Consider the following 71,156-nt stretch of genomic DNA (forward strand, 5'->3'; position numbering starts at 1 on the left):
AAATTTGTGCGGTTGCTGTTTATTTGAAGCAATTGATAGCAAATGAAGATACAGTTTTAAGTGAAATGGCAAAGAAGATGAAGGAAAACTTTAATAAGTATTGGGGTGATCCAGGGAAAATGAACAAGATAATTTTCATCTTATGTATTTTGGATCCACGTTACAAGCTCGAATCAGTTGGTTATGCACTTGTAAAGATGTTTGGTGAAGATCTGGGGGAAACTATACAAGCAGAAGTGAAGAAGTACATGACTTCGTTATTTTGTGAGTATGTAAAGTCCAGCTCAAAAGGTGTCGTGCTTGCTTCATCTTCAGATTATTCTTCATTGGACACTTCTACTTCCGGGCTTTCTAACAGTCAAGTAAGCACCCAAAATACAGGACTTTTGGAATCACTTGCAAGATATAAAAAAATATAAAAGTGGGAGTGGAGGTGTAGATACTAAAACAGAGTTAGATAAATATTTTGGTGAAGAAACTGAGGATGACACTAAAGAATTTGATGTTCTTCTCTGGTGAAAATTGAACTCAGCTAGAATTTCTGTTCTTGCGGAGATGGCTCGTGATGTATTAGCGACTCCGGTTTCAAGCGTGACATCCGAATGTGCGTTTAGTACGGGAGGGCATCTTCTTGATTCATTTAGGAGTTCATTAACTCCTAAATTGGTGCAAGCTCTAGTGTGTCTTCAAGATTGGCTTCGAAATGAAAAATTAAAACAACCTGTTAGTGTTGAGGAAGATATTGATAAAATCGAGCAGCTTGAACAAGGTAATAATATTGTTACTATATTTGTTGTATATAAGTGTTGTGGATATGCTTATATTTATTACACGACTCATTATTTTAATTTGTTTTCTTCAGATTTAACCAGCGATGGAAAAGACCCTTCCGTAATTGACGTGTAGTGTTAATATATCTGGTAAGAATTCGAATTGTAATACAATGTTAATTAATATGTTAATATAATAACAACAAACATGAATTTTTAGATCAACAGTTTATATAATTATACTAATTAGCTCAAATTTTAAGGTGTATCTGCAAACTCATTGATCTCATTTTGTAAAGTCTTGTGCCCTCAAGCTGTCATATTTCAAGCCTGCTACCATCTGAGTTATATAGTGCTAGGTTGTTGGATGTTAGCAGTTTGTTATTTTTTGAATGCTATTAATAATGCAAATGGTTCTACCATTGTAGAGTGATTCCAAAGACTCTTAGGTTATTGTTTGAACTTTGAAGCAGAAATTGAAGCAATGTAAGGCGTTAGTTGCAGCAGTTGTATTTTGTGGATGTCTCAAATTGTTATAGATTTTATGTCTAAATTTCCATTTTATCTCTAGTTGTATTCTGGACTCATTTTGACAGGTGTAATTGGCTAATTACCATGTTAGGAAGTGTTAAGTGTTAATAAAATCTTCATTCATCATTATTATAAAACAGTTAAGATTTCAAGTGGTTACTATATATGGATAGTAAATTAGTGATTAATAAGCATGTATAAATATGTGTATAACGTTTTGTACTCTTTGTTATTTCTGTGTATTGATTAATCACGTACTAGCAAATAGTGATTTAAGCATGTGTAAATTAAATATCTTTACAGCTTTGCCTTTAGATATTTTTTATCTAGATCTTTACATATTAAATTAGTATTGATGTGATCTTTATGAAAATGGTATGTGCGTCATGTGCAATTGCATCCATTGCTCCAATATTTGTAGTGAACTGAAAGCAGCGTCAGTGGGCACTAGCAGATTTCTCTAGTGTTTAGAGGTGTCAATTTTGGTGTAATAACTAATAGGCTGTAACATGAAGGACCAAAATAGTCCTCTGTAATACAGATAGAACTAGGCCGATAAACCGCCCGATAATAGCTAAACCGATACCAATCCGCCCGATATCTTATCAGGTGGCTAGCGGATTAATACATTTAAAAGCCGATAACCGATAAGCCAAACTGTTAGTATATAACTGCCCGATCCGCTCGATAAGCAGCCCTACTATAAACAATTATTTGCATACAAACCTTCGATTACCTATGAGATTCCGGAGACAATTTAACTCAAAACTGCTCTAAAAGGTGTCATCTGAGTTGATAAATTTATCTGTCATACCTAACTAAGACCCTCTTTAACTTCTTATACAAGATTATGTAATTTGGCAGATTTACCATTCATTGCTTTCTGCTCAAAAAATTGAGGATTGCACTCATCCAAAAAAAGAGGATTACTTGGAGGAATCTGGAATTGGGCATAAAGGAATTTTAGATGGAACTCTAGGCTTAGTATTGTTCAAGTCCAGGCTCAGTATTTTTAGCTAATGACATGAGAAATGACGATGTAACACACAAAAGTAAAACAAGATGGTTGAACCAGAGGAGTCTTATGCAATATGAAGATATCTAACAAAGTGAAAGGCAATTTTTATAGAACGGATGCGAGATTAGTAATATTACATAGGAGTAAATGCTGGGCCTAAAGATAATGCTACAAAAGTGTAGATATTAAGATGGATGCGTGGTCATACAAGATTGGGATAGTTAGGAATGATCAAATCCTAAAGAGAGTGCAAATAGCATAAATAGAGGATAAATGGTAATATGCTATATTTACGAGTAATTTGATGTGTTTTACCCCTACTTTGGTGTGTTTAAAGTGGTTTAAAGGTTGAAAAATGTTCAATAGAGCTTGATGATTGAAGTTTGTTATGTTGGAAGCCAAAGGTTGCAATAGGAAACTTAGGCATCAAATGTATGACAATAGAAGAGATCGATTAATTGTATTATTCTCCTTTTTCAATCTATTCCTAAGGATCCTAGAGTCTCCGAGTTTGCCTGGTATTTTCTATAAATTCTTTAACCAAGACATTCCATGTTGAGATCCCTCAAGGGACTATTATTCACAATCTCAGGCCAGTAAAATGGTCAATTACACAGAAATATGAGCATATACCTAACCTAATTGACTTGGGTAAAACTTAGTTGATAGTTTATGGCTTGTTTTCATCTTCACATGTTTTTTCCTCTGTAATCAGTTTCAATTCATATCAATTTCCACTTTCTTTTCTTTTTCCCCTCGACAAGTAATCAGTTTCCAGATATTTCACAAATGAAAACTTTATTATGAAAGAACATGCATCCACAAGTAAATGTCATACAAGGATCCACTTTATCTTTTAAAAAAATACCATACAAGGATTCACCTCAATTATTCCTCTTTCTGGCCCAGTTGGTAGAACGCCATATGGATATAAATAAAGATTAAGCCCAACAGCTCAAAAGATATCTTTCAAAAGTGAAATGACTTGTACAGCAAGAACATCTTCCCGACAATCATTTCCTACCTATGCAAAAGAAAACAAAATTTAGACAACATATAAAAAAGCATAAACAAGAAAAATAAAATTTAACATGTAAAGAAGCATAAACAAGAAATGAGCTGTTATAACAACAACAAACTCAGTTAAATCTCACAAGTGAAGTATGGAAAGGGTAGTTTGTACGCAAACCTTACTCCTCCCCTGGAAGGTAGAGAGGCTCAATAGACCCTCAACTCAAAGAGTGATGAACAGAAGCAGTAACAACAACGAAATACTAAGAAAACCGAAGCGAAAGATAATAAGAAAACATCAGGTAGTAACAATAAGAAAAATACCAGACTAACACTAAAACTACCGGTATGAAAAAAAAATGCTCGGTTACCTACTAACCTTGTATCCTAATCCTCGACCTCCACACTCTTATATCAAGGGTCATGTCTTCAGTAAGCCGAAGCAGCGCTATGTCATGCCTAATCACGTCTCCCCAATACTTCTTTGGCCTACCTGTACCTCTCCTCATATACACCAAGGCCAACCTCTCACACCTCCTTACTAGGACATCTGTACTTCTCCTCTTCACATGCCGGAACCATCTAGACTCGCTTTTTGCATCTTGTCTTCCACGGAGGCGACTCCCACCTTTACCCGAATATCTTCATTCATAATTTTATTAAACCTGTTATGCCCACAGATCCATCTCAACATTCTCATTTCTACTACTTTCATCTTCTAGACATATGAATTCTTGACTGACCAACACTTCCCCCATATAGTATAGTCGGTCTAACCATCGCTCCGTAAAACTTACCTAAGTTTTCGTGGCACATTCTTATCACAAGACACCGGAAGCGAGCCTCCATTTCATCCACCCCGCTCCGATTCGATGTGTAATATCCTCGTCTATCTCCCTATTTCCTTGGATAACTGCACCAAGGTACCTGGAACTTCCTCTCTTGGGGATGACTTGTCTCAAGTCTCAGGTTTATGTTCGCTTTCTGGGTGATGTCGTTGATCTTGGCCTCCAAGTAATCTGTTTTGGTCCTGCTCAACTTGAAACTTTCCGACTCTAGGGTCTGTCACCAGACTTTCAGCCTCTCGTTAACACCGCCTCGTGTCTCATCAACCAGAATTATGTCATCTGCAAATAACAGACACCATGACACCTATCCTTGAATGTGGTGCGTCAGCACGTCCCTCACCAACGCAAATAAAAACGGGCTAAGGGCTTATCCCTAGTGCAACCTCATCACAACTAGGAAGTGTTTCGAGTCTCCTCTTCATGTCCTCTCCCAGGTCTTAGCTCCATCATATATGTCCTTAATCACCCTAATGTAAGATACATGACCTCTAACCTTCTAACATCTCCATAGAACCTCCCATAGTACTTTATCGTATGCTTTCTCTAAGTCAATAAATACCGTATGCAAGTCCTTCTTTCTCTCCCAATACTACTCTACCAATCTCCTTACGAGAAGAGTGGCATTCATAGTAGAACGTCTGGGCAATAAATTTGAGCTGGTTTTCAGAAATAGACACACTCTTTCTCACCCTAAATTCTACTACCTTCTCCCAAACTTTTATAGTATGACTTAGTAGCTTGATACCCTTATAGTTATTGCAGTTTTAAATGTCACCTTTGTTCTTGTACACAATGGAATCATCGTACTCCACCTCCATTCTTCGGGCATTTTTTTAAACCTAAAAATGATATTAAATAAGCTAGTGAGTCAATCCAAACTTGCCCTACTCGCGTTCTTCTAAAATTCTACCGGGTATTAAAGTCGCTCAGTCTAGCTCAGGTATTATGATCTAACAACGTTAGTATGTCTTTGACATTCTTGAGGAGAAAAGAATGACAGGTTGTACACATGTTGACACTCCTATAGATCAGAATTCTAAACTTCTGCAAGGACAGAGGGAGCCTCTTAGCGATCCTGCAAAATATAAGTGGCTCATTGGAAAATTAAATTACCTCACAGTGACTAGACCTGATATTTCCTTTCATGTGAGTGTCGTGAGTCAGTTTTTGGATTCTTCCTGCAATAGTCATTGGGATGCAGTTGTCCGCATTCTTCAATATATAAAATCAACTCCGGACAAAGAATTATGTTTGAGGATCGAGCCCATGAGCAGATCGTTGGATACTCAGCTACTGATTGGACATGATGAGCTTCTGATAGACGTTCTACATCTGGATATTGTATTTACTAGGAAGTACTTTGGTATTTTAAGATAGCAAGAAACATAATGTGGTTGCTCGGTCTAGTGCAGCAGCAGAATATCGAGCAATGACTATGGTAATATGTGAGCTAGTTTGGAGCAAATATTTGCTCAAGGAGTTGAAATTTGGTGAGATCAACAAGATGAAACTTGTGTATGATAATCAACTTGCTCTTCATATTGCATCAAATCCAGTGTTTCATGAGAGAACTAAATACATTGAGATTAACTGGCACTTCGTCAGAGAAAAGATAATCTCATGAGATATTGCTACAAAGTTTGTGAAGTCGAATGATCAGCTTGCAGATATTTTTACAAAGTCTCTCACTGGTCCTCGTATTAGTTACATATGTAACAAGCTCGGTACATAAGATTTGTATGCACCGGCTCGAGGGGCAGTGTTAGATACTTATGTAAATAATATGTAATTAGTTCTAGTCCCACATGAAATAGGAACGGGATATGTATTGTATAAATATGGCTCATTTTATTATAATTGATTGATCAATAATATATTTTTCCCATACTTTCTCACAAGTTCCATTCAACAACTTTGTGAACAAATCAACTAGTTAATCTTCTGCCTTCACGTGGCCACTGAAAATCAAGTTTTTCTTCTCACAAATAAAATGACAGTCAATCTCAACATGTTTAGTTCCTTCATGATTCACCGGATTTGAAATAGATGTGAAGAGCAGCTGAATATCACACCAAAATTTTGCCCCGTGTAGGATGTTTCAATCGAATTTCAGTCAAAAGATGATATATTCACATAATCTCACACGTACGCTGTGCCATAGAGTTCTGTACTCATATTCTCCATTTGATCGTGATACAACATTTTGTTTCTTGTTACTCCCTAATACCTAAGTTTCTATCGTCAAAAACACAGTAGCTGGTAATAGATCAGCCAAATCCACACATGCAAAACGCTCAATGTGAGAATGCCCATATTGCAATATAATATGCTAAGTCCAGGGGCTCCCTTTTGAAACCAAAAACATCAAAACCAAGCGACATATTGTTGGATTGAAGAGACTTCTAACACAAAAGTAGCAAATATCCATAAGAGATACCCAAGGAAGCTGATCAGAGTGTAAATTCAGGAATACACTATCAGTTTTACTGGAAAAGTTCGCCGGAGAGTAGTTGGTAGTCTGAAAGTGGTTTGATATTCACTGGAAAAAAAAAACAGAATGCTCATTCTGGGGAAATGCAGGCTTCAGTCGAATCCCAGAGTAAAGAAAAGGGTAGATATGTCACCATAAAAACTAGATCTGGCCGAATGGAGACTGAGATTGTCCGCAAAAGGTAGTTTTGTTCGTCTGAGAAAGCTGAAAGTGCCTAAAGCGTGCTCGAACTGGCTAAGCAACCTAGAAGATGAAGGATGGAAGTCTGGAAGTCGCCGGAAAAGGGGTCACGCTCCGGCGCGTGGGACTGATGCATCGCCGGAGCAGACTGTTTTAGCTGCACGTGACTGCACATGAGGCTGCTACTGGTCTTTATTCACCGAAGTCTGACAGAACTTGTGGCAGTGTTGGTTTCTGCACAACATTGATAAAATATTAACTCGAGGGACAGCCCTTACGGTCACTGGAAAAATTGTACAGTTACGATACGTGAGAAACGAATACGGATGAAAAAGTTTGTCGAATTCTTGGTAAATATTCCTAAGCTTCAATTTATTTTCATAGTTGGTCTGAATAACTTTCTGATTGTTTTATAGAATACTTGTTGGAGTAGGACTAGATTTTTGGAGTTTATAAATATCACATTTGCTGCAATTCAGCTGATTGTGCTAAATTGGATTCTATATAAAGTTCCTATCTTACGTTATGATGCATAGGGATATAGGAGCACTGCTAGAGGTTACAAAATTATCTCTGTTTCCTCTTCCTTCCAAATTCATCATTGCATCATCTGGTAATTTCTTTAATAGATTCCTCAGTCCTAAAGACAACCACACATCCTATCCTTTCTCAAAACCATTCTAATGGAATGATTTTTCCTAGGTCTAAATTCAAAACGCACAAGAATCAGAATCTGTCCAGAGTTAATTTTCATTGATTTAAAAAGAGAACCCCACTTTATTATCTTTTTGAGAGAAGTAGTAGTAGAAGTATTAAAACCCCACTCTATATTTGTTATCTTGTTACTTGTTTTCCATGCTTGAAAATAGCCCCTGTTTTCATCTTTTCAAGCCTCCAATGTGCCTGAGACCATCACATTCACCACCCATCTCAATACCCGTTGAACATAACAATTTCCTACCCTTTTTACTGGTGAGAATCCTATTTGTGCATCAGTGTGGCATGCAATGAAGAGATCATATATTTCACTCTATTATAAAAATCATGACCAGTCCCTACAGCAGTAAAAAGTCAAACAGAACATTCAACTCAAACTAGAGCAGGTATCTTTTGTCGTTTACAATGGTGGTTTTTACAACCAACTTGCATACACCTCGACTATTCCACCGGGTACCTGCCACCTCCTACCAACATAGGTACCGGGTAACCCTACTCACCAAGGCCCTACTATCTAGTAATTACCACTATCATCACTTATGAAAAAGGCTACATTTTCAATGAGGTTCATTTTGTTCTTTGATACTTCTCAAGTCAATCAACCATCCAAAGGGAATGAACTGGTGGAGGAAAGTCGTGGCAGGAATGCAAGACCATAGGCAGGTTTCTTTCTCCTGAAATAAAAATATATAAAACTAGAGGACACTTGAAGGAAAATACAGTTATATCGCCCAATCTTACCTTGAATATACAGGCCTCGGGTTTTATGTCATTTTGATCTCCATCTCGATCTGCTACGTTAAATGTGATCATAATAGAAACCTTGGCAGCTGATTGCAGGGGAATTCCACTATCAATCTGAATCCCTTTCACGATTTTATTAGGAGCAGTAGGTAGATAGAGATCATCTCCTTGCATCTCAATTTTCTCCAACTCCCTAGTCAATCAAAATATGAAGTTTGTTTCAAGATAGACAAATATCCAAAGGCATATAACACATAGACAAAAATACAATATTTTGTTGACAAATAAGAAAACCATACAATATTAAATCTCCGCATACATTTTACTTTACCTTTGAATGCCAGCTCTTTGATCCTCCTTGTGAAGTGGATAGAGTGCACCTGATATAGATGTGACCTTGCCAAAGAAATCAAACTCTCTGTAACACATCACGGGCCTTTTCATTGAACCAGTCAATTATTCGTTATCTTACAAGAGGAAGTAGGGCCAAAAATGCAGCATGCTGAAGATAAAAACACATAGATATTGAGAGTTATAAGGGGAAACATAGCACCAAAATAAGAATAAAAACTATTCACCACTTCTCTAGAGGACGAAGTTATGGGGTAATTAAAGATTGTGTTGGCGACAAAGCTCCAGGCCCAAATGGTTTTACTATGGGATTCTATCAACATTGCTGGGAAGTCTTAAGTGCGTTGACTTTTTTCCAAGGGCATGCGTAGTTTCAGAAAGCCTCAATGCATCTTTTATTGCACTAGTTCTCAAGAAGAGGGGCAAAATAACTGAAGCTTTTAGGCCTATCAGTATGGTTGGCAGCTTTTACAAAATTTTGTCCAAATTACTTGCAAGAAGATTAAAGGGTATCATAAGTAAGTTAGTCTCACAACAACAATTGGCTTTCATCAGAGGTAAAGAAATCATTGATACCATGGTTCTCCACATGGTTGTTTTTTGTTCGCAAAAGGGTCTTAGACAAAGACATTCCCTTTCCCTTTCCTCTTCATTCTGGTTATGGAAGGTCTGAGCAGAATGATGGTCACCCCTATGCAAACAATTGTATTAAAGGTTTCTCGACCTCTGTCAGCAGGCCTTCTGTTTTGGATAATGTTATCTATTCAGTCCCAAATATTCATTTTTTGGCAAATATTTTGGGTTGTAGTATCGGATCGCTTCCTACTGCCTAGGTCTCCCTCTTGGGGTTAATCAAATATTATTTCCATATGAGGGGATGTTCTAGAGAAATGTGAAGTTGTCAAACTGGAATAGACAATACTTGTCTTTGGGTGGAAGAGTGGTGCTCAGCACTAGTGTATTAGATTTGCTTCCCATGTATCCCAATGCCAACGGATCATCTCTGTTTTGGATAATGTTATCTATTCAGTCCCAAGGGATCATCTCTTTATCAAACCTTAGAATTTTCAAGACTTAGAGTTCTTGAATGCCTTTGAGAAATTCTTGAAGAATCTATAAATTTCATGTAGTTGGAGAGTTAAGAGAGGCAATTAATGGACCAAATCTACCAGAGAGTACTAATTTCTCACTAACAACGACAATATACCCAATATTATCCCACACTGTGAGGTCTGGGGAGGGTAGTGTGTACGCAGACCTTACCCCTACCTTGTGAGGATAGAGAGGTTGTTTTCAATAGACCCCCGGCTCAGGAAAGAATAAGCAATACATTAATGAAAATATAGACAAGGGACAGTACCAAAAAATCATATAAAAGCAGAATAAAAACAATAAGACGGTAAGGTGATCAACAATGAAAGAAAACAACGGTTAGTCATAAAAACCTACTATTGACAGAAAGCGAGACTGCGTGCCAATCCTATCATTATGAACACTCTAGACTACCTACTCTATTACCCTAACCCTCGACCTCCATACCTTCGTATCAAGAGTCATGTCCTCGGTAAGTTGAAGTTGCGTCATGTCTTGCCTAATCACCTCTCCCCACCTCTTCTTTGGCCTACCTCTACCTCTCCGTAGGCCCTCCAATGTGTAGAGTTCCTCTTTCTCACCACAAAATTGCATTTATGGTGGAGAGTTCCTCTTTCCCTCTAAACCTTAAAGACTTGCAGCAAACAAATAATAAACTTTCTCTCCCATAATTGCCTTTAAAAGGCTTCAGTGAAGCTCGTGGTAGGGAACACGGTGCATGCCCCTCGCACGCGCCCCTGCTCCTTCAGCATTTTATGGATGCCAACTTTGGCGCTTTAGGCGTGATTCACTGCCAACATTGTGGCAGCTGGGGGCATCAGACGCCTTGGTAATGCGTTGCGCCATCCTTGGCGTACACCACTTGAAGGCATTTTTCTTGTTCCTTTGCTTTGCTTATCTTGGTTCCTTGGTTTCCTTCCACCTATTCCCATGCACATTAGTCAGAGCATTCATCCCTTTGTAGTTTTACATTTTCCAAGTGAGTTTGATGACTTTGTTTCACTCAATTAATCTTGTGCAGCTCGGGTTTAATCTAAATCGCATTCTTAAGCTCGAATTTAGCCCGAATTAATTATAGAAATTCACGGGGCTTTACATTATGTCTTTTAGACATTCTCAACAGCTGCTCCCTGCATCTTCTTTCCTAGACTTCCTTTGCTGGAATTTGTATTCAAAAGGCTTATTCTCAGTTAAGTCTTCCTATTCTATCCTCACCCATAACTCCATTGGAATCATCCCTTGGCCCTTGAAACCAATCTTGAAGGGGCTGGCTCCTCTTAAAGTGAAGTGTTTCACCTGGTTAGTATTGAAAGGAGCGTGTCTGAAACAAAGCAATCTACAGAGGAGGGATATTCAACTTTGCAACAGGTGTATTTTGTGAAGAGCAGCTTGAGGCCATCAACCATCTAACTCCACTGTATATTCACTTCTCAAATTTAGGATCTTATTTTGAACATCTTGGGCATGTTTGGTGTATGCCAGAAACAACACTTCACCTTTTGGAAGATTGCCACAGGATAGTTATACAAAGGGCTTCGGATATCATTTGGTATATACTATATCGGCTGCGGTATGATGGTGTATATGGAAAGAAAGCAACAATAGTGTGTTCAAAGATAGAAAGGACAGTTATCAACATCAAACACAAATGTATTTTCTTGCATAGTTTTTGGTGTAGCATGGCTAATGCACATGTCTCCGACCCTGACACCATGCTCGATTTGATTAGTAACTCAATCTATAATGTCTTCCTTTTGGTTGTAACTTTTGCAGCAGCTCCTTTTTGCTGGTTTTATTATTAATACAAAGTTACAAAAACTATTCACCACTTGTAAGAATGTGCACAAATTTATGAGGTGGAATAGTTACAAGAAACACAAAATTTATTGACTTCAAAAATATGGTCACCAATATAAACGGTGATTGAGTGAGACACAGAGAGAGAGAGAGAGAGAGAGAGAGAGTAGTAAAAGTCAATCATACAGATAACAGATAAACGGATCTCCTCAACCTGATAAGGAAAAATAGGATCTTGTTCCAGATAAGGATGGTTATCCATGCAACAAACATAAACATTGCAGAAAGAAAAAACTGAGATAGTATAACAGTGGTATTGGTCAATAGCTTTAATTATCTGAATTTTGAAATTTGCAGCTCCTAAATAAATCTTCTCGACTTGGAGTTCATGCACAGTATGCTTATAGGAAGAGGACCAGATAAGAGTGTTTAGAGAAAGGTGCAATAGATGCTTTAATAGCAAGAGGTATCGGTTGAATTTATCTACCTTTGCAGAAGAGCCTTTCCCTTGTTGCGGAAGCCAAATGTATATAGTGTGAATGAGTCACAACTACTATACCAAAAATTATGACAACCACTAAATAATAAACAAGACAATAAGACAACAATAAAAGAACACCAGAATTTACGAGGTTCGGCCAATTTTGCCTACTTTCTCGGACACAATCAATATTTTATTCCACTCCAAAATTACAAGTGAAATAATACTAAAGAGAGAAGATACAAATGCCTTAAGAAGAAAAAAGGCAAATAAGAGGTGTGTTTAAATCCTAAACATTAGGCCTCCTTTTATAGGGTGAAATTCCCATTCAAAATTGTCATCCACCGATGTGGTACTTTTGCCAATTTCAACAAATCTCCACCTTGGCAAAAATCCACATCTTCAATTTTCTCTCAATAACAAATTTTGGTTGTGTCTTCATCTTCAATCTTTAGTGTTCAACAATGTTGATCAAATCCAAACAATGTTGAAACTTGACCGCAGTCACCACTTTTGTCAGCATATCAGCAGGGTTCTCCGTAGTATGAATTTTCTTCACCGTGACTCCACCTTCTTCTATGATTTCTCGTACGAAATGATACCGAACATCAATGTGCTTCGTCCTTGCATGATAAACTTGGTTCTTCGCTAATTGAATAGCACTTTGACTATCACAAAAAATTGTAATATTTTTTTGTTCAATACCAAGCTCCTTTAGCAACCCCTGAAGCCAAATTGCCTCCTTCACAGCCTCTGTAATAGCCATGTACTCTGCCTCTGTTGTAGACAAAGCAACTGTTGACTGCAAAGTAGACTTCCAACTAACTGGTGCCTTTGCAAAAGTAAACACATAACCAGTAGTTGACCTTCGTTTGTCCAGATCACCCGCAAAATCTGAGTCACAATATCCAACTACAGACCGATTGCCTTCCTGCTCAAAAACTAACCCAACATCTACAGTACTATGAATATACCGTAGAATCCATTTCACAGCTTGCCAATGCTCCTTTCCTGGATTATGCATATATCTGCTAATAACTCCAACGGCTTGTGAAATGTCAGGTCTCGTACAAACCATTGCATACATCAAGCTACCAACAGCATTTGCGTATGGTACCCTTGACATATACTCCTGTTCAGTTTCATCCTTTGGCGACATAGTAGTACTTAGCTTAAAATGGGGAGCAAGTGGCGTACTAATTGGCTTAGTCTTCTTATCTATGCCAAAACGCTGTAGTACTCTCTTCAAATATTCTTTCTGAGATAAACAGAGTTTCTTTGAACGTCTATCTCTTATTATCTCCATGCCAAGAATTTTCTTTGCCTCACCCAGATCCTTCATGTCGAACTCCTCCTTCAGTTGAATCTTCAACTTATCAATTTCTTCCGAATTCTTGGAAGTTATCAACATATCATCAACATATAGGAGAAGATATACAAAGGAACCATCATTAAGTTTGCGCAAATACACACAATGATCGTATTTGCTTCTCTTGTACCCTTGCCGCAACATAAACTTGTCAAATCGCTTGTACCATTGTCTAGAAGATTGTTTCAATCCGTACAACGATTTTTCAAGTTTGCATACCATATTTTCTTTTCCAGCAACTTTGAATCCTTCTGCCTGATTCATGTAGATTTCCTCCTCCAAGTTTTCATGTAAAAACGTAGTTTTTACATCCATCTGAACTAGTTCCAAATCCAACTGTGCTACCAAAGCCAACATAATTCTAATGGAGGAATGTTTTACAACTGGAGAAAATACTTCATTGTAATCAATTCCCTCCTTTTAAGCATCTCCTTTGGCCACCAATCTTGCTTTGTAGCGAACATCTTCTTGGTTAGGAAATTCTTCTTTCTTTGCAAATACCCATTTGCACCCAATTGCTTTCTTTCCCTTCGGGAGATTGGCCAATTTCCATGTATGATTCTGATGAAGGGACTGCATTTCTTCATTCATGGCAATCCTCCACTTATCTTCTTCTGAACTTTGGATTGCGTCTTTATAAGTGGTAGGAACACCATCAGCTACAATTGAGGTTGCACAAGCAACCGTCTCTATAAGACGAACAGGTTTCGTTATTGTCCTTTTTGGCCTGCTGGTTGCTATTGATTCAAGTTGTTGTCGAGGTTCCTGAGTTGGAATCTCCCTTTCTACTGGCTCTTCTTCCAGAGGGTAATCTTCATGAGTTTCCTCCTCTGCTTCTTGTGTAGGAAAAATAAATTTTCCCTCAAACTCCACCTGCTTTGATGCACCACCAGTTTGTTTGACATCTTCAACTGTCACCTTATCTGTTATGGCAGATTCATCAAAGGTAACATCTCTGCTGAATATAATATTCCTTGTCTCTGGACACCATAAGCGGTATCCTTTGACTCCAGAAGTAATCCCCATAAATATAGCCTTCTTTGCTCTCGGATCCAATTTTGACTCTTTCACATGATAGTATGCAATTGAGCCAAACACGTGCAAAGAGTCATAATCTACAGCAGGTTTTCCATACCATTTTTCAAATGGTGTCTTGCCATCAATAGCAGCAGATGGTAGACGATTAATGAGGTGGCATGCATATGTAATTGCCTCAGCCCAAAATTCTTTGCCCAAGCCAGCATTGGACAACATACACCGTACCTTCTCCAGTAAAGTCCGGTTCATACGTTCTGCCACTCCATTCTGTTGTGGTGTATTTCTGACAGTGAAGTGTCGGACGATGCCATCATTTTCACAGACCTTATTGAAATGATCATTTTTGTATTCACCTCCATTGTCTGTGCGAATACACTTGATCCTCCTGCCTGTTTGATTCTCCACCATCGTTTTCCATTTGAGAAAAATTCCCAACACTTCATCTTTCCTCTTCATTGTATACACCCACACTCTTCGGGAAAAATCATCAACAAAGGTTACAAAATAGTGCTTCCCACCCAATGAAGGTGTTTTGGAAGCACCCCAAACATCAGAGTGTACATAATCCAAAATGCCTTTAGTATTATGGATCGCTATACCAAATTTAACCCTTGTCTGTTTCCCTTTGACACAATGCTCGCAAAACTCCAAGTTGCAAGTCTTTACGCCTTTTAACAATCCTTGATTAGATAAAGCTTTCAAGGATTTTCCTCCAGCATGTCCCAAGCGCATGTGCCATAGCCTGGTTGCTTCTGCCTCTTTGTCATCACTGGATGTCACTGTTGCTGTCCCAATAACTGTGCTACCACGATAGCAGTACATGTTATTGTTCTTCCGATTGGCCTTCATTACCACTAGTGCACCGGAGCATATTCTCATCACTCCATTTTCTGCAATGATTTTGAACCCTTTTGATTCTAGGGCTCCCACAGAGATGAGATTCTTCTTCAAACCCGGTACATATCGAACATCTGTTAATGTTCTGATCATTCCATCATGGCTCCTTAATCTTATTGAACCAATGCCATATGAGGTAAGAGGGCTGTTATCCGCTGTGTGGATGACTCCATATTCTCCTTCTTGAAAATTCACGAACCAGTCCTTGTTGGGACACATATGATAGCTACAAGCCGAGTCCATCAACCATATGTCTGATGATGTTGATAACTCTGTTGTAACTAATGAGAAGTCTGAATCATCACAATCAGCTACATTTGAATCCATAATGGCCTTTCCATTGTTATGTCTGGCCTTATTCTTCAACTTCGGACAGTCTTTCTTCCAGTGCCCCTTTTCTCGACAAAAGGCACATTCATCTTTGCTGGGTCTAGATCTCGACTTGGATATTCCCTTCTTAGTCCTCATTTGATTTTGAGGACGACCCCTCACAATTAGTGCTTCTCCTTCTCCGCCCTTCTGTTTTTCTCCCTTTCTTTGTTCATAGCTGTACAAAGCCGAACAAACTTCTCTGAGAGAAATTTCGTCATTTCCATGGAGTAGAGTAGTTTCAAGGTGCTCGTACTCATTAGGAAGTGACCCCAACAACATCAAGGCCAAGTCACCATCATCAAAAGTTGCATCCATATTTTGCAAATCTGTGACCAACTTATTGAAACTGGTGATATGTTCATTCATTGTGGTACCAGGAACATAGGTGAAGCGAAACAGTCTCTTCTTCATGTACAATTTATTTTGACTGTTTTTCTTCAAAAATTTATCCTCCAGTGCTTTCCATAATTTACTTGCAGAAGTTTTCTTTGTGTATGGATATTTCTGCTCTATAGCAAGGTAGGATCGAATGGTACCGCAAGCAACACGATTGATAATTTTCCAATCTTCTTCTCCAATAACATCTGGCTTCTTTTCTTCAATGGCAAGATCTAGCCCTTGTTGAAAAAGAACATCTAGAACCTCGCCTTGCCACATCCCAAAATGTCCTGACCCGTCAAAAATTTCTACCGCAAATTTCGCATTTGACACAATTCTTGTCATAAGCGAAGATGCCAACGATGACGTATTATTGACACTTGATGTAGATTCTTCTTGTTTACTGTCTCTCATTTTGACACAAATATTATTTAGTAGCTGACGACACAAATCAAGATTATTTCCTTTCTGGTGTGGAAGATCAGACTAAGCTGCAACCACAGAGCATACTCAGACAGAACCTTGACTCAGTTACCAAGATAGATCTTTTCTGATGTGGAAGATCAGACTATGCTGCAACCACAGAGCATACTTAGACAGTACCTTGGCTCTGATACCAATTGTTGCGGAAGCCAAATGTATATAGTGTGAATGAGTCACAACTACTATACCAAAAATTATGACAACCACTAAATAATAAACAAGACAATAAGACAACAATAAAAGAACACCAGAATTTACGAGGTTCGGCCAATTTTGCCTACTTCCTCGGACACAATCAATATTTTATTCCACTCCAAAATTACAAGTGAAATAATACTAAAGAGAGAAGATACAAATGCCTTAAGAAGATAAAAGGCAAATGAGAGGTGTATTTAAATCCTAAACATTAGGCCTCCTTTTATAGGGTGAAATTCTCATTCAAAATTGTCATCCACCGATGTGGTACTTTTGCCAATTTCAACAAATCTCCACCTTGGCAAAATTCCACATCTTCAATTTTCTCTCAATAACAAATTTTGGTTGTGTCTTCATCTTCAATCTTTAGTGTTCAACAATGTTGATCAAATCCAAACAATGTTGAAACTTGACCGCAGTCACCACTTTTGTCAGCATATCAGCAGGGTTCTCCGTAGTATGAATTTTCTTCACCGTGACTCCACCTTCTTCTATGATTTCTCGTACGAAATGATACCGAACATCAATGTGCTTCGTCCTTGCATGATAAACTTGGTTCTTCGCTAATTGAATAGCACTTTGACTATCACAAAAAATTGTAATATTTTTTTGTTCAATACCAAGCTCCTTTAGCAACCCCTGAAGCCAAATTGCCTCCTTCACAGCCTCCGTAATAGCCATGTACTCTGCCTCTGTTGTAGACAAAGCAACTGTTGACTGCAAAGTAGACTTCCAACTAACTGGTGCCTTTGCAAAAGTAAACACATAAACTTCCAAGAGTACATCTCTTTGACTTGCTAGCCAGTAAAATACACCTCGTCATCATATCTCAGGGCCTGCACCAGTTGCGGTATGAGGAAGGTTATTCTTTGAGGAGGATACGACTCCAACACCCTTAGAACATAAGCCATAACCCGTGGATGACCCTTGTATGCTTGTGTGAGGAACTCCAACGCCTGTGTAATTGAACAAGCAGCCCAGTGTGGCAGTTGTTCAAAAAGTGTTGAATTTTCATATCCCGTTTTATTTTCAAGGACTCAATTTGAATCTTTGTTCTGTGATGCATTTCAATATGCCAAGCATACGAGAAACTCTTATCCTGTGAGTGATAATAGAAGCACAACTTCGTTTATGACTATTCATTTTGATGTATGAGGTCCTACACAAACTGTTTCTTTGTATGGTAGTCGATGGTTTGTTACTTTCATTGATTTGCTACACTAGGATGACTTGAGTATATTTGTTAAAAATTAAAAGTTAAGTTTTCCTTTGTTTTCAGTCATTTCATAAGATGATTTGTATTCAGTTTGATGCCAAAACAAAAATCTTGAGAATTAACAATGACAACGAATACATGGATAAAAGATTTGGTGCTTATTTGGTGTGCAATGGGATAGTCCATCAGACTTGTTGTCCTTACACTAGTGCACAAAATGGAGTCGCTGAAAGAAAAAAATAGGCATTTGTTAGAAATAGCACGATGTCTTATGTTCATCATGCATCTATCAAAACCTTATTTGGGGGATGCTATTCTAGTGGCTTCCTATCTTATCAACAGAATGCCACTTAAAACCCTCAATTTTCAAAGTCCTCTAGAAGTTTTAAAGGGTATTAATGAATATACTGTTTCTCCAAAGGTGTTTGGATGTGTTTGCTTTATCTACACTAAAAATTCTGGAAAATTTGATCCTAGAGCTATAAAATGTGTATTCATTGGGTATTCTCTGACACAGAAAGGTTACAAATGTTATCATCCTCCCTCTAGGTGATTTTTTGTTAGCATGGATATTACTTTTTCGAGAATTTAAGCCGTATTTCAGTTTTACCTCATCACCTCTTCAGGGGAGAGCAATAAAGAGGAAGAGGTGATTCTACCTAGTTCCATTACTGGACCTCTTGGTGACATTATGACAGGGGAAAGTGAAATTGGAGAAATTATTTTGGGGGAGAGACTATTGGACATTTAGATAGGCTTGATTTGAAAACTTACTCAAGAAAAAATAGAGTACCAGAAGCCATCATGCAATCTACCGAAGTTGAACCTCCTTCTACCGGTGAGTTATCTACATTTTTTAATGATTTAGATGAACCTATTGCTCATAGAAAAGGAGTCAGATCTTGCACCACCAAACACCCGTTATCTAATTTTGTCTCCTATAATTCTCTGTCTCCCTTTTGTAGAGCATTTTCCTTATCTATTTCTTCTGTGTCTATTCCCCATAATTGGAGGGAAACTTTTGTAGATCCTAAATGGAAGCAAGCTATGATTGAAAAAATAAAGGCCTTATAAAAAAATGAGACTTGGGAACTTTTCACTTTACCACCAGACAAGACATTGGTTGGCTGCAAATGGGTCTTCAATGTGAAGCACAAAGCTGATGGCTTGATTGAAAGATTCAAAGCAAGATTGGTGGCTAAGGGATTTACTCAGACTTATGAAGTGAATTTTCAAAAGACATTTGTCCCTGTTACTAAGATCACTTGGAGATAACAAAAATGAACAGAGGGTCTGGCAGGGGTTCTGGATAGGTGTTCCAGCAAGCTGTCTCCATGGAGAAAGCAGTATTTATCTTTTGGAGGAAGACTTACTTTGATAAGCAGTGTGTCTGATGGTGTTCCAACGTACTTTGATATGCAGTGTGTTGGATGGTGTTCCAACTTAATGTATTTGTTTCAATTACCTGTGAAAGTGGAGAAGAAGCTAAGAGCCCGTTTGGACATAAGAAATTTTTTAAAAAAAAACTTCAAAAAGCTGTTTTTTAAAATTTTCACTCAGATTACTCACAAAACTTTAAAAACAATCCAAAATTATATTTATTTCCAAACACAACTCTAATTTTTAAATATCATTTTCACTTGAAATTTATTTTTCACTTTTTTTTGGAATTTTACAATTCTTATGTCCAAACGCCCACTAAATACTTTGAGGAGTATTTTTTTATGGGAAGATAATGCAGATAAAAGGAAGCTAGATCTAATCAAATGGCAAAGGGTAATGACTGCTTAAAAGGGTGGTGGGATGCGGATTAGAAATTTGAGATTGCATAATGAGTGCTTATTATCTATCTTGCTGTTTTCAATGCTTCTTTTACATGGCTCCTCATTGTTGTTGCTGGCTGTTTTCTTTTCATTATTGTTGTGCTTGCCCTTCATTGAGCCGAGGGTCTATTTGAAACATCCTCTCTATCTCCACGAGATAAGGGTAAGGTTTACTTACACACTACCCTCCCCAAACCCCACTACGTGATATTATACTGGGTTGTTGTATAACGAGTAAGTGCTTATTATGCAAATGGTTGTGGAAATACAATGAGGGAAAATAAAGCATTTGGAAGAAGTCGATAAATGTTAAATATGTGAAGAAGGATGTTAGGAGTCCTCCCACTGTTCAAATTTTCTCGAAAGGTAGTATCTGGAGCTACACTAGCAGGTTCAGCAATACACTAAACTGAGGTTGGGCAATAGTGTCAAAATCAACGCATGGAGTATGGGCGGGGGTAGTGTTTCTGAATTCTTTTCCCTTAGTAGGTGGTTGTGGAGTCTAGAAGAGGATTTAATGATTGGGAGATGGAAGAAGTTGGCAACTGCTTCAGTTACTTGGCACAGTAGTGATAGAGAAGATAAGAAGATTACATGGTTTGGACTGTAAGTAATGATATGAAATATTCTGTCAGAAGTTGTTATAATTTTCTCCAGGATTAAGCTGATAATTATGAACCAAAGTGTCCATGGAAAATGCTATGGAGTTGGTCACGTAACACACCTAACAAATCAACCAGCTAAAAAAATCTAATATTGCCAACCTAGCAGTTCTAAATCTTATTTAATAATAATTATTTACCAGGGAAAACATAGAATCTGATTTTTCTTTCTTTGTTTTATCAGAATAGCAACTGGGTCTTTCTCTCAACTATGGTACATGTAGAGGAAATATGTTTTGTTGGAAAAACGTCACCATTCCTCAACATTGTGAAAAACATGGTCTTCTTTCAATAGGAGTATAAATATTTTGGGTGGAGACAGTATTTTAGCTTATGGTACTTAAGAGTTTAAAATCTTAGACACCCTTTCGAGTTTCGCTGAAAGATCTGAATTTGCGTGGTTCCAACTGATGTTTTACTTGCTTATTCCCTTCTTTGCTATCCTATTTCATATTTTCTATTGCACGTACTATTAGCTAATCCCTCTTTCCATGCTTCAGGAAAAGCTTTGTAAAGCAAACACTTGGCAAAATTTGCAGCCTGCAGCAGAAATTGTTTCGCTCTTATCTGAGATAAACATTGGTACTGATAAAAATGATTGTCGTACCAGAACAAAAACAGCAAATATTCCTGCTGTTATGGCTGCAGCAGCTGCACCATCTGGAGCAAAATGAAATTTAACAGAGGCATTTAATTTCGAGGTACTCAGTACTGGTATGATCAGTGCAACTGCGAAGTGTAATCATGCTGGAGGAATTGCTGGTATGAGAAGGTTATATGATAGTATTGGTAGCCTTGATCTCCCAACTTTGGGTCCTGATGATATGGTGGGAAATTTGCAGCCAAAAACTGAGTCCTTTTCTGATGTTTTACTTACAAATTTTGTCCAACAGCTCCAGAAATTTGTCATCTATGTTGAAGGAGGGGGAGAAGTGGACAAGTCATCTTTCCGTGAAACATGTTCTCTAGCAACTGCTTTTCTTCTCTCTGATCTGGTATAGACAAGTTCTGAATTTTTATTTTTTGGACTACTCATCAAAAAAATAAAAATAAAAAGTTTTAATTTGTAGCAGACTTTGCTTTTTTAGACTACTCATCAAAAAAAAAAAAATTCTCTTTCCACCCTGCAATTTTGTTATTTGCTTTACATGTTACTGAAATTGCTTTTCTCCACAGGGCTCTGATTCTAAATCAAATGTTGAAAGCTTTTCACAACTTGTACATCTTCTTTGCTGGTGCCCAGCTTATATATTGACACCCGATGCCATGGAAACTGGTGTATTTATTTGGACGTGGTTGGTTTCTGCTGCTCCTCAATTGTGTTCTCTGGTACTTGCTGAGCTTGTCGATGCCTGGTTGTGGACAGTGGACACAAAGCAAGGAGTTTTTGCATCTGAAGTTAGGTGTTGCGGACCTGTTGCTAAGTTAAGGCCTCACCTAGTACCCGGGGAGCCAGAAGCACCGCCTGAGAAGGATCTTGTTGAACAAATAATGGCCCACAGACTATGGCTTGTGTTCTTTATTGATCATTTTGAGGTGATTATCAGTGTTTCGATGCTTCCACTCCTTTCGATGTTCCTTATGAATCACCGAGATAATCAAGCACAAGCTTGTATATTGTCCACCCAAAGTGGTTAGGTTAAAGATGGTGTAATAGTACACCTGACCCATCACTTTTTTGAAAATTAATTTGATGCATGTTGGCATATGATGTTTTGCCTCTATTAAAATACTTCAGCAGTAGGGCTTTCGAGTTAAAATATATAGAGTTTTCCATGGTGATACCAATTTTGCGAAATTTGTGTCCTTAGCTGTTCTCTTCTTTCATTCTATTTCTGTCTGGTACAACTTTTACCAAGTATCCTCTTGCACTTGCTAGAGAAACCATCATTGGTTTCCTTCCTCACCAAATTCTTGCACTAATGTTGTTCCGTGTAAACTACGGTCTGGATATGTATTTGGTTTGTTAAATGCTTGTTGTGTTTGGATTAGTTGGAATGTGGTGGTACCACAGTAGAACTACTATAATCTTTGGTGCTACCTTGGTCACAGTTGAGATGATGATGTTTTCTATATCGCTCGAACTTTTCATTTTTTGCTCTTCACTTCTTGAGCCATTCCTTTTTCCAGGGGGGGTCAATAGTTGTCTAAGGAACATGGTTTAACCATTCATTGACCCCCCAAAAAAAAGTATTTCTGTGAAAGACACTGCCTTTCTTGATAATGTTGCTAAAAGTTTTCAACTGCTGTGATGCCTGAATAATTGTTTCAGCCTTTTGATTCTCTCAACATTATTTAAAATGTTAAAACTATAGTTTTTTGTCTTTGCAGGTCGTTCGACATGATATGTTCCACAGCTTTTACTTTTCTGGCGGTTATTGCAAGGAACTACCAAACTGCCCTGGAACTTTTCTTCCCACCCTGCTGCTACTGGCACATTTTTCACCCTCATGCTTCTTGGACTGAAGTTTTGCTCGTGCAGATCACATGGTGTTTTGCAAAATCTCAGGGCTGGGCTTAAGCTTCTGGAAGACAGAATATATCGGTAAACACTGACCTACATTTAATTGGACTAGTATGTGTTAAATGGACCTTGGGCCTAACTCAACCTCAAAAGCTAGCTCAAGAGGTAAGGATTGCCCAAGTCCATATAAGGAGACCACCCATTCCCTTCATTGTCGTTATGGGACTCAACAGTATGTTTGCATGTATTGTGAATACAGGCAAATGAATAGCGGAAGGTCCTCGCTCATCTTCTTTGACCAATAGCTTGCTAGAAGATACTGAGTTGCACACAAACACTTCTTTATTTGTTTATGGAAGTTTATCATTTAATGTGTTACACCAGATTTGGGAATTTTGGACTATTTGCAGGGCTTCATTGGGGTGGTTTGCTCACCAACCTGAGTGGTATGACATGAATAACAACTTTGCCCTGAGTGAGGCGCAGTCTGTTTCTATGTTTGTCCATCATCTTTTGAATGAGCAATTAGATACTCCCCAACTTTATTCTGAAAGACGGTGACTCGAAAACTCTTTGAATGATGTGGTGAGATAATCATAACGATGAGCTGCAAACTTTGATTCTTACATCATTTGAGAAACTTTTTGTGCCGAAAACATTCTGTTTGTCGTGGGAACAGTTTCTTTTCTCTAACTACTTATGGTCCTTGTGCTCTTTTTTTAACTTAATGATGCTTACAGAAAGATCAATTCCATCATGTTTGGGGTCAAATGGAGAGCTATGTTGTTTGGAGGGAGAAGGTGAAGCAGTTGCTTCTGTTGTTATGCCAGCATGAAGCTGTCAGACTTGATGTCTGGGCACAACCTATTGCCAAGTAATGCACATTGATTGCTGATTGTGTTTCTCCCTGTTCTAACTTCTCCCTTTAACATGGTTTGCCATTATTTTTATTAATTCTTTCCAATATCAGGGAAACCACTCCATGTCTTAAAATCAGCTCTGACAATTGGGTCAGTCTTGCTCGAACTGCCTTTTCTGTGGATCCTCGTTTATCGTTGTGTCTGGCTGCCAGGTTTCCTGCAAATATTCATCTAAAGGCTGAAGTAACGCAGTTAGTGCAAGTATGCATTTCCGTCCCAGTTTTCATACCCTTCAGTCTTTTTATCAAACCCTGAATGGATGTGCCTGAATGATAGCTATTTAAGATGGAACTTGGAAGACTTAAAGCAGAAATGACATAAATTGATTTTAGGATGATGCATGTCGCATTATTTGTCTATTTCCTGGAAATTTCTGTGCGTAACATCTAAAATAAGGGCCTCTCTAATTTCTCATAACTAGTTTGAATCAGATGGTGGCTGTTTTCTGTAACAAACTTCTTGCCAGAAAATAGAAAGATGTCCGTTGTTATTTATTCTAAATTATTTTCTTTTCCTTTAAAACGAGTATTGGAAATTTCTAGAGAAATTTCAACCTAAAGAAACTTCAATATTTAATGGGAAAAAGTTGATTCTTATAGAATATGCTTGCAACTCGTTTGTTCCATCCTTTTTTTTTTTTTTTGATAAGGTAAATAATTTTATTAACAATTGGGGACTAACCCCGTATACAAGCCGTATACCAACAAAAAAAAAAGAAGAAGAGAACATACACCAAAATATAGTTCTCAACAAAAGAGATCCAATCCTCTATACAAATAGGGACCTCATGAGTACAACAAAAAGAAACTAGGAACAAGAAACTACTTTGTAATTTCACAAAATCTTATTCCACCCCTTCAAAAGCCCTCCTATTTCTTTCTTTCCATATTACCCACATGATTACTAAGGGAGCGACACTCCATGCCCTTGGACTTCTCTTTCCACTCATGTGAACCCAACTATGCAACACCTCCTTTACTGTACCCGGCATCGCCCATTGCACCTCAAACAAATTAAGGATCTTTCTCCACAACCGATTAGCCACTTTACAATCATCATCACCTAAGCTTTTGCACATGAAGCACCAACTAACGTAGGTGATCCTTCTCTTTCTCAAATTTTTCGCTATCAAAATCACTCCCCTCGCCGCCAACCACACAAAGAAACACACCTTTTTTGGTGCTCTGGGAATCCAAATAGAGTAATGAGAGAAAATGTGTTCCTCTCTCACTAATAACCTCTTATAATAAGATTTAACCGTGAATAATCTATTTTTACTCTCCCGCCATCTCCATACATCCGATACATTATTCGATTTATCCAACCCATACAATAACTCAACTAGATTGTGAAATTCTTCCATCTCCCAATCATGTAGGTTCCTCCTAAATCTCAAATCCCAATGAAGCACCCCTCCATGGGACCTACAAATTTGTTGGACCGTCATCTCTCTCTGGCAAGATACTCTATATAAGTTAGGAAAAGTTTCCCTCAACTCGTTCTCCTCGCACCACTTATGCACCCAAAAGTTCTCATTTGTTCCATCCTTAGTGTGCCTTGATATCTCTAGAACTACATATGCATTGGTATCATCTTTTTTGGATAACTAAAGCTTTAATCATATAAGCACCGAGAAGGTGCCACATTGTACAAAATTTATGTAGGACGTTGCTCTTTTCCAACAACTAAAGGAGTTGATAAGATCCACTTTGATAAGAATACAGTTAATAAAGTTGAGTTGGAGTATCGGATGAAGTTCTGCTGCCTTGCATTTCAGACAAACAAAAAAGGTTTTGACTTACATTTTTCTCTGCTCCAAGCTCTATTTGTATAAGTATTCTGGTTGTCATGAGGAAAAGATGAGGAAGGAACACTCCTACGAAACAGCTGAAAATGCGTCATTATCGGGAACCTATGATCTGGCTGACAAGAAGCTCAATTCTTTTTGGAAAAGGATTCTCTAGGAGAAGGGGATTATACTCTTAGATGAGGACTCTAATCTAAAAGGAGTGTGGGGAAATGAATATTGTGATGGGGGTGAAGCAGTGTTGCGTCTGGAAAATGATTTTGCAGGTATGCTACGGAAGTTAGTTTCCAAATTTTAAGGAAAATGTAATCTTAGGAAAAAATGTTTTCTCAAAAATTTGGCAGTGCAAACATGAGAAAATTGGAAAATATTTTCGTCATACCAAACACATGGTAAAGATCGGGAAAGAAAATGCATTGTTGTTGTTGATTAGCATGATTTCAGAGAGAATTAATTTTATTTAGGAGATTCGATTTTATTTTATTTTATTTCATAGCTGAAATGGTTGTATAGTGTTGATTATCATGATTCAAGGAGACTTGATTTAGGAGTGTTGATTAGTATGATTTCAGGAGATTTGATTTTATTCTGATTTGATTTGATTTGATTTGATAGCTGAATTGATTGTATAGATTTATTTTATTTCCTTAATTAGAATTAGGAGCTTTGTATAAATTTCCTTGCTCATGGGATGTAAACACATACAAAAATACAAGAAACCTTTTCTTTTTCTCAAAATCTATATGGTATCAGAGCCATTGCTGCCTTTTTTAGGTGAGTTATCTTCCTTGCAGCACTACGGTTCCGTTTTTATCAAAGAGGTCGAGTTTTCTCTCTCTTGTTGGTTGTCCGCAACACAAGCTCCTTCTGATTTCCTTCTGATTTGGCTAAAATATGAAAACATTCAAGGAGACAGTTTCCGGAGAAATCTTGTCTTCAGATCAAATTCAGCTTCTCCATCGCCTCCTAGCCAAACTTGCCTCCGCTAATGTTGCGACATCCAATTATGTGCAATCAGGTACTGCCTTTACTGCTCACCTTAATTCTTGGATTGTCGATTCTGCAAATACACACATGACACGCTCTTCTAAAGGTATTCAAAACTATTCTCTGTGTCCCAAATGAGATAATGTTAAAATAGCCAATGGTTCTTTAATACCTATCTCTGGAACATGTTCTGTCATTTGTACTCATAATATTAAACTATCATCCATGCTCCATGTCCCTGAGTTCCCTGTCAATCTTTTATCTGTTAATGTCATCACCAAAGCTATAAACTGCAAAATCGAGTTCTTTCCCGATCATTGTATTTTTCAAGATCTTCAAACAGGGAAAAGGATTGGCAGTGGTAGATTACGTGATGACTTGTATATATTAGATGGGATTGGGGTTTGGGGAAACATAGAGGGGATGGATCAAGTTCTGCATATTCTCAGTCAGATTCTCTATCCTGGTTAATGGTAGCCCGTGTGGTTTCTTTGGCAGCTCCATGGGTCTCACGCAAGGTGACCCCCTATCCCCAATGTTATTCATTCTAGTAATGGATGCTCTGAGCAAAATGATGGATCGTGCGGCGGGCGGAGGCTTCTTGAGAGGATTCTCAGCTCTGATTGGGGTGCTCAGTGCCCGAAGAGTCTCACATTTGCTTTTTGCGGATGACACACTGGTTTTCTGTGATGCCGATACGGATCAGTTAACCTACCTGAAGTAGGTCTTGTAGTGGTTCCATTAGTATCAGGACTCAAAATCAACATCGGCAAGTGTGAGATTTTCCCAGTAGGTGAGGTTGCTAACATTGATGCCTTGTCTTATGTTCTCAGATGCAAGGTGGGCTCCCTTCCCACTACTTACCTGGGCCTCCCATTTGGCGCTTCATATAAGGATACTACGGTTTGGAATCCAGTGATCGAGCGGGTTGAAAAACGATTAGCAGGCTGGCAAAAACAGTATTTGTCAAAAGGAGGTAAGGAAGTACTCATCAAAAGCACTTTATCGAGTATGCCTACCTATTACTTATCCCTATTGCAAGCACCGGTGAGCATCACAGAAAAACTGGAGCGACTTCAAAGGAACTTTTTTTTGGATGCGGCAGATGGAACTAGAAAGTTTCATCTAGTGAATTGGCAGACAGTCACTTCCCCAAAGAAGTGGGGTGGACATGGAGTGAAAGATCTTAGGGTATTTAACAGAGCTTTAATGGGGAAGTGGCTGTGGAGATTCGGGGTATAAGAGCATGCTCTATGGAGGGAGGTCATAGTAGAAAAGTACGATTCCACGGGATGGGGTTGGAGGATCAAGGCAATCACAACACCTTTCGGGTGTGGCATGTGGAGGAGCATCATGAAGAATTAGGAAGCATTCAGTGGCAACATCACTTATATGGTGGGAGATGGAAGGAGAATCATCTTTTGGAATCATAGGTGGTATGGAGAGGATACTCTGAGGGTCTCCTTCCCCCACGTCTTCAGAGTTTCAAACCAGAAGGAACTGATGGTCCAACAGATTCGTAAGAAGCATGAAGGGGGTAATATGGGACTTCTCATTTAGAAGGAACATGCAAGATTGGGAGATTGCGGATCTCCAAGATTTGTTGGCACTGCTATATGGGCAAGACAGGCCCCAGCCATCCTGCGACTCTTGGAGATGGGGCTTGCGTGGCGATGGTTTGTTCACCGTAAAGTCCTTTTAGCAGAGTATGTTTGTGAGAGATGAGACCATTTTTCCATACTCCTCGATCTGGATTCCTAGGGCGCCCATGGAGGTGTGATTTTTTGCATGGCTAGCGGTGAGGGGAGTGATCTTGACTGCTGAAAATCTCCGAAAGAGAGGAATTACACTTGTTTGGTGCTACATGTGTAAAAGCTCATGGAAAGAAGTTGATCACCTTTTGTTGCATTGCCCTGTGTCCTCTGCTTTGTGAAGGGCAATCCTGAATCCTTTTGGTGTTCAATGGGTGATGTCAAGCACTGTAAAGGAAATGTTATATAGTTGGGTCGGTTTCCATAGAAGAAGAAGGCAAAAGGCGTGGAAGTTCGCCCCGTTAGCTCTCATGTGGATAGTATGGAGGAGAGAAATAGGAGAGCTTTTGAGGAGATTGAGTCTCCTTTTTCACATCTTAAGAATAGTCTTTTATCTTTGATCGCTTTTTGGTGCACTCATTTAGCCCCTACTTGTATAGAAGATTGTGCGTGTTTTGTAGAGAATCATATTCTGATGTAAATACTCTACATTTTGGTATACTTCGTGTATACGGGAGTTCTCTCCCTTTTGATTAATACAATTTACCTTATCAAAAAAAAAATATTATATGGGATTCAAAACTTTGGTCAAGCCTTTTTTGGGGAAAGTAAGGATGTCAACCTCGTAAATAATACAACGGCATAGACGGTTAGGACACCCATCATTCTTTGTTTTGAAGAAGTTATATTCCGATTTATTTTTAAGGACTCGATTTGAATCTTTGTTCTGTGATGCGTGTGAATATGCCAAGCATACTAGAAACTCTTATCCAGTGAGTGATAATAGAAGCACAACTCCGTTTATGACTATTCATTTTGATGTATGGAGTCCTACCCAAACTGTTTTTTGTCTGGTCGTCGGTGGTTTGTTACTTTCATTGATTGTTGCACTAAGATGACTTGGGTATATTTGTTAAAATCCAAAAGTGAAGTTTTTTCTTATTTTTAGCCATTTCATAAGATGATTTGTACTTAGTTTGATGCCAAATAAAAATCTTTAGAACTGATAATAGCAATGAATACATGGATAAAAGATTTGGTGCTTATTTGGAGTTCAATGGGATAGTCCATCAGACTAGTTGTCCTTACACTAGTGTACAAAATGGGATCGCTGAAAGAAACAATAGGCATCTGTTAGAAGTAGCAAGATCTCTTATGTTCACCATGCATCTTCCAAAATCTTACTGGATGCTATTCTTGCGGCTGCCTATCATATCAACATAATGCCACTTAAATCCCTCAATTTTCAAAGTCCTCTAGAAACGTTTAAGGGTAAGAATGAATATATTGTTCATCCAAAGGTGTTTAGGTGTGTTTCTTTGTCCATACTAGAAATTCTGAGAAACTTGATCCTATAGCTATAAAGTGTGTTTTCATTGGGTATTTTTCAATACAGAAAGGTTACAAATGTTATCATCCTCCCTCTAGGAGATCTTTTGTTAGCATGGATGTTACCTTTCGAGAATCTGAGCCCTATTTTAGTATTATCTCATCACCTCTTCGGGGGGAGAGCACTAAGGAGTAAGAGGTGATTCTACCTAGTTCTATTACTGGATCTCTTGATGAAAATATCACAGGGAAAAGTGAAATTGGATAAAGAATTCTGGGGGAGACTATTGGGTGTTTGGATAGGCCTGATTTGAAAACATACTTAAGGAGAAATAGAGCAGAAGAAGCTATCATGCAATCCACTGAAGCTTAACCTTCTCCTGTTGGTCAGTTATCTACATTTTCTAATGAGTTAGATTTGCCTATTGCTCACAAAAAAAGGAGTCAGATGTGCACCACCAAACACCCTTTATCTAATTGTCTCTTATAATTTTGTCTCTCTCCTATAGAGCCTTTGTCTTGTTTATTTCTTCGGTATCTATTCCCCAGAATTGGAAGGAAGCTTTTGCATATCCTAAATGGAAGCAAGCTATGATTGAAGAAATGAATGTCTTGTCAAAAAATGAGACTTCGGAACTTGTCACTTTACCACCAGACAAGAAGTTGGTTGGCTGCAAATGGGTCTTCGTTGTGAATCACAAAGCTGATGGTTCAATTGAAAGATTCAAAGCAAGATTGCTGACTAAGGGATTCACTCAGACTTGTGGAGTTGATTATCAAGAGACATTTGCTCCTGTTGTTAAGGTGAACACTGTTAGAATTCTTTAATCTTGTGCACCTAATCTTGATTGGGACTTGCAATAGTTTGATGTGAAGAATGCATTTCTTCATGGAGACTTAGAAGAAGTGTATATGAAGATTCCTCCTGGATTTGATACTGCACAGAGTCAAGGAAAGGTATGCAGATTGAAGAAAGCCTTATACGGACTGAAGCAATCCCCAGAGCTTGGTTTGAAAGATTCAGCAAAGCAATGATCTCCTTCGGTTACCAACAAAGCATTGCTGATCACACCCTCTTCGTAAGAAATCAAACGGGTAAACTCACTCTTCTCATAGTTTATGTTGATGACATAGTAATGACAGTGGATGACAAAGAGGAGATGTCCCGATTGAAGAAGTTGGCACATGAATTTGAGATCAAAGATCTAGGAAAATTGCAGTACTTCTTCAGAATTGAGGTTGCTAGATCCAAAAGTGGAATATTTATTTCTCAAAGGAAGTATATTCTGAATCTTTTGAAAAAAACCGGTATGACGGGTTGTAGACCCTTAGAATCGTCCATTGAAAGCAATCACAAGTTACAAAGCGGAGTTGGAGAATCAGTTGATAAGGAGAGATATTAGAGGCTGGTTGGAAAACTCATTTATCTCTCCCACACTAGACCAGACATAGCCTATTCAGTTAACCTGGTGAGTCATTTCATGCATGATCCCCGAGATCCTCATATTCAAGCTGTCTTTCACATTTTGCGGTATCTAAAGTCTGCTCCTGGAAAAGGTCTACTTTTATCCAAACATGATCACCTCCAAATAGAAGCCTTTATAGACGCGGATTGGGCTTGATCTCTATATGACAGAAGATCAACATCCGGTTACTATACGCTCGTAGGAGGAAACTTTGTTACTTGGAGAAGAAAGAAGCAAAGTGTAGTTATTAGATCAAGTGCGGAGGCAGAATATAGTGGCCCAGGGTATTTGCGAACTAGTTTGGCTACAAATGCTACTACAGGAATTGAGACTGTCTGAAAAAGGAAAACTTTCCTTGTACTGTGACAATAAGGTTGCCATCAGTATAGCTCATAATCCAGTCCAGCATTATCGAACAAAGTATGTAGAAATTGATCGACACGTCATCAAAGAAAATGTTACAACTAGTGTCTTGAGTTTATTTCATGTGCCATAGGAAAAACAACTAGCTGATGTGTTTACCAAAAGTCTCAACAAGCGAACTTTCCATACTTTGAGTTACAAGTTGGGCACGTGCGGCATCTTTGCACCAACTTGAGGGGGAGTCTTGCTTAGCATGATTCAAGGAAACTTGATTTAGGAGTGTTGATTAGCATGATTTCATGAGATTTAATTATATTTAGGAGATTGTTGATTGGCATGATGTCAGGAGACTGATTTTATTTGATAGTTGGGTTGATTGTATAGATTTATTTTATTTTCTTAATTAGCATTAGGAGCTTTGTATTAATTCTCCCACTCATGGGATGCAAACACACAGAAATACAAGAAGCCTTTTCTTCGTCTCAAAATCTACATATAGATTTATTTTATTACCTTAATTAGCATTAGGTAGGGGTGGGCGTTCGGTACGGTATTTGAAAACTACGGTCGGTACTTCGGTATATCAATTATGCATACCAAATACCGTACCAAAGTAGTTCGATACGGTTTTACATTTTGTTGTTTGGTTCAATACGGTTTCGATATCGTACAAGGTCTTTGTGAACTAAACAGTGGTGAACTACTAAAATCTAATTCATTAGAAAATTTCTAATAACGTGATAAACGAGCATAGCAACAGAATGTGAGCAATTCCTTTACTTCTAATTACTTCTAATAGAAATCATATCATTATCTATTTTCTCGAGCACTTAGTCATTGATGATTTTGCATCTCAATAAGGCGTAAGGGACCTCTGGATTTTGCATCTAAAACCTAGGACTATCATTAGGCCGGGGCATTGGACTTGGTCTTAATGGGTTACTGTCTAGGGGGTAAGAACTAACAAGTTAAAATTTTGGGCTGGAAATTGATAACTTGGGCTGGGGCAGTTCAGGATGGTGTACTTAATTAATTCGGTATTTTGGTAATACAGAAATATCGAAACCTCAATGCCGAGGACCGTACTGAAGTAGTACGAAATACAGCATAAACCGATACCAAAATACCGAATTAATTCGGTTCGGTTCAGAATTTTATTTTTCAGGAGATTTGATTATATTTAAGAGATTTAATTTAATTTTATTTGATTTGATTTGATAGCTAGACTGATTGTATAGATTTATTTTATTTCCTTAATTACTATTAAGAGCTTTGTATAAATTCCCTTGCTCATGGGATGTGAACAAAAATAGAAATATGAGAAGCCTTTTCTTCTTCTCAAAATCTACATGGTATCGGAACCATTGCTGCCTTTTTTAGGTGAGTTATCTCCCTCGCAGTACTAGGGTTCCATTTTTTATAAAAACAGATCGAGTTTTCTCTCTTGGTGGTTGTCCGTAACACAACTCATTCTAGTCAGCTTTTTTGGAATTTCCTTTTCTGATAGGATTGCTGGAACATTCTGAACCTATCCCTACTAGTTTCGATTTTTCCGTTCACCGGAGTTAAGGTTCCGTCGAGACAGACTTGGTTTCTGGCGAGGCATATTATTTTCATCATTTTTCTTCTGATTGAGCAAAAAATATGGAGACATTCAAGGAGACGATTTTTAGAAAAATCCTGTCTTCGGATGAAATTCAGCTTCTTGGTCGCCTCCTAGACAAGCTTGACTCCGCTAATATTGCCACATCCAATTATGTGCAATCAGGTACAACCTTTGTAGCTCACCTTAATTCTTGGATTGTTGATTCTTGTGCAAATAGACACATGACATGCTCTTCTAAAGGCATGCAAAATTGTTCTCCGTGTTTCAAAAAAGATAATGTCAAAATTGCCAATGGTTCTTTAACACCTCTGGAACAGGTTCTGTCATTTGTACTCCTAATATTAAACTATCATTTGTGCTCTATGTCCCAGAGTTCTCTGTTAATATTTTATCTATAAGTGCCATCCCTAAAGCTTTAAGCTGTGAAATCGAGTTTTTTCCCAATCATTGTATTTTTTAGGATTTTCTAACAGAGAAAATGATTGGCAGTGGTAGATTGAGTTATGACTTGTATATATTAGATGGAATTCAAAACTCTGGTCAAGCCTTTTTTAGGGAAAGTAAGGATGTCAACTAAGAAATAATACAGTGGCATAGACGGTTAGGACACCCATCATTCTTTGTTTTGAAGAAATTATATCTCAGCTTGTTTTCAAGGACTCAATTTGAATTTTTGTTCTATGATGCATGTTAATATCCCAAGAATACTAGAAACTCTTATCCTAAGAGTGATAATAGAAGCACACCTCTGTTTTTGACTATTTATTCTGATTTATGAGGTCTTGCCCAAATTGTTTCTTTGTGTGGTAGTCGATGATTTTTGTTACTTTTATTGATTGCTGCACTATGATGACTTGGGTATATTTGTTAAAAGTCAAAAGTGAAGTTTTCTCAGTCTGATACCAAAATAAAAATCTTGAGAACTAGTTGTGTCACACCCCAACCTAGGTTAGGTGGACAGGCACATAATGCCTTAGGTACATAGGCGACCCATTCCATAAAACTAGTAAACTTACCACATTTGCAACACTTGCAATCAGAAAATCCTAAAATACACACACATATATATATATATATATATATATATATATATATATATATATATATATATATATATATATATATATAAATAGATAGATAGATAACAGCAAAGGGCCAAATATACCCTTGTACTTTCGAAAATAGTCTAAAAATACTCTTCGTTATACTATTGGGTTATCTATACCCTGTCATACTTTGGAACAAATATACCTTTATTTTGGATGGAGTGCCACGTGGCAGCACCAGATGAAAATGACCCGTTTCTTTTTTTTTTTTTACTCGATCCGTTTTAAAATTTAGTTTTTTCAGCTTTATTAAAGCATATATTTTATAAAAAGTGGAATTTATTTTTGTAAAAACTGAAAAAAAAAAAAAAGGAATTTGCAAAATATAGAAAAAAGAATATTTTTTTGTAAAAACTGGAAAAAAAAAAAAGAGACTCTCCTAAAGCAATGGACTACATATGCATTAGTTTAAAAAAATGAAAATATTTTGCAAAATCTTTTTTTTTCCAGTTTTTACAAAAAAAATACTTTAAAAAACTGAAAAAACTGAAAATTATATATTTTGCAATTTTTTTTTTTTTTTGACGTTCAATTCACTTAATCCACTCCAAATTTTCTGACGTTCCTGAAAACGATGTCCTGTTCTGGTTGCTGCACCAATCTTTTCAGAACTCACTTGTCATTTTATTATTGATATTGTTCGGGTATTTACTTGTGAAACTTCTCAATTCGGCCTTTGTCTGAATACTTTCTCTCAGCTGATTATTACTTCCAACAGCCTAATTGGGTTGAGCAAAAGTTTCCTCAAATTTGGCCAAATGGTTTTAATTGTCATCTTTGCCTTAGCCTCTAATTTGCCTCACTGATTCAGGCATGAAGTATATATGGCATCTTATGTTTTTGGTGTTTTTCATTAAATATTTGCTCATTACCATATTATTTCTTTCTTAGAAGTGCTTTAATTACTTCAAATTGTCAAAGTCAGAGTCAAACCTCTTCACTGATACAATAAAACAAAATCGTACATACTGTTGCAGGGTTGCTTTACATGTGTGACAAGCTAACAACTGTCAGACAAATGCATGTCCTAAATAAATGTGTTTCTATTTGACGTTGCTATGCTTTTCTTCGTGCTGCTTGTTTGCTCTATCTCTGTATTGCATGTTCATATATTAACTTTAACCTGAAATGTTAATTTGTTTGGAGCAGTTTCCTCCTCATTTTGCTGACTGTGTTAGGCCATGCAGCTTCGCTGGTACTAATGAACAAATCTAGTCCAAGAAACGGCATATAGTAAGAAACACGGATTTCTGACCTGAAGATATATCTGCTCAAATCACTTCTTTTTTTTAAAGATGTTGGTGGTCTTCTAAAGCATCCTAAGGTCAAATCATTTTATTTTGGCGAGGAAATAGGACTTAATATACAGCTCCTAACTTGTCACAATTTCTCTGAGTTGGCATGTTTTTCAATCTTTATTTTCATCTTTCCTTGAGCCGAGGGTCTATCATAAACAACTTCTCTACCTTCAAGGTAGGGTTAAGGTCTGCGTACACACTACCCTCCCCAGATTCCACTTGTGAGATGATACTGGGTTTATTGTTGTTATTGTGGCATGTTTTTCAATCTTATTAGTTGTCCTGTCCAAAAACTTGACTTGATCTTGTGAAATTCCATTTGTAGCTATTTATTTTGGTACACAATCTTTTATTTTCATTTTATCCTTTCTTGAATTATTTGTGTTTGATGAAAATGACAACCTGTTCTCAAAACAAAAAAATGATGGGTGTCCTTACCGTCTATGCCGTTGTATTATTTCTTGGTTGACATACTTACTTTCCCCAAAAAAGGCTTGACCAGAGTTTTGAATTCTAAATCTGATATATACAAGTCATCATGCAATCTACCACTGCCAATCATTTTCTCTGTTTGAAGATCCTGAAAAATACAATGATCGGAAAAGAACTCGATATTACAGCTTAGAACTTTGGTCATGGCACTAACAAATAAAAGATTGACAGAGAACTCAGGGACATGGAGAACGGATGATAGTTTAATATTAGGAGTACAAATGACAAAACATGTTCTAGAGATAGGTATTAAAGAACTATTGGCTATTTTAACACCATCTCCTTTGAGACACGGAGAATAACTTTGAATGCCTTTAGAAGAGCCTGTCATGTGTCTATTTGCACCAGAATCAACAACCCAAAAATTAAGATTTCTCCAGAAACCGTCTCCTTGAATGTCTCCATGTTTTCTGCCCAATTAGAAGAAAATCTGAACAAAATTTCTTAAAAATAATCTGCCTCGCCGGAAACCAAATATGGCTCGACGGAACCAGAAGGGGTTTGTGTTGCGAATAGCCACCAGAGAGAGAAAACTCGACCTCTTTGATAATAACGGAATCCTGCGAGGGAGATAACTCACCTAAAAAAGGCAGCGCTGGCTTTAATATCATGTAGATTTTTGAGAAGAAAAAAAGGCTTCTTGTATTTCTGTGTATTTCTTACATCCCTAAGCAAATGTATTTATACACTAAGTCCTATGACTATTTTTGGAAGGAAAATAAACTATAATCAAATTACAATTAATCAGAATAAAATCAAATCTCAATCTGAATCAAATCTTTCTCAATCTGAATCAAATCTTTATTAATTCAAATAATTAAGTCAATCAACATTGATAGAACTCATAGAGTCAATACAAGGGTAGGAAGGCGAATGATTTTATTTTTATGTTTTTTTTATTTTTGTTATGTAATACTTGTACAGTTACGCATGACTTTTGTATTGTGTAATAAAATAATTATTGTTCCTCAAAATAAAAGAAATGGAAAGGGAATGCAAAAGAAGAGGATCAGCAACTTATATTTAAAAAATATATTATCTCCGTTAGCTTTTTCATGATAAAAAACAACTAAAAAAGGCATGCTATACAGTTTAAACATTATTGATTTCAAACTGTGACGAAGTATGTCCACAACAGCAAGACAAGCCAAGAGAGTTAAAAATACCAGCCATGCTACTGCTGTTTCAAAAGCCCTTTGAACAATTGCTGTTAAGCACTGGGAGACGGCCGGCTTGAGACCAGGACTTTTCAAGTATTCAAAAACACAGCTGAAGGCAGTTCGAGAAGCTGTTGAACTAGGAACACTGAGGATCCCACCATTGCTACAAAACCGTGTTATCTCCAAAATTGCTACTGCAAGTAGATAAGTTGACTTGACACCTGTAGGGGACAAAATAAAAGTATCTATGAGGCCTAGAAAAATCTCTACCATTAGTTGTATCTAAGTGAAGAATATCTCCATTAACAACTGAAGTCATTAAGAACTTCATTTCCTTCTCAAACTGAACCCAAAAAAACAACAAACCGGAAATCATGCTCATTGCTGAAACTTTTATACACCCTCCTAAAGCAGTAGAAAGAGCAATTCTTTGGCTAACGGCAGCTTTCTCATTGCCACTACCGCGCGGACTACCTGGGTTATGAAGAGCATTTAGTTCCAACTCATCTTCAAGCAACTCCATGGAGCTCACAACCTGATAAAAACTACGTTTCAGACACTTATATATAAATAATATTCAGTTAAACGAATTACATTATATCATGCAACAAGAAATATTACATGATTCAAGATGAAAATAGATCACATCGATGGGCCTGTTAATTTTGTAGTTATGATTTATTAGTAGGATAAGCCATACTCTCTTGAATCAGTAGAAATTTAGCAACTACCAAGAACAACTCATACAGTCATTATAGTATTACTTTTCTCTCCACTTTTCACCTCCCTCTATTCTCTGAACACTGAATAAGGAGATTATAGACCATGTGGGATAAAAATATCTTCAGACATGCAATATCCTTATTTCAATTTGGAATGTGAAATGCATCCACTTGGTCAACAAGACAAAAAACAAGCAAGTATAAACTTCTTATGTATCAAATTTTTGCGACATGATCTACGCATTAAGGAAACGCAAGCCCAATGAATAGTTCAAGCAAAACACACAGTTACACTATCGGTGAGAACAATAACTATGAATGTATCTTGTGGCTTTCCTTTTTTTAAGAATTATACAATCTTCACTAAATTGCTCTATACTTCACCATCTCAAAACTCTACTTCAGAAAGATACCTATGTTAGTTCAAGCAAAACACACAGTTACACTATCGGTGAGAACAATAACTATGAATGTATCTTGTGGCTTTTACTTTCTTTAAGAATTATACAATCTTTACTAAATTGCTCTATACTTCACCATCTCAGAACTCTACTTCAGAAAGATACCTATGTTAGTTGGTATTGGACTATTGGAGCTGGTGCATGAGACGGCCATATTGGAAACTTCCGTTATGAGACCTAGAAGAGCATAATTGTTTTGAAAATGGTAAGAAGAACATAGTGTATAAGACATGCTTATAAAATTTGTTTCATAATATAGGTTTTTCCAGAAACCTTTGCAGATGATGTTAATTAGAAAAGTCTGTCATAAACCCAGTGGTCTGGAAGTGCCCCGGAGAAGTTGGAATACAATGACTAACCAAGCAATTCAATGTTATATTCAGGAGTGAAAAGATCCCAAACAAGTGACAAGAGTTATAAAACAAATGAGATTTAAAAGTTGTGCGATAAATAATAAAAAGGCTGTGCAAACTAACTTGGTATAAACTATGAGCCATGTGATGAAATTCTAGGAAATAATTATAGAGCATAGACTTAGACACATTTACAAGAGTGACAGACAGTAAGTTTGTTTTTATGCCTGGCAGACTTAAAATAAAGATACATTATTGAAAATCGATAACAATTTATAGGGAGAGGAAGAAGGATCTCCGTATGATATGCATTGACATATAAAAATCATAAGATATGAATCAAGAAAGGTCCTTTAGTGGGTGCCTGAGAAAAAAGGAATTTGTGTCAAATATATAATAAGTAAAAAGATATTTAAGAGGAAACAGTTATGAAAAGGACAGGAAGAGTTGAACGGCATTAGGAACTCACATTCAGAAGAAAAGTGCAGTGGAGGTGAAGGATTTTAGACCCATTAGTCCGTTGGAGAGTGTCTATAAAATAATTTCAAAGATCTTGACAGAAATTAAAGTAATATCTAAACTCATTTCTGGCAATCAGTTTGCATTCATTAAAGAGAGACAGATAGTAGATGATGCAATGGTGGCAAAATGAATGTTTTGAACATCATTGGAGAAAGATGAAGGTTGGGGTAATGTATAAACTTGATCTAGAAAAGGCCTATCACCATGTGAGTTGGCATGTTTTGTTGGAGCTGCTGAGAATGATGAATTTTGGTGACAAATGGTTGCAATGGATAAAAAGTTGTATATGTGCAGTCAGGTTTTCTATCCTTTTAAATGGGAATCCTGAAGGCCTTTTCAAGTCATTCATATGTTTGAGAGAAGAGGATCCCCTATCCCCCTATCAATTTGTTATTGTCATGGAAGCTCTTAGCCTGATGCTTAGAAGAGCTGAGATGAATGGATGGATTAAGTGCTTTGAGATTGTAGGTAAGGAGAATAAAAAAGGTGGTGATCTCTTTTTTAAAGGGCATCAATGTTGCGGTTGGCAGTCTTGGCACCATGTTGATTTCTCATCGTTTGTTTGCGGATGATAATTTGGTGTTCTGTGATGCAAACGGGACCCAGTTGGATTACTTAGGTCAAGTGCTAACATATTTTAGGTCGTATCAGATCTTAAGATTAATCTTAGGAAATGTGAGATTATTCCTATAGGAGAGGTAGATAATATTTTCTGTTTTTGATATCAATACTTTTCTTTTCTTTATTTTCATCATAGCTTTTTTTAATCTTGAAATTTTTTCAAACCTGTTTTGAAAACGCTTTTCTTGAGCCGAAGGTCTATCCAAAACAGCATCTCTACCTTACACAAGATAGGGGTAATGTCTGCGTACATCCCACCCTTCCCAGACCCCACTTTGTGGGATCACACTGGGTATGTTGTTGTCGTTATTGTAGAGGTGGATGTATAGGCATGTGTGCTCAAGTTTTGAATTGCAGGGTAGGAGCCCTCCCTACTACCTATCTTTGATTACCGTTAGGGAAGGAAGTGCTTATCAAGAGTACTTTATAAAGCATCCCTATATACTTCATATCTTTGTTTCAGGCTCTAGCTAGTATTTGAGACCAGTTGGAAAGGCTTCAAAGAAACTTTCTATAGGATTCGTTGGATGGGGCAAGGAAGTACCACTTGGTTCGATGACTTCTCCTAAATGTTGGGGAGGACTTGGAGTTAAGGACCTAAGGGGTCGTTTGGTTCATGGGATAAGGTGGGATATCCTAGTATAGAAATTGGAATAAAATTTATCCCATATTTGGTTGTAGGGATTAACTAAAACCAGTATAGTTTTACACCACTATCTTGGGGTTAGTTAATCCCATCTAAGGGGGATGAATAAGAAGGGGAATGAATAATCCCAGGATAAAGTTATGAAATGACCAGATTATTCTTCTTCCATTTTCACTGCAACCTTTCTGTTTGTTGAACCAAATCGTAAGCCTCTCTTCCCAACTTGCTATACTACTTTTTTTTATAAGGTAAATTGAATTGATCAAAAGGGAGAAAAAACTCCTGTATACAAGAAGTATACCAAAAAGTAGAGAATTTACATCAAAACATGATTCTCTACAAAAGACGCCAAATCTTCTACACAAGTAGGGACTATATGAGTGCACCAAAAATCGATCAAAGATAAAAGACTATTCTTAAGATGTGAAAAAGGAGACTCAATCCCCTCAAAAGCTCTCATATTTCTCTCCCCCCAAACTATCCACATGAGAGCTATCAGGGCGAACTTTCACGCCTTTTGCTTGCTTCTTCTACGGAAGCTGGCCCAACTATATAACATTTCCTTTACAGTGCTTGGCATCACCTATTGAACACCAAAAAGATTCAGGATTTCCCTCCGCAAAATCGAGGACACAGGGCAATGCAACAAAAGATGATTAACTCCTTCCCCTGAGCTTTTACACATGTAGCACCAACTAACAAGTGTAATTTCTCTCTTTCGCAGATTTTCGGCAGTCAAGATCACTCCTCTCGCCGCTAGCCATGCAAAAAAGCATACCTTCGTGGGTGCCTTAGGAATTCAGATCGAGGAGTATGGAAAAGTATCATCCTCTCTCACCAACATACTCTGGTTAAAGGACTTTACGGTGAACAAACCATCGCCACGCAACCCCATATCCAAGAATCACAATATGGTTGGGGCCTGTCTTGCCTATATAGCAGTGCCAACAAATCTTGGAGCTCCGCAATCTCCCAATCTTGCATGTTCCTTCTAAATGAGAGGTCCCATACTACCTCCTTCATGCTCCTTGTGAATCTATTGGACCATCAATTCCTTATGGTTTGAAACTCTGAAGACGTGAGGGAAAGAGACCCTTAGAGTATCCTCTCCACACCACCTGTGATTCCAAAAGCTGATTCTCCTTCGATCTCCCACCCTGTAAGTGATGTTGCCATTGAAATCTTCCCAATTCTTCATGATGCTCCTCCATATGCCACACCCGAAAGGTGTTGTGATTGCCTTGGTCCTCCAACCCCTTCCCGTGGAATCATACTTTTCTACTATGACCTCCCTCCATAGAGCATGCTCTTCTACCCCGAATCTCCACAACCACTTCCCCAACAAAGCTCTGTTGAATACCCTAAGATATTTTAATCCAAGTCTACCTCACTTCTTTGGGGAAGTGACTGTCTGTCAATTCACTAGATGAAACTTTCTAGTTCCATTCGTCGCATCCCAAAGAAAATTCTTTTTAAGCCGCTCCAGTTTATCTATGATGCTCACAGCAGCTTGCAACATGGACAAGTAATAGAGAGCCCAATGGGAGACCTAGGCAAGTAGTGGGAAGAGAGCCCACCTTACATCTGAGAACATGAGACAAAGCATCAATGTTAGCAACCTCACCCACCGAGAAATCTCACACTCGCCGAGGTTGATTTTGAGTCCTGATACTATCTGAAACCACTGCAGGACCTGCTTCAGGTAGGTTAACTGATCCATATCGGCATCACAGAAAACCAAGGTGTCATCCGCAAAAAGAAAATGAGAGACTCTTCGGGCACTGAGCACCCAGATCGGAGCTGAGAATCCTCTCAAGAAGCCTCCGCCCGCCGTACGATCCATCATTTTACTCAGAGCATCCATCACTAGAATGAATTGCATGGGGGATAGAGGGTCACCTTGCCTGAGACCCCTGGAGCTGCCAAAGAAACCACACGGGCTACCATTAACCAGGACAGAGAATCTGACTGAGAAAATGCAGAACTTGATCCATCCCTTCCATCTTACCCCAAACCCCATCCGCATTATAATGAAATCCAGGAACTCTCTTTCCTTACTCCTACCGGAGGAATACAACTTACCGCATCATAATGAAATTATTTTGCTTAACACCTTAACACAACTCCCTCCCTGCACCATCATAAAAAGACTGTTGCTCAATCTCCCTCAACAGTTCTAGCACCCTATCTTCCTTCCCTTCAAAAGAAACACCTAAGAACTTTCCAAAGTTTAATAGTTTATCCTCCATCCAGAAGGACATATCCCCTCCTCCAATCCGTGATGAAATTGGATAGGCGTCTTCTGTATGTACCCTTTCCTTGCTCCTACCGAAGGAATACAAGACCATAGCATTGCTAGCAATAGGGATTGTTATACTTTTTTTTAATTAATATAGTAAGTGGCCCGAGGGATTGTTATACTACTTGTGTACATGGATTTCCTAATAAAATGATTTACCTTATCCAAAAAATAAACAAAAAAAAGGAAGTTGTCACATGTGTAAGAGCAATGAGGAGGCATAGAGGAGTATTCCATACCCGTGGATTAACACCAAGAATATTCCTTGAACCAATACTTGCTTTAGCCTAGTTATGCATGAATTAACCAATAGTATCATGATAGTATATAAGATAATGTTCCAAAAAGCACGCAAATAATGCTTGTAGATGATATTGTGTTAATTCATAAAACTAGCAAGGAAATCAACTATGAAGGATCTTACAATGGATTCTAGAGAGAAAAGATCCTACTTCTCTCTAGAATCAAGAAAGTTGGACAGCAAGTCTTTCAAAGGTGCTCTTCAATGGAATGCCCTAGAGGTCGATGGTAGATGTCAGAGGCTGGAATCTAGTGGTGAGCCGTGTTTCTCGTTGTCAAGTGAACACGTCCAAAGAAGAAAGTGCTTCTTGAAGACCTATTTAGTGGGAACTGTTTTGTTAGTTTATAAATATGTATAGTGTAGTCTTGTCTCATATTGGAAGATGAGTCATATCTCCTTGTAGTGTATAGCTATAAATAGGGACTTCTTGTATTGTATTTATCATCTAATATCAATAATATATTTTCTCCCGCCGTGCTTTCTCACAATATGATCCTAGGAGTGGAATCCATTGAACACCTGTTTGTGTAACAGTATGCCCAGAAGATATGGAGTCATTTTGCAGGCACATTAGGCATCAGATATCTTTAAGGAACCTAAATTTAAACTGCTGGAATCAAAAGGCTAAGAACTCCATGATTTCCTATTTTTTTAAGATTACGCCACCTATTCTCTGTGGGATTTTGGAGATCAAGCTGCACCGCTAAATATGAATTGGAAAACCCATGAACTGCTAGATCTATATCCGTGATTACATTGAATATTTGCCATCTGGTATTGATACTTGGGAAGGCATCTGCAACCTTTTATGAGATCTCTCTGGTGGATGCTCAAGTGGATCTGACCCCCTATATCATTTGTGAAGCTTAACACTGATGGCTCCTGTATTGAAGGCAATTGTGGAGGTGGAGTAGTAGTTAGGGATGATCTGGGAAAACTTTTCATGGCATCCTACCTCTAGGACAGGGAACTAGCAATTGAGCTGAAACATGTGCATTCCTTTTTGGGCTAAAATAGTGCATTGAAAAAGGCTATAACCTAGTCATGGCTGAAACTGATTCCCTGCTGCTCCAAAACTGTATTGCAGGCAACTGGTCCACTCCATGGAGCAGCATATCTGAAACAGATGAAGAAATTAAGAACCTAGTTGATACTCATGGTTGTCTGACCAACCACTGCTTCAGAGAGGAAAGTCAGGTTGCTGATAAGTTTGCCTCTTTAAGCGACGGTGCTGATGAAATATGTATATTCACACAATATGTTGCTCTTCCTAGACAAATTAGAGGTTTTTTGAACACTTAGATGTCAATTACCATCTTTCGAGTCAAAAGGAGAAAACCTGGTAGGTTTATTTATGAGCCATGTGAGAATGCACGATGAAAAAATCTATTATCGATATTCTATCAATTATAATACAATGAGAGTAACTATCTAACAAGCCACCTTGATAGTAACAACGTTATTGCCACTTTTTAGTTTTTTGGTACATGTATTTGTTCATTCATCCTATAACTTGTTGTACCAAGTCATCATATCAAACAAGAAGGCCAGATCCATGCCCTCCTTCTTCAAATGTAGTTCTCTTTCAATTGGCAACAAAATCATAACTCGATTGATTTGAAAAGAAAAGATTGTTTATAGGGATGTAATGCTCACCTATAGGGGATAGGTTGCTAATGTTGGTTATGGAACTGTGTTTCTGTTCCTCTATCTTATAATTCCTCTATCTTTGATTTCTGTTTACAGTACATAGAATATTTTCAGCAAACAATTCGTTTTGCATGAAGCAATTGTGGATGTGGTGATTTTTGTTTTGTATTGGATATAAATTAAAGAGTTATTTTTCGATGTACATATATGAGTTTTTTTGGTGAGAACCTAGCACGTGTATATTCTACAGTACAATACATTAGAAAGATGATATTAAGTGTATCCTAAATGTGATCACTTAGAATTTTGTGGTGGTTATAGCTTTTTTATCTCCAAACTCTTTTCCCGTCTGTCTATTTTGCAGGCTGTACCAAACTCACTGAGCAGAAGTCAGATGGGTGAGACGAATGATGGTGGTCTTTATGAAATTTTCCAACAGAAAATATGGGTCTGTTGGTTCTCCTGGTTTTGAAGCTGCTGGTGAGAACTTCATCAAAAGCAGTGCAGGTTATGCAGTTGCCAGCTTGTTGCTTCAACCTAAGGATAGACATAATGGGAACATTCTGATTGACAGGTAAGCGCCTTTGTCTTCTATTGTTTGGTATCCTAGCTTTAATGCTTGTGAGATTACACTATATCCAAGTCACATTTGGTGTTACTTGAGTGCAGAAACCTTATAAACTATCGTAATGTCATGAAGGGTTAGATTAAGAAAATATAGGAAGTCAAAAAGTTTGATACAGTACGACCGCTGACGCACATCATTGACGATGAAAATGTGCAATATGCACACTAACAAGCAACTATTCTACATATAAGTTATATACTAAGGGGTCATTTGGTTTGTGAACAAGTTATACCAGTATTATAGACTGTTGAAGACATAATTAAATAAATAAATGTGTGTTCTCTCTCACAGCTTAAACTTTTAGAAGAGATAGTTACACACTTCAACATGGTATCAGAGCAGACAGAGGTCCTGGGCTCGAGTCTTACTGCCACCTAATATCGAAATTTTTTTTTTACGTGCTTGGCTCATCAAAAAGAATCTAGTCCGCACGTGAGGGGGTGTGTTGAAGACATAAAAATTAAACAAATAAAAGTATACTTTCTCTAACAGCTTAAACTTTTAGATGAGATGGTTACACACTTCAACATAGACATTTAACAAGGATGAGATTATTTAGTGGATACACTTTTATTGGTAGATGTTTTGTTCACTAGACTAAAGATGGGATATACGGGATATAATATAAAATATTTTTTGGCTAAACTAGGTAAACTTGGATAAACTTTTATTTTCAATTTTAACCTTGAGTTTTGGAAGGGCAAACATTTCATTTTAGTGTTTAATCCAGGGACTAGTAATCCTGGGATGTTATCCCACATGCAGTACAACAACAAACAACAACAACAATCCAGTATAATTTCACTAGTGGGGTCTGGGGAGGGTAATGTGTACGCATACCTTATCCCTACCCTGGAGTAGAGAGGTTGTTTCCGATATATCTTCGGCTCCCTCCCGCCAAGAACGCCCCACCTTACTCTTGGGGTGACTCGAACTCACAACTTCTTGGTTGGAAGTGGAGGGTGCTCACCGCTAGAGCAACCCACTCTTGTCTTATCCCACATGCAGTGTGGGAAAAAAATAATATCACATTTGTAGTATGAACAATCTCGTGATTGCTAATCCGCAATCAATCTCCTACCAAACGCGGGATAAAATTATCCTACATTTTATCCCGGGAGTATATAATCCCTTATCCCATGAACCAACCTAAAGATCTAGCCTTGTACTTGCCGTTGCTATGTGATTTTTGCGTTTAGCAATGTCAACTTGGAGACTCTAGGAAACAATATGTGCTCATGAGGCAAGCTCAACCAGCCTTGTGTTCTATATACCTTGAATTGCTAGTGACCTCATTATTTGAGCTCATGGTGGACTCTGTGTTTTTTCTCCACTAACCTGTTCGGGTAAGGTCGTGGTGGACTCAATTGGTTATTTTACCAAGGTGTTGAATAACCTATCTTAAATGAGTCGTTTAGCGAACCAAGAACCAAAAAAATGAGAATTAACTTCACTTACTAGCTGTACGTTCCTTTACCACATGGGCAGTGCAGATTTTCTCGTGGATGAGTACATGAAAATGGACATATACAAGGACACAAAAAAAGTGAATACTTTATTCTGGAATAAATATCATCTTTTAAAGATTATCAATATTGGTTGCATAACATTGACTCATCATCTGGCAAATTTCCTTATTATATTATTCTGCAGTGCTGGTAGGCTTGTCCATATTGATTTTGGTTTTATCCTGGAAAATTGTCCTGGTGTAAATATGCGATCTGAAAGCTGAGTCATGAGATGACCCAATTAATTGACCCATCCGGAGCAATGAAAAGTGAGACATGGCACCAGTTTGTAAGGTCAGATATCTTTGCACTGTCTTCTTATGTATGAATTTCTTTTTTCTCATGCTAATCCTGGGCTGGTTGTTTCCAGCTTGTGTGTCAAGGGTTACCTTGCTGCACGTTGCTACATGGATGGGATAATCAATACAATTTTGATGGTGCTAGATAGCAGATTGCCGAAACAGATTTCATCCCGAAACAGTTAGCAGGGGTAACCCCATACGAAATCTTCGGAACAGATTTCATCCCGAGATGAGTGAACGTGAAGCAGCCAATTACATGGTTCGTGCATGCAGTGATGCGACAACTGCTGGCGCTGGGTATGGTTCGATTCAATGTGCAGCAGGATATTGAAAAATGCATACAATTAACCATCATTTCATGCAATCTTATACTTTTGCTGCAAGATTTGTTTAGTCCTTAAGTTGAACGTTCTATGGTGGTGAGGCAAGTGAGTTAGTTTATTGTTAAAATGCATATAATTAACCAGATGGCTCCTGTATTGAAGGCAATTGTGGAGGTGGAGTAGTAGTTAGGAATGATCTAGGAAAACTTTTCATGGCATCCTGCCTCTAGGACAGGGAACTAGCAATTGGGCTGAAACATGTGCATTCCTTTTTGGGCTAAAATAGTGCATTGAAAAAGGCTATAACCTAGTCATGGCTGAAACTGATTCCCTGCTGCTCCAAAACTGTATTGCAGGCAACTGGTCCACTCCATGAGGCAGCATATCTGAAACAGATGAAGAAATTAAGAACCTGGTTGATACTCATGGTTGTCTGACCAACCACTGCTTCAGAGAGGAAAGTCAGGTTGCTGATAAGTTTGCCTCTTTAAGCGACGGTGCTGATGAAATATGTATATTCACACAATATATTGCTCTTCCTAGACAAATTAGAGGTTTTTTGAACACTTAGATGGCAATTACCATCTTTCGAGTCAAAAGAAGAAAACCTGGTAGGTTTATTTATGAGCCATGTGAGAATGCATGATGAAAAAATCTATTATCGATATTCTATCAATTATAATACAATGAGAGTAACTATCTAACAAGCCACCTTGATAGTAACAACTTTATTGCCACTTTTTGGTTTTTGGAACATGTATTTGTTCATTCATCCTATAATTTGTTGTACCAAGTCATCATATCAAACAAGAACGCCAGGTCCATGCCCTCCTTCTTCAAATGTAGTTCTCTTTCAATTGGCAACAAAATCATGACTCGATTCATTTGAAAAGAAAAGATTGTTTATAGGGATGTAGTGCTCACCTATAGGGGATAGGTCGCTAATGTTGGTTATGGAACTGTGTTGCTGTTCCTCTATCCTATAATTCCTCTATCTTTGATTTCTGTTTACAGTACATAGAATATTTTCAGCAAATAATTCGTTTTGCATGAAGCAATTGTGGATGTGGTGATTTTTGTTTTGTATTGGATATAAATTAAAGCGTTGTTTTTCGATGTACATATATGAGTATTTTTGGTGAGAACCTAGCACGTGTATATTCTACAGTACAATACATTAGAAAGATGATATTAAGTGTATCCTAAATGTGATCACTTAGAATTTTGTGGTGGTTATAGCTTTTTTATCTCCAAACTCTTTTCCCATCTGTCTATTTTGCAGGTTGTACCCAACTCACTGAGGAGAAGTGGTCTTTATGAAATTTTCCAACAGAAATATGGGCCTGTTGGCTCTCCTGATTTTGAAGCTGCTCGTGAGAACTTCATCAAAAGCAGTGCAGGTTATGCAGTTGCCAGCTTGTTGCTTCAACCTAAGGATAGACATAATGAGAACATTCTGATTGACATGTAAGCGCCTTTGTCTTCTATTGTTTGGTATCCTAGATTCAATGCTTGTGAGATTACACTTTATCCAAGTCACATTTGGTATTACTTGAGTGCAGAAACCTTATAAACTATCGTAATGTCATGAAGGGTTAGATTAAGAAAATATAAGAAGTCAAAAAGTTTGATACAGTACGACCGCCGACGCACATCATTGACGATGAAAATGTGCAATATGCACACTAACAAGCAACTATTCTACATATAAGTTATATACTAAGGGGTCATTTGGTTTGTGAACAAGTTATACCAGTATTATAGACTGTTGAAGACATAATTAAATAAATAAAAGTGTGTTCTCTCTAACAGCTTAAACTTTTAGATGAGATAGTTACACACTTCAACATGGTATCAGAGCAGACAGAGGTCCTGGGCTCGAGTCTTACCGCCACCTAATATCGGAAAATTTTTTTACGTGCTTGGCTCATCAAAAAGAATCCAGTCCGCACGTGAGGGGGTATGTTGAAGACATAAAAATTAAACAAATAAAAGTATGCTTTCTCTAACAGCTTAAACTTTTAGATGAGATAGTTACACACTTCAACATAGATATTTAACAAGGACGGGATTATTTAGTGGATACACTTTTATTGGTAGATGTTTTGTTCACTAGACTAAAGATGGGATATGCGGGATATAATATAAAATATTTTTTGGCTAAACTAGGTAAACTTGGATAAACTTTTATTTTCAATTTTAACCTTGAGTTTTGGAAGGGCAAACATTTCATTTTAGTGTTTAATCCAGGGACTAGTAATCCTGGGATGTTATCCCACATGCAGTACAATAACAATCCAGTATAATCCCACTAGTGGGGTCTGGGGAGGGTAATGTGTACGCATACCTTACCCCTACCCTGGAGTAGAGAGGTTGTTTCCGATATACCCTCGGCTCCCTCCCTCCAAGAACGCCCCACCTTATTCTTGGGGTGACTCGAACTCACAACTTCTTGGTTGGAAGTAGAGGGTGCTTACCGCTAGAGCAACCCACTCTTGTCTTATCCCACATGCAGTGTGGGAAAAAAATAATATCACATTTGTAGTATGAACAATCTCGTGATTGCTAATCCGCAATCAATCTCCTACCAAACGCGGGATAAAATTATCCTACATTTTATCCCGGGAGTATATAATCCCTTATCCCATGAACCAACCTAAAGATTTAGCCTTGTACTTGCCGTTGCTGTGTGATTTTTGCGTTTAGCAATGTCAACTTGGAGACTCTAGGAAACAATATGTGCTCATGAGGCAAGCTCAACCAGCCTTGTGTTCTATATACCTTGAATTGCTAGTGACCTCATTATTTGAGCTCATGGTGGACTCTGTGTTTTTTCTCCACTAACCTGTTCGGGTAAGGTCGTGGTGGACTCAATTGGTTATTTTACCAAGGTGTTGAATAACCTATCTTAAATGAGTCGTTTAGCGAACCAAGAACCAAAAAAATGAGAATTAACTTCACTTACTAGCTGTACGTTCCTTTACCACATGGGCAGTGCAGATTTTCTTGGGGATGAGTTCATGAAAATGGACATATACAAGGACACAAAAAAGTGAATACTTTATTCTGGAATAAATATCATCTTTTAAAGATTATCAATATTGGTTGCATAACATTGACTCATCATCTGGCAAATTTCCTTATTATATTATTCTGCAGTGCTGGTAGGCTTGTCCATATTGATTTTGGTTTTATCCTGGAAAATTGTCCTGGTGTAAATATGCGATCTGAAAGCTGAGTCATGAGATGACCCAATTAATTGACCCATCCGGAGCAATGAAAAGTAAGACATGGCACCAGTTTGTAAGGTCAGATATCTTTGCACTGTCTTCTTATGTATGAATTTCTTTTTTCTCATGCTAATCCTGGGCTGGTTGTTTCCAGCTTGTGTGTCAAGGGTTACCTTGCTGCACGTTGCTACATGGATGGGATAATCAATACAATTTTGATGGTGCTAGATAGCAGATTGCCTTGCTTTAGCAGGGGTAACCCCATACGAAATCCCGAGATGAGTGAACGTGAAGCAGCCAATTACATGGTTCGTGCATGCAGTGATGCGACAACTGCTGGCGCTGGGTATGGTTCGATTCAATATGTGCAGTAGGATATTGAAAAATGAGCGAATGCTGCCGCATTTCACACTACCTGTATATTCTGTTCACTTGTAATCTTGAAACAGGAAATTCTATGTAATTCTTTTTTAATGAAGTTAGTGATAATTTAGTAAAATTGAATGAAGAAACGCCGAGATGAGTTGACTCGTAAATTTTTTATCAGGACTTGTAAAAGCTAATTAAGACGACTATCGATAATTAGTTGAGACTTGAGCATGAGTTGGTAATTCTGAAAAGAGGTGATAACTTACTACAGTCTGTAAAAATGCATACAATTAACCATCATTTCATGCAATCTTATACTTTTGCTGCAAGATTTGTTTAGTCCTTAAGTTGAACGTTCTATGGTGGTGAGGCAAGTGAGTTAGTTTATTGTTAAAATGCATATAATTAACCAGACAAATAGAGCGATCAATATGTGACAGGGAAACGTAATCTAGTTACTCCTGTAAAAATATTGTAACCTTTTTATTTGCTTTTAGGTTTTATCAATTTCCCAGGGAAGGAAGAGTGAAGAGAGACCATAACAAGTACTTATACCTTAGTTTGTTCAGGAAGAAAATGCAATAAGGTTGGATTCATATAGTAAGACGAGGTAGCAGAAAGAAAAATTAATCTTGTTTCAAACCCTTTTTCTAAAATGAAATGACATATATGCATCTTTTCTTATTTAAATTCACTGAGCTGTACCTTAAATAACGTGGCCTTTTTTTGGTTTAGTGATCTACAATCATTTTCTAAATAAACATAAGTAGAATTTTATTGAATTAAACGTTTGATGACATAGTACTAGACTAATTAAGCAAGAATAGATTAAGAACGAAACAGAAAAAAAGCAAGAATAAATTAAGTAAAACGAGATGTAAAGAGCCGTGCTGAGAATAGAAGAAAAGCTGGCTGGTGTGTTGTTAGAACGGAAAAGGGCCAAAAATACCTTTGAGTTATCGGAAATAGAAATACTTTTGTCCTCCGTTAATTTTTGGTGTCAAAAAGAGTCCTTACCGTTAGTTTTTTGTTTCACTCTTACCCCTCAGACTAACATACCTCCAACTTGGACTGAAAGTAACTTAAAGAATAATATATTTGTTGAGGTGGATGCTTATTTGGACAAGTTTCTCAAATTTTATTTTATTTCGTTGACATCTTCCTTCCTCATTTCTGCAAACTTGATAACTAGAGATACTTTAAACAAGATACCTACCACAGTAGTCAGCAAATTAATTCTTCATCTTTAAAAATACCACTTATATTGGCTGAAAATTACTTCTTCGTTTTTCCTCTTGGATTGCTAAACAGAAAACTCAGCAAATCGCTTTGTAAATTTTATTGTAGAATCCCAAAAATTAAAGATGAATATCTGAAATGACTTTTATTCAAATTTTGGATGAAATTAAAAACAAAATTATTTTCAATATTCAAACAAGATTCATGTATAAACCAAAATCAATTCTCAACTACTTAAATATCGATACAAGCTTGATGACTCCATCTCCCACCTCTTCTCTTTTCTCTGCCTTTCGCAACGAAGAACAACATAGCTACCACCACACTTGGTCATCTCCTTTCGCCTTTGTTTATACACCTCCAATCCTAGTTTCACATTTTTTTTTTGCATAAAACACTTTCTAATTTCTTTTCATCACTCTTTTTCTTCTATACATCTTCCTTGCACGCTCATACCAAAAGAGATACGCATTTGTAACATCTTATTTTCTCTTAGCATATGAATATTTTGGTAAAAAATAGATAGGAGAATTTACATTAAGATGGCAATATAGAAACTTAAAAAAGAAGAAGAAGAAGAAGAAGAGTACAATGGGCCATTGAGCCATCAGCTAGTAACTCTAGATGAGTTGATCTTGCCATATAATTTGTCGTACGATGAATAGGTTAATACTTTTTATGTAATTTTCTTATTATTTTGTGATCGGTAAGTTTTGCCCTAATTCGTACAATGAAAAATAACCTCAAATTAGAAAGATGATAATAACACAATGACGTGTTACACAATAAATGTTAGGTCTCTAGAGAACGGTCACATGATTATGGGCTCGTGTGAATCCATCAAATGGCTCATTTAGGGGTGTTATTTAGTAATTAGCCGGTACTTATTTGTCCTAAGATTTTGAAATAAAAATCTAAATTTCAGGACATTTGTATTCCGAAAAATTAAACCAAAAAAGTGAAATTCAGAACGTATCGACTAATTCTTAAATAGCATCCCTTTAGAGCGACTACATGGTGTCATTTCTGCAACGACTTGTATGTTTAGCTACATACAAAAGCTTATCTTTTTTTCTTTTTTATTGAAAATAAATACAAAAGCAAAGCAAGAAACAATTTAAATAATGAGATGTCTGGACCTAATTTATTTTGAAGAGTTGGCAGATGAAGTTTTGATGCTAATGTATGGGAATTGTATTTTAGTCAGAGGTGTGAGAAATCATGATAATACCTTATAGATCCAATAGTGTGGTATCATGATAATACCTTATAGATCCAATAGTGTGGTATAAGAGACCTAATTCTCCGGTGCCTTCTCATATGGTATCAGAGCATTAGTGAGAAAATATCGTTGTGCGTCATTCCAGCGTTAACCGGGAAGAAAGAACTTATTCATCGTGCAATTTTTCCGGTGACCTAAGGCTTGTCTAAGTGAAAGTCACTTTCTGTCGGTGTTGTGCTAAAACCAACACCACCACAAGGTAGATCACCCTCCGACGACCAACCCCTAAAATTTTATCCGGTAGAAAAGCCGCCATGCTTCTCCACGCGCCGGCAACAACTCATGATGGTGCCGCGACACTCTTCCATGGTTTCAACTAGCAGATATTTTCAATAAGTCTCTTGTTAGTTCTCGTATTAGTTACATGTGTAACAAGCTCGGTACATATGATGTGTATGCACCGGCTTGAGCGGGAGTGCTAGTTTACAGATATGTATAGTGTAGTCTTGTCCCACATTGGAAGAGGAGTAATATCTCCTTGTAGTGTATAGCTATAAATAGGGACCTCTTGTATTGTATTTATCATCCAATATCAATAACATATTTTCTCCCGTGCATTCTCACATTTTTTAATATGGATAGGTTCTCCAGAAGCTATCCGAAATTGGGCGTCTGATGCTTGGCAAGCTGCTGACGGCTTGAAAATCACTCAACTGGGTGACACTCAATTTCTGTTTCGCTTTGGGGATGAGATGTAGGCAACTAATGTCCTTAGAAAGGGTAGAAGATGGCTCGATGGTACCTTCTTGAAGCTCGAAGAGTGGGTGGAGCAGAGCAGATGTAACTTTCTCAGATTACCTGGAGATTTGATGATGGTGAGAATCTTGTGGGACTACCGGCACATCTATGGTATCTTGACCTTTTCAAGAAGGTGGGAGGCTTGTGTGGGGGTTTCGTGGATGCTACCTGCAGTTTACACGATTTATCTAGGGCAAGAATCCTGGTAAGAAAAGGGGGAAGAATACCTGCTACGTTGGTGGTAGAGGATGGAGACCTAGGGTTCAGAATATGGTTGTATCCTGAATTTAGACCAGAGTTTTGGTCTTTGGATGATTCAGAATGGATGGAATTATGCAGAGAGGGGGGGTTGGGAAATGGTTAGAAGTGGGGAGAAGATGGTAGGGCAGGGGACGAGGGTGAGGGGTTGGCCGGCGCCACCTGTTACACATAGGGTTGAGGAAGCTAACGAGAGATTTGAATTTGGGAGAGATGATAGAAGGGGTAAGGAGGTAAATAGACAGGTTTGCCCTTGAATTAGTGAACCGGGGTGGAACAGAAGATTAAACCGGTTCAATAAGTTAAAAGGCAAGAACTGCTTGTTTCCTAATGAACCAACCAGTTCTAGGTCTTTCTACCAACCCCATCTTGTCTCAAACACTCAGAAAAGGTTTGCTATTGCTCTGAAGACAGCGAATGCAAGAAGACTGCCAGAATCAAGTCACCAGTCCCCAGAATCGAGTGATGGCCCTCTTGTAAGTTCCGGTTCCTCTCTTTCAGCATTGGGTGCGCAACAATCAAAGGGTTCTTCTGTTCTAGTGCCGTCAGCTGGCTGGAATGACTCCGGCGACCTCAGATTGAACGGAAACAAGGTGCAAGTGGCTCAGAATTCTCTATTAATGGGTGGCGTGCAGTCTTCGTGCCCCAATAAAGGTGAAACAGTGGTGCAGCAGCCTAAAGGAATTGCTCAAGCATCTTTGCAGGCGCCGAAAAATCTCGCCAACCTCGATGGTAGCTCATTTTTTATCCCAGAAGTGCGGACCTCTGAGTTTAGAGATGGGGTTCTTCCCAAAAAGGAAGGAGTTGTTGGGCAGCAGCCTCTTTTGAATGCTTTGGTGTTCTCACCGGCGTCAGAATCTCACGCCATCCATGCTGGTGGCACGGTCTTGGCCTCTGAGTCTAATCATGTTTTCTTTTTGAAGAATGGCAAGGAGAAGGAAGGGCTTAAGGACCTACGGGTTGTCCCTAAAGGCAGTGTTGGCGCTGCTAGTACTGTTGGTTCTCTTTCGGGTATTTTTTTGGTGCCGGATATTTGTAGCCCTCGCACCAACTTGATCTCATCTAATTCTAGTGATCGGGAAGCAGTTGTAAAGAGGGTTCCCGCAACCATTTGCCCGAGAAAAGGGGTCTTAACTGGCAGCGGCTCAGATTCTATGGCTGTGGAAATTTATTTGACTCTTTTTCCCGCTCTTGATACGAGGCATTATGTTGTTGATAATGTTAGGTGTGGAAATGAGGCAGTAGTGGAGAATGCTCTCCCGTTAGTTATTGTAGAAAATGATCATAGACTGTCTGAATGGGTGGGGAAGAGGTATTTAGACTTTGGGAAGTTCTTGGGTGTTTCTTTTGAAGGAAATGAGGGTAGGGTAGTAGAACTCTTGTAAGACATTGAAAGAGATTCTAATAAGGGGATAGAGGTGGCAAAAGGGAGTAGGAGGGGGAGAAGAGTGGTGAAAGATCAGGTAGGGAATGATTAAAAAAATGGTGTACGAGAGAAGATCTAAAGGCAGAGGGAGGGATGAATTATTGGTAGTGGGAGGGGGGAGTGGGGGTAATGCTGAATATGTTGTTGATGGATAGAAAAATCATTAGTTGGAATATGAGGGGATGAATGACCCTAGCAAAAGGGTCATCATCAAGGTAGGACTCAGGGAATGGAGGGCAGATATTGTTTGCTTGCAGAAAACTAAAATGGAAGTGATGACTAACGTTATTGTTAGAAGATTATGGAGTAGAAGTTGGGTGAAATATGAGTATATTCCGGCTAGGGGCAATGCAGGGGGACTTATTCTACTATGGGATGAGAGAAAAGTGGAATGTCGGGAGGTTAAGAGTGGCGAGTTTTGTTTAGCAGTGAAGTTTCGTAGTTATGGGATTAGGGTGGAGTGGGGTTTTGAGAGGGGGGGGGTATATGGTCCTGCAGGGGAAGGATCTAAGATGTTGTTCTGGGCGGAGATGGCCTCATTTATGGAGGAGTGGATATTCCGTAGGTATTGGGTGGGGATTTTAATACTACCCATTTTCCGGAGGAGAGGGATGGGGGAAAGGTGATCTCGAGGGCTATGGAGGAGTTCTCTGAATTTATTGATAATTAGTTTCTTGTTGACCTTCCTTTATGAGGAGCTAGATTCACGTGGTCCAGATTAGAGGACTCTTTTTCTAGATCTAGAATTGATAGATTCTTGATCTCCACTTCTTGGGAGGAGTTGCATCCGAATGTTATCCAAATTCTTCTTCCGAGGTTGACCTCCGATCATTCACCTATTCTGCTAGATGGAGGGAGAGGAAGGCGTATGAAAGCTCCATTTTGATTTGACAATATGTGATTGAAGGTGGAGGATTTCCGTGATAGAGTGGCAGGATGGTGGAATAGTTATGTGGTGGAGGGGAATCCATCTTTTCGTCTTGCCGCAAAATTAAGGTTACTTAAGAGGGACATTAGGGTATGGAATAAACAGGTTTTTGGGAGGGTAGAGGTGAAGATAAAAGAGCTCATTCATGAGGTGGGGGAGTTAGAGAGGTTAGAGGGGGAGGGAGCTGGTGGACAATGAGAGAGAGAGAGAGGGGGGAAGGAGGATGTAAAAAGAGAGCTAGTTACTTTGGCATTAGCTCAAAAGATTAGTTGGAGGTAAAAATTCAGGGTTTTATGGTTGGATGAGGAGGACTCGAACACTAAATCTTTCCACAGGGTAGCGGTAGCCAATAGGAGGAGGAACCTCATTGAATCTATTGAGGTTAATGGCGTTGTGCGTGAGGGGGAAGAGGAGGTAGGAGGGGCTATTGTGGACTTCTATGAGTAGTTTTTTAGGGAGGAGGTGGCCTGGAGGCCTAGGTTTGAAGGGCTAGAGTTTAACCATATATGGAAAGAAAATAAGGAATGGCTCGAGAGAACTATGGGGGAAGAGGAAGTAAGGGAGGCGGTTGAGTGTTGCGCACGGGATAAAGTTCCAGGTCCCGATGGTTTCACTTTGGCTTTCTTCCAGCATTGATGGAATATTTTTAAGGGCGATGTGATGGGGACTATCCAGGCTTTCCAGGCTACGGGGGAGTTTGTAAAGAGCATCAATGCCTCTTTCATTGTTCTTGTTCAGAAAATGGGGGAGCTTCGAATATCAAAGAATTTAGACTTATCAGTCTAGTGGGAAGCATCTACAAGATTTTATCTAAGGTAAGAGACTTAAGAGGGTGCTAGACATGACAGTCTCTACTTCACAAAACGCTCTTGTGGAAGGAAGGAAAATTCTTGATGCTGCTCTAGTGGCTAATGAAGTAATTGACTCGAGAAGAAAGCTAAGGGAACCTGGGATATTGTGCAAATTAGATCTTAAGAGGGCTTTTGATCATGTCAATTGGGAGTTTCTTGATTTCGTCATGATGAGAATCGGTTTTGGTGCTAGATGGAGGAAATGGATCTGGTTCTGTATCTTTACTGCGAGGTTCTCTGTCTTGGTGAATGGTAGTCCATGTTTTGGTAGTTCGAGAGGTATGAGACAAGGTGATCCACTATCACCTTTGTTGTTCACTTTAGTTATGAAAACACTGAGCAGGATGATGGATAGAGTTGTGGCAGGGGGTTGTCTAAGGGGTTTTTCCTTTTCGATTAGTGGGCAAGGCTCCATAAGGCTATCTCATCTTTTGTTTGTGGATGACACCTTAGTCTTTACTGATGCAGACAGTTCTCAGTTGTCTTTTCTGAGACAAGTGTTGACACGGTTCCAGGTAGGGGTGTACAAACCAAATGATAACCCGCACCAACCCGATAATTCGAGTCAACCCGAAAAAAATAACCCGACTAGTGGTTTAGTTTATCTTGGTTTGGTATTAAAAAATAATACCCGACCATAATATGTTTGATTTGGTATTAACTAAAAAAAATCAAACCGAAACCAAACCAACCTGACATTATATGTATACATATTTTATATATTAGATAGCTAAAAATATTTATTAGAATGTAAGTTATAAATATTTCTTAATTTTTTTTAATAATTTCTATATGTAGCATAATATTTTAAGTTTGTTTTATAGCCTATGTAAATATTTTTTTTTGTCTGGCCGATAAAAGAATAATTGAGCCCAAACCAAAAACTAGTCCTAAACTAGTTCTAAAACAATAAAATAATTGAAACCATTTTGTCTCTTCTTCAAAGGCAAGAAACCCTACGTTCCATTCCAAAATCCCCAATTAGCTCAAACCCTATCAACTCTCTTTTGCTCTTATCGGTAAAGCTTTTCCCTTTCTCATTTTACATATTTTCTTTTAGCTGCATACATACACTTTGCTTTTTCCCGATTATCTAAGAGTTTTCTTTTTTCGATTAGCGAGTTTTTTTTTGCAAATCTGTTGTATTCCTCTCTATTGTCGAATTCATTTGTTCATTTTGTTTCTCTTAGATGATTAACTTGAGTTCACTATACTGTTACTTAAAAAGATATTGAGTATAAAGAAGTTTAATTTTAGGCCAAATATATATACTGCTCCTTAAAGTTGGCTTTAGTTTCCATTTTAGCACTTCAACTAAGGTCATGACCTATTGAATACTTAAACTCTAACAAAAATGTACCTATTGAACACGAATGTTGACATGACATAGTATGTGAAATCACATCCTCTTTTAAGAGCGTGAAAAGGAAAAGCAAAGGAAATAATTTTTTAAATTTTAGATTTTTATCTTCTCTCCTTAATTTTAATTTTTGAGTTTAATTAGAAAATAATATTTTGCTGTCATCACCTTTAGGACAGCTCCCCCCGATAGCCACAGCCTCCGACACCAACTCCATCTCCTTTGGTTTGGAGTTCTAATTTCATTTTAGAGTTGGATTCCTTCACTGAATTGATTTTATTCATCGTTTTTGCTACCTGAGAATCTAATTAGAGGAGAAAATTTTGACTTCCATTGGAGCATCGAGTTTGAATTAAAAAAAAAAATAGATCTGAAAATTTTGAGTAGAAATCAATTGGTTATTATAGATTCTAGTTGGAAACATTTGTTAGAATCTGAATCTAAAGTTTGAGTGCATTTTTGAGCTGGTTCAAATTGGATTCTTGGGTCAAATATTTCATAGTCGCTTGACGAGGAAGATGACTTGGGTTTCCTTAAGTTCGTGTCTGTTTGATTAAATTAATTATTAAATTTTGTTCTAATTGTCATTCAGAGTCTATAATTACATTTGAGTTCTATTGGAGATGTATAGGCTGAGATCTGATTAACAAAAACCTAAGCAAAATTGTAGAACACCAACTAAGTTTATTTTAATTTGTTATTGGTTTGTTCAGATAAATTGTGGTTGCTTCTACTCGTTATTTGGAGAAGATGGGACAGGAAACATTTGGCCAGTGAGGAGTTGGGGACGACGGCGGTAGGGACTACGCAGGGTTGGGGACGATGCAAGCAGAAAATTTTTCTTTTCTTTTATTTTCTTTTTTTCCCTTCATATTTTAGTTTTTTCTTGTCTTTGTTGACATGTCATTTTATCATTGATCTTGTTTGTCAAGTAGATAGCAACTGATATTCACGCACCAAAGATGATTTGGGATTATCAAAGTTGTGTTTAATAGGTACACTTTTGTTGGAGTTGAAGTATTCAATGGGTAATGGCCTTAGTTGAAGTGTCAAAATGATAATTGAAGCCAACCGCGTATATATTTGGCCTTAATTTTATCATAGCTTGAATCCCATCCTTCTTTTATTTTAAGAGATTTAAATAGTAACTAAATATATTCTATTTGCAGGAACTCTTTCTCCGAATGGAAACTACAACTTCTGGAATATATGCAGAGGTGGTTGTCAATAATCCTTCGCCAGTGGCAGCTCAACAACAAAGTAAAGATACTCTTCATCGACGCATTCCTCCTAAAAAGCAAAAAATAAGGACTCCATCAGAAAATTCTAAATCTGGGAATAGTGGTAGAGAGACGTCCGAGATTTGAAATCACTTCTTCAAATTTATTGCTAAAGGAGGTAAATGTAAGGCAAAATATAATTATTGTCCTAAAATATTTGTTGCAGGTAGCAAGAATGGGACTACTATGTTATGGTCATATTTAAATGCTACATGTCACAAATCTCCCTTTAGAGTCATTGATAAGAGATAATCAACATTAAAACTTATCAAAAAAGGGTGGCTAGAAGGTGGTTCGGGTGCTACTGAAAGGGTAGTGTATAATATGGATGACATTAGGAGGGAAATTGCCGAATTTGTATTTCTTGATGAGCAACCTTTTAGAGTTGTTGAGGGAGAAGGATTTAAGAAATTAATGGCTAAAGTCTTACCTAATTTTGAATTACCTTCTCGTATAACTGTTGCTAGACATTGTTTGAGGATTTATCAGGAGAAAGAGAAAGAAAAACTTAAAAATCTTATTAAGAACCAACGTGTATGTCTCACTAGTGATACATGGACAACACTCCAAAACTTAACTTATATGGTTGTTACTGCACATTGGATAGATGATCAATGAAATCTACAAAAGAAAATTTTGAACTTTTTTCCAACACCGGATCACAAAGGTGAGACTATTGCTAAGGGAATTGAAGTATGTTTATTTGGTTGGGTCATTGAGAACTTGTTTACGGTGACCTTGGATAATGCAAGTGTTAATGATACTGTCATTAAGAATTTGAAGTTGCATATTGCTGATTGGAAATAGGCAATACTTGGAAATGCATTTTTGCATGTTAGATGCAATGCTCATATTTTGAACTTGATTGTAAAAAATGTGTTAGATGAACAAATTGATCCTATTACTCGTGTAAGAAATGCGGTGAAATATGTTAGGTCTTCTCCTTCATGGTTCGCTTCTTTCAAGTCATTTGTTGAGAAAACTAAGATAGATACTCATGGTCTTGTGATTCTTGATGTTGAAACAAGATGGAACTCCACATATACAATGTTAGATACAACTGTAAAATTTGAAAAAGCCTTTACAAAAATGTATGTAGTTGACCATAAGTACCAAAACTATTATCGGGAAATAAGTGCTTTAAGACGAGTTGGCAATATTTTCTAACTAGTTTTTTGTCTTTTGGGAAGCGTGAAAATTTTGAAATCTTTTCCAATGGGTACCTCTTAGACATTAGTGAGAATGTTAACATATGGTTTCTCTTGATTGAAAGGGGACGTCGCTTTACAAGCAGACTAAAGATTGATGAAATCTTCCTCATATGGGTTTGTGGACAGCTTTAACATGCCTTTCTGGGAACCGGAGACCTTTGCAGAAGATGGGGGAGAAAAATACAAGCATATATATATATATATATATACAAGGTATACCAGAACTTCAATGGCTACGGTCGATTCGTTCGGATAGAATCGTGGATAGGAGACAATAAGAAGGTTTCAATCATTATCCCAGAAACTGGATATAATACAGGATGGAGGGATATTGCTGGGAGAATTCTTCAGTTCCTAGGCAAACCCCGAATCATTTTGCGACACACCACACCGGAGTTATCATATACAGATGCCGTAATGATACAAGAATGGCCGAAAATCGGTCTTAATGCTACAAAGGTGGTGGATAAAATGGTTAGAGTTAATCCAGATGCAAACAATAACAGCTCAGGCTTCCTTTCTAACTACTTGATTGGGACCTTTAATGACCTATTCAGTGCATTGCCAAAATCAGAAGTGATTCAAAGCTGGTTCACAAAAATATGGCAAGTGACAGCCGGTCTCAGAGTTACATATCTCTCTCACAACCAATTCCTCTTCCATCTTCCTTCAAAACAAGAAGCCACAAGGGTTAAAGAAGGCGAATGGTTCTGGAATGGGAGAAGACTTTCACTGGGATGGTGGTCACCGGTGTCCGGTACGCAGATGAACAAGGTGAACTCAGAACATGTATGGATTAGAGCCTTGGGTGTTCCTCTTCATGCATGGTCATAAGGAACTTTCAAAACCATCGGAGATCTTTGTGGTGGTTTAGTTGGACTGGATATTGAAACAAAAAACAAATCGAATCTGTTTTGGGCTAGAATATGCGTTAAAGTCTCTCTCTCAGAACATCCTTCTAGGGTGGAGGTAGAAGCTGGAGATTGGAAATATTGGGTCTCAATTGTGCCAGATGATTATTGTCAAATTAGCAGAAATGGGGTCGCCGGAGTTACAAAGATGGTGGATAGAGAGATGGATACCTCGATGTCCAAAAAGCCAGTTGTAGCTGATGATAGACACGTGAGAGGCCACGTGGGTGTCACTCAAAACCTAAATTTTGAATTAGGTCAGAGAACCGGTCCTTTAGTTCAATCAACTACGGACCACTTGTAAATTAAAAATGATAGTTCTGGACCCTCTAAAACAAAGAACACGGATTGGGCCTATTTCTCTAAAAAGCCCAAATGTTTTAAGAGGGAGCAAAGGAATAATAAGCAAGCCCAAATTAAACAAGGTAAGAAAATCTGGAAGGCAAAGGGCCCTTATATTAATAAACCCATCACTGATATACCTTCCCTGAAGGCTAATACGAGGCCTGACAAAACAACAACCTCCACCCATGATTCTGAAGCGGACGATGAAGGTGAGCACAATACTTTCTCTCTATGCATGCCAAGATCCATCTTTGGTCCTACTCCTTCTCCTCTTACCGACTCAGATTCAAAATTCTCAGTACAATCAACTGGTGATTATCTCTCTCTTTCCTGATATGATTCTGGTGATCAACTTCAGAATCCCACAATAATTGAGACATCAAAATGGACTAAATTATTCATGGGAAAAGCATGCAAGGCATTCAGAGTTAATTTCAAAGGGTTTGAATATGAAATCTTAGAGATGGTTCGAAGGATGGAGGAAAAGAGACAACTTCAATTGAAAAACCAGAAGTCTAAAGAAGGAGAAAGAAAGTCAAAAAAGAAAGGGGAAACAAAAGTCAAAAGGTTGGTATCCTTGGTGAATTATGATGGGGGAAATAAGAACAAGGGGAGGAAATACCAAACTTTTTCTGGATGAAAACAAAAATCATAAGTTGGAATGTGAATGGGTTGAATGACAACATGAAGTGGGATATCATCAAATCATTAATTAGAAATTAGAAGCCGGATATTCTTTGTTTGCAAGAAACAAAGATTGAAGATTGGAATGAAATTTTAGCAAGGCAATTTTAGGGCAACAGATGGGTTGAATGGGCAGAACTCAAAGCCAGTGGCACTAGGGGAGGGATAGTTACGATGTGGGACAAAAGACATTGGAACTGCATTGAAATCCAACATGGAATCCACTCTATTTCAAGTATGCTTGAGAACACACAGGAGAGTTTCAGATTTTGTTTCACAGCGGTGTATGGTCCACACATAAACTGGGAAAGGGAAGAACTATGGCATGGATTGAGAGTTGTTAGAGCATTATGGGATGAACAATGGGTGATTGGAGGTAATTTCAACGTTTGTAGTTTTGAAAGTGAAAGGCACAATTGTGTGAGAAGATCACGAGCCATGAGGGGATTCACTGATGTCATCCAGGATCTATGCTTAGTAGATTTACCATTACAGAGAGCTTACTTCACCTGGTCTAGAGGGGAGGTTAATATCCAAGACTCAAGAATAGACAGGTTCCTTATATCATCTGAGTGGAATGATACCTTTCGAAAGAATAAGCAAATTGCTCTTCTTAAAGTTATTTCAGATCACAACCCTATCATGCTGGAGAGTGGAGATTGGGACTCTAACCCATCCTACTTTAAATTGGAAAACATGTGGCTGAATACATAAGGTTTTCTAGAAAAGATCAAGATATGGTGGCAGAGTTATGATGTCAATGGCACTCCTGACTTTATTTTGGTGCAAAAATTGAAGCTCCTTAAGAAAGACCTTACTATCTGGAATAGAGAAAAATTTGGCAACATTGTAGTGAAAAGGGGAAGAGCATTAGAGGAGCTTTCTCTTTTGCAACAACAAATGAAAGGAAGAGCTCAATCCCAGGAAGAAAAAGCTAATATTATGAAACTCCAAGTGGAAATTCAGCAACTAGCTAAAGCAGAAGAAGTATCTTGGAGACAAAAATCTCGATGCTTGTGGCTCAAAGAAGGGGATAGAAACACCAAATTCTTTCATAAGGTGGCCAATTCCAACAGAAGAACTAATTGTATTGATAGACTCAAAGTTAGGGATGACATCACTGAAGATCAAGATCTAATTAGGGGTGAGATTTTAGAATTTTATCAACAACTCTACACTGAGAATGAAAGCTGGAGACCTACTACAAGACTGGATGATGTAGCAACATTAAATGGGGAAGAGAAAGTATGGCTGGAAAGGCCATTTGAAGAGGCAGAGGTTTTGGCTGTAATTAAGAATTGTGCACCTGATAAAGCTCCAGGTCCGGACGGATACACTATGGCATTGTATCAGAAAGTATGGGAGGTGATCAACGGCGATATCATGGGAGCCCTTCAGCACTTTCACCTGAATGGCAACCTAGTTAGATCATGCGATACCACTTTTATAGCACTAATCCCGAAGAAGAAAGGAGCCATTGAGCTGAGAGATTACAGGCCAATCAATTTGATTGGTAGTGTTTACAAAATTGCCTCCAAACTCTTAGCAGAAAGGTTAAAAGGGGTGATAGAAATATTGGTGTCTAGTCATCAAAATACTTTCATAAAAAATAGGCAGAGCACAGATGCAACTCTTATAGCTAATGAGATATTAGATTGGAAGATGAAGTCTGGGCAACCTGGTCTACTTTTCAAACTTGACATAGAAAAGGAATTTGATCAACTTAATTGGACATATTTGATAAATACACTAAGAAGGATGGGATTTGGTGAATGTTGGATTAGATGAATCAGATTCTGTATCACTACAGTGAAGTACTTAATCCTGATCAATGGTGGACCGGTTGGATTCTTTTCTCCCCAAAATGGTGTTAGACAGGGAGATCCTCTATCTCCTTTCTTATTCATCCTTGCTATGGAAAGGTTTAGCAAAATATTAGATAAAATAAATCAGCTTTACCGGCTAGAGGGTTTCAAGGTGGGAAGTGCAAATGGTAACTATGTTACAATCTCCCATATGCTCTATGCGGATGATACTTTGATTTTTTGTGGAGATGCAAAATCATAGGTCTTATACCTCAATCTTACATTCATGATCTTTGAAGAACAACATCTACCCAGTCAATTTAGTTCCAAACTTGGAAGAGCTTGCGGAAGTAATGTGTTGTAAGGTGGGCTCTTTCCCTACAATATATCTGGGTCTTCCTATGGGAGCTAGATACAAAGATCTAGGTATCTGGAATGGGGTAATTGAAAACTCTGAAAAAGTTGGCTTCTTGGAAAATGCAGTATCTTTCTTTGGGTGGCTGAATTACCCTCATCAATAGTGTGTTGGATAGCATTCCTACCTACTTCTTGTCCCTGTTTCCAAACCCAGCTAAGGTCCAGAGGAGACTTGATCAATTAAGAAGAGATTTTCTATGGGAAGAAAATAATCAAACTCACAAATTCCATTTGGTTAAATGGCCAAGAGTTATTCTCCCCGAAGTTCATGGAGGGCTAGGAATAAAAGATCTCACTTTACACAACAAGAGTTTGTTAATGAAATAGAATTGGCGGTACAACATAGAGAACCATGGGCTGTAGAAAGATGTAATACAAGCAAAATATGGGGTGGCTAATAACTGGTGTACTAGACAGAGTAGACTGCCACATGGTTCTGGGCCATGGAAACACATTTCAAAATTATGGGGTGACTTTCAACTCAAGTCATCACTCAAGCTTGGGAACGAAACTCATATTTCTTTCTGGAAAGATAGATGGTTAGGGTCAGATATTCTGAAAGACGAACACCCAAGTCTATTTCTATTGGCCAGCAACAAGGATTCCACTATTGGGCACTATTGGCAAGATAACTCATGGGCACTGCAGTTCAGAAGAGATATCCAAGACTGGGAACTAAATGACCTACTGAGATTGCTTTCAAAATTATCAGATTTTAAGGTCAACCCTCAGGTGAAGGACAAGCTGGAATGGGGAGATTTCAAAGATAGAACCTATACTGTCAAAAGAGGATATGACAATATATGCTCCAATAAAGAGTTGATTGACAAATGGCCATGAAAGCTTATATGGAGAACCAAGCTCCACATAAAAGTAATTGGTTTTATCTGGACAAGCCTGTATGAAGCATGCCTTACTCAAGACAACCTCAGTAGAAGAAGTATTCCTACAGTGAACAGATGTTTTATATGCCAGGAGGAATCTGAGAGTGTGAGACATTTGTTTCTTCAGTGCACAGTAGCAGCTGACATATGGAACATGTTTTTATCAGTTTTTGGACTTGCTTGTGTCATGCCTTATAGTATCAAGGATGCTTATGAGAGCTGGTGCTCATAGAGAGTTGGGAATTCCATAAAAAAAAACTTGGCAAATGGTGCCTGCTACTATTTTTTGGTGCATCTAGAAAGAGATAAATCACATATGTTTTGATGGGATTTCAACTCCTAATCACTCTCTTAAAGTAACTTGTCTAATCAATCTATTTATTTGGTTCAACCAGGCCCCTATAACTTGCTTTGAATCTTTTTTGGATTGTGTATGCTCCTTAGTTATTCAGTAAGTTTTTGTATATGAGCAACCACACTTTTGTTGTATATTTTTGCTATGCTTCTTCTTGATGTCATTTAATAAAATTATCTTACTTCATCAAAAAAAAAAGTGCTTTAAGAGGAAATCCATTTGCAGACAACTAGAAGAATGTGAAAGCTTTTATGAAGTTTCTTAACATTTTCTATCAGACAACTTTAAAATTTTCAGGCAGTTTATATGCTACTTCCAATTCTTTCTTCCATGAATTTTTCAATCTTCGAAATGCTATTATAAAGTATACCAAAAGCGATGATCGTAGTTTGAATGATATGGCGGAAAGAATGAAAAGTAAGCTTGGGAAATATTGGGTAAGTTCGAGATATGAATATGTTATTGCTTGTTGCTATTGTATTGGATCTTAGATACAAGATGAAGTATGTGAACTTCATTCTTACTGATGCATTTGGTTATTTGTTGGGAAGATTGAAGTCTGAAGATGTGGTAAGTGTTTTAACTCGCTTGTATAATAACTAAAATGATTCTTTTTTTAGGATTATAATGACAATATTGGAGGCGATACTAGTATGAGTGAAGTTGGTGATTTGTTGCAATCTAAGTGGGAGAAACTTTTGGAAGATGAGGAAAATATTAAAAAAAAGTCTGATCTTGAGATATATTTGAGGAATGATGTGGTGAAGATCAAGGATTTTAGGACCCATTTGGCCATAGATTTTGCCAAAATAAATTAGAGTTTTATTTGGCAAACACATGTTTGGTCATAGATTTTGCCTACATTTTGGCAAAGAGCTAGTTTTTGGCCAAAATATCACTATTATATTTTTTAAAAATTGCCCCAAACTTTTATATTTTATAAAAGAGCCCACAATTTATTATTTTATAATAATGTTGCTTTATTTTCTCGGTCACCTGATAGTGTATCATGTAGTTCATTATAAAAATGATAATTTTGTATCAAATTTATTTATGTTCAAAACTATGGTTTGCGATAATATAATGAATGCTATTGATAATGGTATTGTTGGGTATTTGTGATAGGTTTTAGAACTTGTGGGTATAAGTCATGTTTCATATTTTTCCAAAATAAATTTGGGAAATATATTTTGAAAACTGATGTCCAAACACATTTTCATATTCAAACCAAACTTCACCCAAATCAGATTTTTCAGAACAAATTTGGGAATCTATGGCCAAATGCTAACTTTATATCTTAGCATGATGGAAAGTTTCATCTAGTAAATATTCAATTGTTTCAAAAATTGCAAGGGATCTTTCTATTCCTATTTCTACTGTTGCATCAGAGTCGGTTTTTAGTACATATGGTCGGATTCTAGATTCTTTTTTATAAGGTTTCTTTATCACCAAAAATAGTAGAAGCTCTTATTTGCACTCAACAATGGATACGGTCACCTTCCAAGGAATATAAGTTTGAAGACATGTTAGAGGAAGTCCAAAAAATTGAACAAGTTAAAGAATAATAATTTATCAATTCTTAATGAATATAGTTATTTTTTATATTATTTAATATTAAATATGTTAATTATTTTTTTTCTTCCAGAATATGCAGACTCACCTTTGAAGATTGATTAGATGGATAGTTAACTACAATTTGCTTCATGACTATTTTTGGAATCTTTACTACTTCAAGGTAATTAATTAAAAGAAAGTTGGTGCATGGTTTTTAATCAATTAAGAAGCTTTTGTATTACATTGTTTCTCTAAGGTTCAGTTGATTTGGCAATTGAAGAAATTAGACTTTTTACAATACTTAAAGCAATTGATCTATCCATGATAGGATATATTTCTAACTAAAGTTCAGTTAATTTGGCTTTCCTTTCTTTCTGGAAAACCTTTAAGTATGGCCTTTCAGTGTTTCCTTGATATATACTCTGCCTTAATATATCTTCGGTTCTTCACATACACATTCAATAAAACCTTTTAATATTCATTTATCTTATGGTGTTCAAGTATTATATTTTCTCCCTTTCTTTGAGTGGAAAAAAGTGAGGAGTTTTTCAACATGCTCTTTCTAATTGTTTATCTAAGGTTCAATTGAAGTTGGACAGGTCAATTGTTTTATGCTTTTATTAGCATTTTGGTGTTAAATGAAAAATAATTTATAAAGTAGAGACCTTTATAGTGATGAGATTTTGGTCATGAAAGATAAAAAGTTGTCTATCACCTTCCGTTGGGCCTAAAATATTTAATTATTTACAAATATTTTAGGTATTGCAAAAACTATCCTAAGGGAAAGGATAGAATTGCAGCATATCTCTCAAAGACCGGAAGTGAGGTCATTATGCCTTTACAAGTATTTAGGAAACATGCTCCTCTGGTTGTAATGTCTACTAAGATACCCAACTTCTTAGAGTTTAATATATTCTTTTTTTTGTTTTTTTGGACTCTTGGGTGTAATGTCTACTCTTAAAAAGTTGATGATAATTCTTATGTAGAGTGCAATATGATATGCAGATTATCTTTTTGGTATTTTTACGTTGGCAGGAGAAATATCATTTGGAAAGCTCAATTACTATAGTTACATGGTTGTGTAAATTATGTAAATATTTGGAGCACAAGTTTATCGAAAAAAAACCCGAATAAACCCGATATTGAAAAATTCGACTTTTATTGATTTGGTTTGGTATATAGATTTAAAAAACCGATATAATTGGTTTGGTTTGGTAATTAAAAAATCCGAGTCAACCCTACCTATGTACACCCCTAGTTCCAGGTAGTGTTAGGCCTAAAGATCAATTTCATAAAATGTGAGATTATCCCAGTCGGCGAGGTGGAAAACATACAAAAGCTTGCACAGGTGATGAATTGCATGATTGGGGCCCTTCCTACTATTTATTCAGGTCTCCCATTAGGAGCATCTAATAAGGACCAAGCAGTTTGGAATTCGGTTATTGAGAGGGTTAAAAAGAGGGTAGCAGGTTGGAAAAAGAGGTATTTGTCCAAAGGGAGAAAGGAAGTGTTAATTAAGAGCACTCTTTAAAGCATTCCCACTTATTTCCTGTCCTTGTTGCATGCCCCAGCCAACTTTGCATGCAAATTAGAAAAACTTCAAAGGGATTTTCTATGGGATGGAGCAAATAGGGAGAAACAATTTCACTTGGTCAATTGAAAGATTGTTACTACACCGAAATATTGGGGTGGGCTTGGGATTAAAGAACTAAGAGTCTGTAATAAGGCTCTACTAGAAAAATGGCTATGGAGGTTTGGGTTAGAGATGGATTCCCTTGGGAAAGGGGTTATTGCGGAGAAGTACGGGACTTTGGAAGGGGGGAGGGTGGAGGACAAAAAATATCTCACTTCCTTATAGGTGCGTACTATGGAGGAACATATTAAAGGAGTGGGATGATTTTAAGGAGAACATCACATTTAGGGTAGGAGATGGGAGGCAGATTAGTTTTTGGGAGAATAGGTGGTGTGGGGACAACACTCTGAGGATCGCTTTCCCGGACATGTACAATATTTCAAGCCAAAATAAGATGCCCATCCATTGATTGTAGAGTCTTCAAGGAGAAGAAGTGCAATGGGATGTCAGGTTTAGAAGAAACTTGCAAGACTGGGAGGTGGAAGAGTTTCAAAACTTGCTAGAACTGCTTCATAACCAAAGAGTCTCACAAGATAGCCTTGATGCATGTAGATAGGGTGCCGGGGAAAGTGGTATGTTTTTTGTTAGGTCCTACTATGATAAGCTTCTTATTGGGGAGGAGCCGGTCTTCCCACATAATTCGGTGTGGATCCCTAGAGTGTCGAGAAATGTGTGTTTCTTCACTTGGATAGCTACAAGAGGGGTGATATTGATGGCGGAGAATTTGAGAAAGAGGGAGATTACTTGTGTTAGCTGGTGCTTCATGTGCAAAGAGTCGGGAGAAGATGTGAATCGCCTTCTCTTACATTGCCGGATAGCTTCCTATTTGTGGGGGAAATTTTTAAGA

At 37.7% G+C, this 71,156-nt stretch overlaps 5 protein-coding genes and 1 long non-coding RNA gene across 16 annotated transcripts in view; 4 read left to right on the forward strand and 2 right to left on the reverse strand.

Moving 5' to 3' along the window:
• Positions 1-419, forward strand: part of LOC138905232 (zinc finger BED domain-containing protein RICESLEEPER 2-like) — a 1,740-nt gene extending 1,321 nt beyond the window's left edge. Inside the window, exon 2 of the mRNA XM_070193738.1 lies at positions 30-419. Coding sequence (XP_070049839.1) covers positions 30-419 — 390 coding nt within the window. The remainder of the gene's footprint in view (positions 1-29) is intronic.
• A 5,890-nt stretch (positions 420-6,309) lies between these two features.
• LOC117277932 (phosphatidylinositol 4-kinase alpha 2-like) lies at positions 6,310-12,036 on the reverse strand. 2 transcript variants are annotated; one of them, XM_033657368.2, is made up of 3 exons: positions 8,642-12,036; positions 8,308-8,503; positions 6,310-7,083 (listed from the first exon to the last, which is right to left on the reverse strand). In XM_033657368.2, the coding sequence occupies exons 1-3, from the start codon at positions 8,752-8,754 to the stop codon at positions 7,042-7,044; spliced, it is 351 nt and encodes a 116-aa protein (XP_033513259.2). In that variant the 5' UTR covers positions 8,755-12,036; the 3' UTR covers positions 6,310-7,041. The 2 variants fall into 2 exon arrangements, with proteins under 2 accessions (XP_033513259.2, XP_033513264.1); XM_033657373.2 differs by having other exon boundaries at positions 6,310-8,240.
• Positions 12,037-18,677: 6,641 nt separating this feature from the next.
• LOC104111827 (phosphatidylinositol 4-kinase alpha 1-like) lies at positions 18,678-35,733 on the forward strand. 6 transcript variants are annotated; one of them, XM_070195721.1, is made up of 7 exons: positions 18,678-18,817; positions 18,993-21,459; positions 21,641-22,000; positions 22,796-23,513; positions 23,669-23,802; positions 23,899-24,049; positions 35,451-35,733. In XM_070195721.1, exons 2-4 carry the CDS (start codon positions 21,181-21,183, stop codon positions 22,928-22,930), a joined length of 774 nt encoding a protein of 257 aa, XP_070051822.1. In that variant the 5' UTR covers positions 18,678-18,817; positions 18,993-21,180; the 3' UTR covers positions 22,931-23,513; positions 23,669-23,802; positions 23,899-24,049; positions 35,451-35,733. The 6 variants fall into 6 exon arrangements, with proteins under 6 accessions (XP_070051822.1, XP_070051821.1, XP_070051820.1 ...); XM_070195720.1 differs by lacking the exon at positions 35,451-35,733 and adding an exon at positions 26,450-26,713; XM_070195719.1 differs by lacking the exon at positions 35,451-35,733 and having other exon boundaries at positions 22,796-23,009; positions 23,339-23,513; positions 23,899-24,349.
• LOC138905233 (uncharacterized mitochondrial protein AtMg00810-like) lies at positions 30,754-31,125 on the forward strand. Its single transcript, XM_070193739.1, has one exon. It carries the CDS (start codon positions 30,754-30,756, stop codon positions 31,123-31,125), a length of 372 nt encoding a protein of 123 aa, XP_070049840.1.
• A 276-nt stretch (positions 35,734-36,009) lies between the features above and the next one.
• On the reverse strand, positions 36,010-39,895 carry LOC117280465 (phosphatidylinositol 4-kinase alpha 1-like). 3 transcript variants are annotated; one of them, XR_011414059.1, is made up of 5 exons: positions 38,670-39,168; positions 38,502-38,573; positions 37,580-37,748; positions 37,220-37,434; positions 36,010-36,633 (listed from the first exon to the last, which is right to left on the reverse strand). XR_011414059.1 is itself a non-coding variant. In XM_070195724.1 (5 exons), the coding sequence occupies exons 3-5, from the start codon at positions 37,734-37,736 to the stop codon at positions 36,472-36,474; spliced, it is 534 nt and encodes a 177-aa protein (XP_070051825.1). In that variant the 5' UTR covers positions 37,737-37,748; positions 38,502-38,573; positions 39,219-39,895; the 3' UTR covers positions 36,010-36,471. The 3 variants fall into 3 exon arrangements, 1 of the variants encoding a protein (XP_070051825.1); XM_070195724.1 differs by lacking the exon at positions 38,670-39,168 and adding an exon at positions 39,219-39,895; XR_011414060.1 differs by lacking the exons at positions 38,502-38,573; positions 38,670-39,168 and adding an exon at positions 39,219-39,895.
• Positions 39,896-45,155: 5,260 nt separating this feature from the next.
• On the forward strand, positions 45,156-51,139 carry LOC138906591 (uncharacterized). 3 transcript variants are annotated; one of them, XR_011414062.1, is made up of 6 exons: positions 45,156-45,362; positions 47,070-47,218; positions 47,295-48,160; positions 48,832-49,016; positions 50,709-50,857; positions 50,934-51,139. It is a non-coding gene; the product is annotated as an uncharacterized lncRNA (long non-coding RNA). The 3 variants fall into 3 exon arrangements; XR_011414063.1 differs by having other exon boundaries at positions 47,295-47,523; positions 47,906-49,016; XR_011414061.1 differs by having other exon boundaries at positions 47,295-49,016.
• The last annotated feature ends 20,017 nt before the right edge of the window (positions 51,140-71,156 follow it).

The sequence above is a fragment of the Nicotiana tomentosiformis genome, chromosome 2 (assembly GCF_000390325.3).
Source record: "Nicotiana tomentosiformis chromosome 2, ASM39032v3, whole genome shotgun sequence".
In the NCBI taxonomy this organism is placed as follows: Eukaryota; Viridiplantae; Streptophyta; class Magnoliopsida; order Solanales; family Solanaceae; genus Nicotiana; species Nicotiana tomentosiformis.

Excerpts from the sequence above, each read along its gene's own strand:
- LOC138905233 (XM_070193739.1), top strand. The coding sequence starts at position 30,754 with ATGATCTCCTTCGGTTACCAACAAAGCATTGCTGATCACACCCTCTTC.
- LOC117280465 (XM_070195724.1), bottom strand. The coding sequence starts at position 37,736 with ATGGAGTTGCTTGAAGATGAGTTGGAACTAAATGCTCTTCATAACCCA. Across the intron at positions 37,435-37,579 it reads AGCAATGAGCATGATTTCCG|GTGTCAAGTCAACTTATCTA; the intron begins GTTTGTTGTTTT and ends TGTCCCCTACAG. Across the intron at positions 36,634-37,219 it reads AAACAGCAGTAGCATGGCTG|GTGAGTTATCTCCCTCGCAG; the intron begins GTATTTTTAACT and ends TGCCTTTTTTAG.
- LOC117277932 (XM_033657373.2), bottom strand. The coding sequence starts at position 8,754 with ATGAAAAGGCCCGTGATGTGTTACAGAGAGTTTGATTTCTTTGGCAAG. Across the intron at positions 8,504-8,641 it reads CAAAGAGCTGGCATTCAAAG|GGAGTTGGAGAAAATTGAGA; the intron begins GTAAAGTAAAAT and ends TTGATTGACTAG. Across the intron at positions 8,241-8,307 it reads CCGAGGCCTGTATATTCAAG|GAGAAAGAAACCTGCCTATG; the intron begins GTAAGATTGGGC and ends TTTTTATTTCAG.
- LOC104111827 (XM_070195721.1), top strand. The coding sequence starts at position 21,181 with ATGATCAGTGCAACTGCGAAGTGTAATCATGCTGGAGGAATTGCTGGT. Across the intron at positions 21,460-21,640 it reads CTTTTCTTCTCTCTGATCTG|GGCTCTGATTCTAAATCAAA; the intron begins GTATAGACAAGT and ends TTTTCTCCACAG. Across the intron at positions 22,001-22,795 it reads TCTTTATTGATCATTTTGAG|GTCGTTCGACATGATATGTT; the intron begins GTGATTATCAGT and ends TTGTCTTTGCAG.